At 39.3% G+C, this 72,089-nt stretch overlaps 1 protein-coding gene across 3 annotated transcripts; it reads right to left on the bottom strand.

Moving 5' to 3' along the window:
- Nucleotides 1-29,504: 29,504 nt before the first annotated feature.
- On the bottom strand, nt 29,505-52,242 carry LOC141406217 (uncharacterized). 3 transcript variants are annotated; one of them, XM_073991417.1, is made up of 4 exons: nt 51,746-52,242; nt 43,803-43,938; nt 43,612-43,706; nt 29,505-29,570 (listed from the first exon to the last, which is right to left on the bottom strand). In XM_073991417.1, the coding sequence occupies exons 1-4, from the start codon at nt 51,760-51,762 to the stop codon at nt 29,561-29,563; spliced, it is 258 nt and encodes an 85-aa protein (XP_073847518.1). In that variant the 5' UTR covers nt 51,763-52,242; the 3' UTR covers nt 29,505-29,560. The 3 variants fall into 3 exon arrangements, with proteins under 3 accessions (XP_073847518.1, XP_073847515.1, XP_073847517.1); XM_073991414.1 differs by lacking the exon at nt 29,505-29,570 and adding an exon at nt 41,447-41,528; XM_073991416.1 differs by lacking the exons at nt 29,505-29,570; nt 51,746-52,242 and adding exons at nt 41,447-41,528; nt 48,224-48,351.
- Between the last annotated feature and the right edge of the window lie 19,847 nt (nt 52,243-72,089).

Genomic DNA, 72,089 nt, shown 5'->3' with positions numbered 1-72,089 from the left:
ATCTTTTAACTCGATGTCACCCTCTTTGATGAACACATTCCCCCTTCCTCTTGCTTCAATTTGCTGACCATCTGCAAGTGAAATCTTTTCTCTATGGTGCACAAAATTCGTAAACACATTACGATCACAGCATAAATGTTTGGAGGAACCGCTATCTAAGCACCATGTGTTCTTTTCTATGTTTTTGTTGTCACTCGTCGTGTGCACATGCTCATGGGAATTTCTCTGCTTACCATTTTTCACTGCTTGTTTGCATTGCGCCGCATAATGCCCTCTGCCGCCACAATTATAACACTTGAAGTTTCTTTTGCTTGTGCGCGAATGCCGTTGTCTGCTACCTGCATTGTTGTTGTCGTTTCTATTTTGCGTATTGGAATTTCTTGTCCTCTTGTTGTTGTTGCTACTACTCGCGTTTTGTGCCATGAACGCCTGGTTGGAAATTTCTTTTTTCCTAATTGCGTGTGGTGATTTTCGCCTTTCGGTTTCTTCAGCCAATTTTATCTTTAACGCACACAGCGTAGGTAAATCATCACGTGACTCCATTGCAACAACAAAGTGCTCAAATGACTCTGGCAAACTGGCGAGGATCAAAATCACTAACAGGTCTTCAGCCAACTCTATACCTGTGTCTGCTAGCTTATCCACGACGGACGTGAATTCGCACAGGTACTGCTGGATTCCACCGCCTGCATGCATCTTCATACTCAGCAACTGCTTGAACAGCGAGACCTTCCTCACTGGTCCTTTCGGTCTATGTATCTCACTCAAACTGTTCCACGCTGATTTTGCTGACTTACAGCTCTTAATATATGATAACTGAACAGGAGTGACGCTGAGTATGATGGTTGCCAATGCCTTTTCATCACGTTTCTTCCAGGATACATTCTCTTCTGCAGTTTCTTTCTCTGAAATCACATCCCATAGACCTTGGTGTACCAACACTGATTTCATCTGCAGGTTCCACGACTCGTAATTTTCTTCTGTCAATTTTTCAATGTTGTATATTGAATTCATTTTGCTTTGCTTGCGATCGACTCACGATGCTAAACAACTGACACACAGTTATAACAAAATTTATTCAGCCTTCAATTTTTCTGCACTCTTCTTAAATCACACAGATTTTTCACTAGCAACTTTTCCAATACGTTTTTCAAATGGGTTTTTCCTTTGCTGATCCTGGTCACAATTTATCTTTCCAATACGACTTGTCCTTATTTGATTTCGTTAGCGTTGTCCTGTTGAGTATCCTGGGCCCATAACCTGTTGTAAGTATTTTATTTGTTCTTATTGAGTTTGTTTGCTGCCGACGGATAAATAAGAAGACACACTTCTGTTCTCTGTGGTTGCTTTATTGAGAGTGAATTCTTGTTCTCTTACACACTACACAATTACCCTTAAGTCTAAGAACGAATCTACTATTTACATACATATTTACAAAGGGTTGTGTGTGCGTCACACATTGCGAACTGATCGCTATTGCTTATGTGTGTTGTGTGTTGTTCGAACTGATCGTGGAGGTTCTCACATTACAACAGGAGATACGGTGCGAAATGTATAAAAATTGGGAATTTTTGCATGTATTTTGAAATTTGAGGCAATAAATGTAGTTTTTCGAGTTCATTATTTCTCCAAATATTTTATTCTTGCTCTTATCTACAAATTTGCTTCAGAGGTCAGAAGAAGATTCGCATTTGTTTCAGAGGTATAGCCCCGAATTTCGATAAAAACTCAATATTTAACCATGTTTAGATGGGGCCATAAAATCCGAGCTGGATCTGACACAACAAAACCCAACTAGAGATTCTTGTCATTTGGGTCTGAACATTCAAAAAATCCCCAGTTCGAATTGTTTGCACAAGATCACCTTAAAAATGTTGCACAGTGTGATCATCAGTTGGTGGGTAATCGACTGCTGGTCTGTGAGTCAGTTTAGTAATAGATACACAAAACAACAGACACTCGCCCTCTTGTTCGCTACTAGCAATAAAAGAAAACCAAAGAATAAAACAATCACGGTTCTTTTATTAAAAACGCATAGTTACTACAGTACGAATTTCCAAAACAATCTCCATATATTTATCCTACACTCCTGTAGCAATCTCAATTCGAAATTTCATGTATCCAGCTTTATCCGTTCACCCAAATCCAAATTATAGCAAATTTAGTACCATTTAGTACTTTTCGTACACATAAGTACGATTTTCCAACACTATTTCAATCCTTCACTCCAACAGTAATCTTAGTTCTAGATGTTAGGATTCCAGCTCTATCCTTTTACTCAAATCCAAATTGTACCATATTTAGTACCCTTTAGTACTTTTCGTACACGTACATAAGTATGAAGTTCCAAAATTGCCTCCGTATCCCAACACTACTCTCTAAGAGTAATCTTAATTCCAAAATTTCAGGGTTCTACCTCCGTCCGCTTCTTAACCTTGATTTCCATACCAAATTCCATGATTCTAGCTATATCTGTTCAAAATATACAATTGGTACTAAATTTTGTAAATTTTAGTACTTTTCGTACACTTCGAGGTCGAATTTCCAAAAACCCTTTCCAAATTTCAGAATTCTAGCTCTCACCGTTTGCCTAATACAAAGGGTACCATATTTAGTACCTTTTAGTACTTTTCGTGAACTTCTCCAACAGCAACCTACACCCAAAATTTCAACTTTCTATATTCAGCGGTTTCGTCTGGGCGCTCATGAATCATTCAGTCAATCAGTCAGTGAATACCTTACCTCACTGCTCTTTTATATATATAGATTACCCAACGTTTCAAACATGGCTGGAGATTAGCCTTCTCTATATCCTCGAACATCCTCGAACACCTTGGCATGGTTGGCGGTATCGAAAGTACAATCTAGTTCATTTGAAAGATCTAGTTCAATAGTTCAGCTCTTTTAATTCAACTAGTTCAGTAATCTAGTTCATAGTTCACTATCCAGTACAATCATTCGGATCACAATCGTTCACTTGATGAAAACGAATACATACACCGAATACACAAACAAGAGTATAATGTGATTTAACTGCTCCAGAAGAAAAAAATATAACATTTATATATTTTTATTCCATTCATAAAGAATAAATTGGTATTGATTTAAAACAAAACGTCCTTCATTTAGGCAAAGAAAATCTTATGTTGTGTGTAGAAATTTTCATTGCGAAAAAAGCTTTGTGTATATTTCTTTTATTTATTTCCATGCAAAACAAGGCACATTGAATAGGTAATAGATTCGACATATTGAAATATGTGGAATTTGTAATGTTTTTGTAGAAATCGTCATTTTCAAACAGCTATTCCATGTACCTTGATCCCAAACACAAACAAAACTCATCACATTACGAAGACGTCACTTAACACAGACGACGGCATAACTTTATGCATTTTTGAACGACATGTTGAACTAGATTGTGAATCGTTCGTTCGTTGATCGTATGGCACTGGCTGATTATAGTTCAGTGAACTATTAAACTACAATGAACTATATCGACTGATCTAGTTCATACGCTCTTTTCAATGAATCGTTCAATTGAACTAGTTCGTTCATGAACTATACAACTCTAATCGAAAGCCTTCGATAGGTCAAGAGCCACCATGACTGTTCGGTCGCACGGCCTTTTCTGGTTCAGTCCTCTACTGATATGTGTGGATATGGCATCTAATGCTGTTGTAGTACTATGCATTTTCCGAAATCCATGTTGATGTTGGGCAACTGGAAAACACCTTCTCATTGTGGGGAGGAGTAGTGCCTCTGGGTTTTTTGCTACTGGCGAAAGGAGCGAAATCGGCCTGTACGATTCAGCTCTGCTGGCATCCTTGCCAGGCTTCAGTAACGGGACCACCCTGCCAACTTTCCAGGCTTCTGGTATGATATGCGTGGCTAACGATAGGTTGAGGACACTTGTTAAATACTCAACTCCAGTTTCATCCAGTTGTTTAAGCATTACCATCGATATTCGGTGTTGGCCCAACGCTTTAGATGATTTCGCGTTTCGGATGGCATCTGCAACATCGCTCATCGTAAATTGTGGTGGTACCTCCGCGGCTGGAAGGTCTCTTCTTATACGGCGTAGCACACTTGTCTTCGCCCTATCACTCTCTGGGTTCTCTAATAACACGCGCACCCCTTTGGGTCAGTTACTGTCACGCCATTGAAAGTAACTGCTGTTTTGTCATCCTTCTTTTCAGGATTCGAGAGTGATTTAACCGTTGCTCACAATGTACTTAATCCTGCGCCAATGTTGCATTGCTTCGGGTGGTCTAGCCATTTTTCCGCTTATGTTCACCTACTAACCTGATTGCCAGGATACTTCAAGAGTAAGCTCATCACGCTCATTTGCTAGTCCCGTCGCATCTGCTGGGAAATTTGGTCTTATTTCGGGTATTCGACCAGCAGGTATGTATCGAGCGCCTGCTGCAGTGATGATGTCCCGGAAAATTTTCTCAGCTACCCGAGGATCTGAGGGAGTGGGCAATTCTCTGAAGCGGTGATTGGTAAATTCTCTGAACTCTTGCCAATCAGCTTTCCTATGTTTCAGGAAAGTACGGCGTTCAGAGGTTATGAAATCGGGTGGTCTGTTTACGGATATGGTGGTAGGGAGATGGTCTGAGCTAAGGGAAATGACGGATTGCCAGGATACGTCATTTATCAGACCTCGTGACACAATGGTGATATCTGGCGAGCTGTAGCAGTCTCCTCTAATCCTCGTAGGAGCGTTTTCATTCACCGTGCAAAACGTGGAGCTATCTATTTGCTCAGCCAGTGCTGTACCCCTCTGGTCATTACCTAGGACGGAATGCCAAAGCTCGTGATGAGCATTGAAGTCCCCTAGCACCAGACGGTTATTGCCCTCGAAGCGAACTACTATCGGGCACAGCTATATCGCCGTGCACAGCTATTCATCGGCGGTATGTACACATTAAGCATCTCTACCTCGGCAGTACCACACTTTACTGCTACCCCCATACATTCCATGCATGGGTCACTAGAGAAACGCTCAAGCGAGATAGGTCTGTACTGGACAGACTGTATCAGGAAGGCAAGTCCTTCTCCTCCGCTTCTTGTGCGATTGTGCAAAACGTTGTAACCATCACAACGCAAGCTACAGGTGGCGGTGAGTTTGTTTCTTGGATCGCGGCGACCATGCTGTTTTCCGCTGACCTTATTGCGGGGACTGTTGCAATTGAATTGCAGGAAAGATGCATTTCCGGGCCGTTGAACAACAACTTGTGGTGTTAGGTGCTGCATTTGTTGTTGTTGGGGAGACTGCCGGGGCGTCTCGTATTCCGACGACGAAGAATTACGTGCCACTCGTACACGTATTGATGGCTTGAATAGTTACTCTCGAGAATTGAAAACTACAAATGCTGCGTTAAATTCCCGCTATTGTGATTTGGAAAAATTGCTCGCCAATGAACGAAGACGTCATACTTCTGATATTTCCAAAGTGGAGACTGAATTACAACGATGCCGTGATGCAATGGCACAACAACTGCACGAATATCAAGATTTAATGAATATCAAGTATTCATTGGATTTCGAAGTTGCTTCCTACGATAAACTAGAGTGGCAGTGAAAATGACATCGGCATTTCGGAATGCGAAGAGAAGGCTAAATGTTTTAAGGTGCCCAATAAGAGTACCAATGAAGTGCAAATCGACGACAGGCGTGTTCAATGTAAAATTCGATCCTGTGTCTCAATGGTATGTAGAGAATTCAACACATGAACCACCAACAAAAATAATGATGAAGCCACGAAAATGGAAAAGTGGAGAAAACCTAAAGACAACGCTGTTTAATGCCAATAAAAAAGAAGTTGCTGGTGCAGATCGTGTCAAGCATACAATTATATACCATGTGTCAAGCCGTCGTATAATTAATGAAGAACGTTTTAGTGGGGAGGGAAAGGAAGTCCTCATCCTAGCTAGTTGCTGAAGGTGTTGGGTGCCATCACCTAGAATTAAGCCGTTATCATTTTTTATATTTTTAATAATTAATGTATAAACTAAATAATGCCTTCAGCAAAAAATGAAAAATATTATAGTATGTTTATAATTATGATAATATTCCTATTTCGTAAAACGGATAACGGGAGTAACGACCCCGCGGACCCTAGTTTTGGCAGGTGTGGAGAGCGTACCAAAATGGCGCAAGTGCTCTGTGAAACCCTGTGTCGGTACGTGTGAATACCGCCCAAAAATAGGTATTCAACCATAGGGGCATACCTCAAGAGAGGCTTGGAAAGGAGGTGAAGACTCATTGTTTCCCTAGTCAAACACCATACACTAAAGAAAATTAAACCCGCTGAAAGGCATCAAGGTCAAGCCAGCACGATCTTGATTATGGCATTACTGGACTACGATTTGGAATTGAGTTGTTCAATGCTGTGGTGATCAACCGCTACAGCTGTTCACCTCATGCCTGCGATATGGATATTTTCCATCAATGTGGAAAAGGCAAAGGTTAGTGCTATTACCTAAAGAAGGCAAGCCACTTGATACACCATTATCATACCGGCCCTTATGTATGATCGATACATTTAAAAATTTTTTGGAGAGCGTTATACGAAATAGACTGCAAGACCATGTTGAAGCTACGGATGGCTTATCAGAAAGACAATTTGGGTTCAGGAAGACAAAATGAACGGTGGAGGCTATAAAAACGGTCGTTGATATTGCAAGAGCCGCAATATATGGTAAAAGTTGGAAGAAGGGTACAAAGAAATACTGTGTGGTTGTAACCCTCGATGTCAAAAATGCGTTCAATACAGCAAACTGGGAAAACGTTGTGAAGACCCTCATTCGCCTCAATGTCCCTCTGTACCTAGTAGCTGTAATAAAAGACTATTTCGAAAAAGGCTTTAATATACGATACTGACGAAGGAGTCAAAGTCAGAGGAGGGGTACCACAGGGATCGGTTCTGGGACCGCTGTTGTGGAACATTATGTATGATGGAGTCTTGAGAATAAACCTACCAGAAAGTTCAAATATTATCGGTTTTGCTCTTGTTATATCTCTGGTGATAGTTGCAAAGACCACAGAAGAGGCGAAAACAGTGTCAGAAGCCACCATTCAAGTAGTTAAGATATGGCTTAACTCATCTGGACTGCAATTAGCAGAACATAAAACCTCATAACAAGCCGGAAATATGTGGAGTACATGGAAATACAAATTGGTAACTGCATAATAAGAACAGCAGAAAGTTTAAAATACTTGGGAGTTATGACAGATAACCGTCTATTTGGGCAAAATTTTTGAGACACAAATCGTACCGAGAGAAGATAAGTTCAGTTTATAGGCTTCTGCCACATCGTGTGTGTTGTGGGTACAGAACCGTATCCGACGATGCTGCATTTGTTGTTGCAGCAATGACGCCGATCGATCTGTTGGCAAAACAGGAGGACCGAACGTTCGAATTCCGTGGATCAACGGTCAATGAAAGTGACATGGAGGCAGTCAGAAGTCAAACCATGGTGGAGTGGCAGACGAGATGGTCGACATCAACAAAAGGCAGGTGGACACAAAAACTAATTCCAAATGTGGAAACTTGGTGCAACAGGCAACATGGTGATTTAAACTTCTACTTAACCCAATTCTTAAGTGGCCACGGATGTTTCAGGTCATATCTATTTCGCTTTGGACTCGATAGCTCGCCCTTCTGTCTGAACTGTGCAGAAGATATAGAGGATCACAAACATGTCTTACTTGTGTGTCCTAGGTTTAATGAGGAAAGAATGAACTTGGAGTTGCAAATTGGATGTAGAGTAAGAGAAGAAAACATAATCCAGTTAATGGTGTATAATTTTGATACGTTCCAACTCAACTTCCTGAGCTCAGTCGATTACAGATGCTGATTGACGTCATCAGGCATCTCTTCTGCACGTTCCCTGCGGGCACCGTAGAGCGCAGATGCCAACGAGCGGTGGTTGTTGAGTTTTCTCAAATGGAATATGTAATTGCAGTAGTATAAATCGACTAATATCCTCTGCGATCACTGCAATCCTCTGCGATTACAAGAACCTCTGCGTACACTTGTCGATCAACCTTTGAAGAGTTAACTTGTCGCGTATTAACCAATCTGTCGCCACCCCAGATTACAATTGGTAATCTTTGTTCCTACTAACCGGCCTATGTCGCCACCCACGATTACAAGGTAATCTTTGTTGTATGAGAAAAGAAATAAACATCACCAATAAACCAGTATATTATTTAATATTTAAACTGATACTGCTTGTGTTTTATTTTCTTGTTCTTTTCTCCCTCCACTGCTCAACATTCGGTAACCTGAGCTATCGTTTGTCTAACCTATGGATTTCCCCTCCCTCACCTAAACATTTGGTCGCATCGAGCCGAGTAGAAGCCAGCCTTTTTGTTGTCGCTGCTGCATTTGCCTATTCTCACTCTCTTGTACGAGATTTGAAGCCTTAATTTGTTGTTGGCTGGATTATGCATCAAAATTGAATTCTATCAACAAATCGCCATGTAATCTATGGATTTCCCCTCCCTCACCTAAACATTTGGTCGCATCGAGCCGAATAGAATCCAGCCTTTTTGTTGTCACTGCTGCATTTGCCTATTCTCACTCTCTTGTACGAGATTTGAAGCCTTAATTTGTTGTTGGCTGGATTATGCATCAAAATTGAATTCTATCAACAAATCGCCTTACTAACACCAGGTACGTAAACTCAGATTTCCATGAAAAGTGAGCTACCGCGAGTGTTAGTATTTTTCCTTTTCCGTTTGAGTATTTATATAAAAATAAATCATTGATCGCATTTCAATCTCCCTACGCGAGTGCATTAAATTCGTTGCCTTCATTCCACCACTCGTTGTTGTACTGATCATCCTCAGTCGCGGTGATCATAACAACGAACACTCATAACTTCCAATCGTCGTTTCTAGCCTTGCAATTCCTGATTGTAGCTAAACGTCACTTTGTTCGACTATTGTCATCACTACTCGTGTTAATTATTTCATTCCTCCACATAAAGCCCCTTAGTTGTTGCTAAACTTGCAAGTACTTTGTCGTTGTACTGATCACCCTACCTCAAGTTTATCATACAAAGCTTTCGGTGTTGTTACTTCGTAAAATTCAAATTGCGGCTCTTCTCATTCTAACTGAGAAGTTTGCGAATATATTTTGTAATATTTGCAATAACAACATCTGTAACTTCCAATCACTCTTGCTCTTGTCTTGTTAAATTATTACTTGCACTGATCTAGGTCTCATTACACTTATCTGTCTGAGTGCTGATCATTTGAAATTTGTTTGTTATTGTTGTTATTCCCCAAGGTTATTTTCTAACGAAGAACTTTTCTTGAAAATTTGCATTGGCAAATTTAACAACAACACACATTGCCTATAGTCGCACATTGTCGTTTGGTTTTAGTTTGTTGGTACGATCCTCTCCATTTAACATTTGGCGTTGTTATTCCCCCTACATACATAAATACCTTCGAAAATTTGCACATCCAAATTTACAATAACAACGCACCAGCCAAATTCTCGCTTCATTTGATTTCGTTGTTGTATAGATCGCCCGTCGCCAACCAAACACATTCGTTTGCTCTATTCTCCTACCTTTGTCTAATAGGTATTTATTTTAATTTGAGGAATTGCATTGTAATTCTACCAACAACTTTCCCGCGTTTTAGTTCGTCGGTTAGTTACGTTGTAAAAATTCTGCTGATCCTCAGCACTCCCTTGCTTGGTCGTTTGCAACGTCTGGTGTTCAGTGGGGGCTTCGCTGTTCACACATAGCCATTTCTCTGCTAGCGCCACTTGTGTTGTCGATTCCTCTTTGTGCTATATTCGTTGACGGGTTAGCACAGTGGGGTAAACTAGCACAAATTGTTTTTTTTTAATAATTAATTTTGAAAATTATTTTTCGATAATTTTTTGAAATATAATTAGTTGGTAGTAGAGTTTTGGAATTTTTGGACAAATTCACCCTACATTCGGCATTGATTGCGCATATTTGTAGCAGAGAATATATATGAAAAATATTTGATTTTCGGTTGTTTTTGTGTTGTTTTTGGAGTTTTTACTTGCAAATTTTGGAAAATTGTTTGACTCTCCGTAGGGGATTCGGTATTTTTCGACAAATACACCCTACTTTTGGCATATTTTGCACAGTACGTGTCAACCGAAAAATATAAATCTCACATAAATTATTTAATTTGCGTTTATTTTCTGGTGTGAAACTTTATTTTTCGAAGCAATAACTTTTTTGTCGCACGAATTTTGACAAATACACCCTACGCTTGGTACATTTTTTGTATATTTGAGACTATTTTGCATTTTGACAAATTAAAGTAGTTCTTGTTAGCCCTGAGGAAGTTTCTTTAAATTTTCTCCCATTTCGCCCTCCTTTAATATCAAATATCTTCACACCTTGCTATTTTCAGTAGTACTCGTAGAATTTTGGAGGTTTTGCAGAAATTTCTTATCTCCTTTGAGCTATTTGTGAGCAATTTGTGCTTCAACCGGATTTCCATTTCCACCTTTATTTGTTGTTTGTACCAAATTTAATTGTAGATTCTTGCGCATTTAAACTTCAAAATGTCAGTCAACCCACTCACTCGTTTTATTAGAACTTCTGACATATTTTTGAAATGTGTAGCATCCTTTGAACGGATTAATGAGTCCACATATAATGTCTATAATCTCTAAACTCGCAGTTCAGAATTTCAAAAATTGTGGCACAAAGTCAAGTGCGCTTATGACGAGTGCAAAAACTACCTCACGACAAGCGAGGCTGCACAGGATGATGTTATTGATGTCGTTGATGAAAAATATGGTACATCCGACATAGCCTATATCCGGTGTATGTCCACAATTAACTACCATCTTCAACGCCTTAAGTCTTCAGGCACGGTCCCTAATTCATCTGCTATAGTTCCTCCAATCTCACCATCTCCTACAAATTCGTTGAATCTTCCTGAAGTAGCAACTCCCTCCAATTTATCATTAGACGAACCAGTCTCGTCGGTTCCTGTGCAGTCTACTACTACATTGCTGAAATCTATTTGCCCCATTTGTCCTAATCAGAGCCATGTTCTACCTCTGCCCGCAGTTTGTAAAACTATCATTTGAGCACAAATTCTTGATTGTGAAAAAGCATAATTGTTGCATAAATTGTTTATCTCATGGTCATGCTGTTAAAAACTGTAACAGCAAACATAGTTGCAAATCATGCAAGCAAAGGAATAACAGCCTTCGCCACATGTTAGAAAAGTTGCTGTCAAAAGTCGCAACCAAGCTCCGCTCCGGCTTTTAAACATGTCAAAAGTCGAGCCTTTGATTGTAAGTTGTCACACCCAAACTCCTATCGGGCTTTTACAAAGGTCAAAAGTCGAGTATTTACCTCTTCTTTGTCGCGCCAATGTCCCTCTCCGACTTTTACAAAGGTCAAAAGTCGAGAATTTACTTGTACATCGGACAAAAGCAAAATCAATCATCCGGTTCCTAACTCCCCCAAAGATAATAATGTGCTTTTGGGAACCGCGAAAGTGAATAGAGTTTATAATGGCAAATCGCACACTGTCCGTGCTATTATAGACACATCGTCGGAAATTGTGTCAAAGAAAAAAATACTTCTAGCATTGTTGAAACTAAAGCATTAGTCCTGCATAATGCAAAGGGGAAATCGGTCTTCCCTCCCCATATTTGTAACTTGAAATCTCTGATTCCTAATGTTGATTTAGCGGATTCGTTAGATGACAGCCCAATAGATTTCCAGTCTGGAGCACCGAATCCGTCCCTCCCTCAGAAGAGATAGTGGGTTCTGTTTGGTGGACATCAAGGGTCAACGACCCGGGAACAAGAAACTCTGGCTCAAATAGAGGTTTAAAAGCGTCGGGATGTCCCCTTTGTCACAAAGCTCATCCGTTAGGGAGGTGCAGAAGATTCCAACGCATGTCCTTGGAGAAAAAGGTCAGGGCATTGATCTAGAAAAACATCTGCTCCAACTGCCTTTGTGCATCCCACTCCTTTCGGCTAGTGAGCAGAGATGTCGAGAATGCAGTGATAAGCACCATACTCTTCTGCGCCTCTGTTCATCTCAAGAGGAATCTAACAAGATTCAACATGTTCGTCCGTCTTCTTCAGGCTGTCTCTGTAAGTCCGCCATCACTCCCTGGTCCGTCCGTTGTGAGATACAACCCTGCCCACACTTTTAGCATCATCCAACCGATCATAAAACTGGATCCCACCATATTGTTTGACTCTGTGTTGGGTGATGGAAGTTATCCAGTACGGATTGGATCCGTGCGCCGCACACTGGTCGAAACCACTGATCTAGCGGCGCGAAAGTCAAAAAATCGAACTATAAAATTACGAAATATTTTCCATTGTATCGATTACAGACACTTTGCAGGCAAAGATTTTGCTTTTTCATTTTTATTGTTGTAAATATTCACTCAGTTATTCACTATCAAATATAAGAGTTTTTGTTGTATCAGATTTTAAAAAATTGTTGCAAAAAAAATAACTTCATATTTGTTTAAATGTTAAATAAATTCGTAATGAAACTGGACAAGATTTATTTTTAATTATTAGCAGAGGGTGTGATTTAAATTATAAAAATTAGTTTGGGGTCTGGAGGTACTTAGTTATATAGCAATAAATTTTCAAAAAATACGATTTTTTAGTGTTTTTACGGGTTGTACGCGCTTGTTCCATAGAGTGTATCTTGTAAACTTGGCCGAACTTAGGTTCGATTATTATTTGGGGAATGAAATTGGATTCCCTGGATACGGAATAACCACATTAGGGCTGCAAATATTTGCAAATCTTTTGATGACTGCACTTTTAAAATAAGGGATTTTGCATGAAATTCATACAAATTTAGCTGTGCATTTGTGTGGGAGCTAAATCAAAATATGGACCTATCTTGAGAACTGTTTGCAAGGAGGAGTTCTACCCCCGGAGACACTATAATACCATATTATAGCTAAATATGTTATTAAATATGGGATAACAAGTAAAAATTTAACGAATCGGGGGTACCATAAAAGGGGCTACATCGAAACATAAATCCGTATTGAAAATGTTTTGTAAGAAGATTTTATACGCAGTGAGAACACGGAATGCAAAATTACAGCCAAGTTGGTTTAAAAATGAGGTCATAATATACAAAATGCCTTAAACTGGGAGGTACGGTTACATGGGGGCTATATCAAAACGTGCACCTATGTCCATAATTTAATTTTGTGACGACTAGGACCCTAAGTACCAAATTACAGCTAATTTGCTACGAAGTTGTGGCTTAAATCCTCAAAATACCGAAAATCGGAAGGTACCGTTATATGGGGGCTATACCAAAACATTGGCCGATATTATTCATATTTGGCCCAATATTACCCACAGGTACAAGCTGAGTTTGTGCAAAATTTCAGTGACGTATCTCAATTCGTTTGCAAGTTATTAATTTCGCGCCGCTAGATCAGTGCCTTCGACCACCGTGCGCCGGTAACAGCCGTATCTGTCGATCTTTGAAGGATCAGTGCGACTCACTACGATCCATGTCGAACAGGATCAACAACAACAGCTTCGGAGACCAAGGACCACTACGGGGACATGATGTTGCATGATCTTCAATTTTTCAGGGCTAGACGCGTTGGTATGGTCCTAGGTCCAGATGTGTACCCCCGTGGGCACAGCTCACCATTTTTGGTTTGTAACCCGTTTTTGTGATATCAGGCTTACGGTGTCCCTCGACCTACGTGCTTTACTAGCTCCTTTTTATGTATGTCGAAAGCAATAATCTAATTGCGTGGCTATCCGAGCATCATGTTTAAAAAAATGAATTTACAACAAGAACGGCGTTAAGTCTGGCCGGGCCGAACTTGTTATATCTTCCACCACGAGCATGTATTAAAGTAAAATTAGACAATTTTCTTTCCTTTCGTTTTGAAGGAGCTTAAGAACAAATTTCACAATACCGAAATTCGGGAGGTACCGTTCTATGGGGGCTATATCAAAACTTCGACCTATACCGACAGTTTCTGGCGGAAAGTTTTTAGACTCAAAGAAGACTAATTACCAAACTTCCGATATTTCGGTAATACAAAATACCGAAAATCAAGGGGTACGCTTCTATGGGGGATATAGAAAGACGTGGACCCATACTGATAATTCTCTTCTGTACGATTTTATAACCCCATGGAAGACCAAATAAAAAATTTCAGTCACTTCGGTGGGAAATTGACCTCACATTTCTCAGAATTACGAAAATCGGAATTTACCGTTCTATGGGGGCTATATCGAAACGTGGACCTATACTGACGAATTTTAGTAATGTAGACTAAGTACCAAATTTCAGCCATTTCGGTGATGTATCGTTTTTAAGGGCAATATGAAGGCGTGGACCAACACCTAAAAATTTCTGGTGGTAAGTTTATTGGGTCTCCGATGAATATTTCGATGTGTTACAAACGGAATGAAAAATTTAATTATACCATCCATACTATGTATGGTGAGGGTATAAAAATATATGTATACATATGATTTGAATTAGAATTACTTTTATTACAATTTTATTTTAGATTTGTATGATTATATTTTGTTGCAACATGGCTAGATGTTGCATTGCTGGCGGCAACGTTTAATTTAAAATTATTTAATGAAAGGTCAAACTGAATAACCAAAAAATCAAAAATTCAAACTTTTATTTTGTTTTTATTTTTTTAATTGTTTAACTGTGCGTAGTTTAGAATTTCTTTACTACTTTGAAGTATGCTTCGCTTACAACACAAAGTAGTACTAGGTCTGTTCGTTTACTCAATAATTGGTACAAATTTGTACAAGTCCAGCAACTTCTTGTAATCGACTAAGGTCTTTTGCATTGTACTGTGGAGTAAACGAACAACATCCAGTAACAATTTGTACAAATTGTAAGTAAATGAACATACATACTGTCAAACTTCTAACGAGTAATGGGTACTTTACACGATATGTTTTTTACATATGAGTTGTCACTTCTCCCATACAAAATGTATATGCAAAGTGACAACTCATATGTAGAAAACATATCGTGTAAAGTACCCATAACTAATAAAGCTGGAAACACATCCAACGTTTGAGTAAAGTTTTGTGTCGTTTTGGCCGTTTTTACACTGTTGGGCATGATGCCGAAAAATTCAAATTCATTTGAAATTTATGCCGGCAAACAGAGCAACGCTGAACTTTGGTGTCGGCGCCGCCCTGTTGTTGTTGTTTTTTCTCAACGCCCAACACAAAACTTTACTCAAACGTTGTATGTGTTTTCAGCTTAATGCATTGAGCCCCACTTCACAATACCTACGTTTTTTCGTTGTTTTAACTTTTTTAATTCGTTCTAGAATCTCTCGACCAACAGCTTAAAGGGTGTTTACACTATCTATCAATGTCATATGAACTGTCACGTATTTTATCCATTCGACATCCTTTATGTTTGTCAAAGTCCATATCACTTTCAGTTTTTGCGTTCACACTAGCATACAATTTCGTATGACCAAAAAATATAAATCACGCAACAAACACAATTTATTTTGTTAAAAACTGTACCTATCATGGCTGAAAATCTTCCTGTACCACAACACCAGCATGAATTAAAAAAAGCTCACAATACCATGACGGCCCTCATAGATTTCGCCAACAGCATTGCCACCTGCTTAAATCAAACGACACCTGCCGAAAGTCATGTCAAAGGCATTTGATACAGTCACATTTTCGTTTTCTCTACCTTTTTGCTTCATTTTTTGGTAAAATTATTTCTTCCAACAATTTATTTCTCAACTGCATACGAAAATACATACAGTTTGTCAAGTAATTGTTTTCGAACCAAGAAAACTAACTGTTTACGTTTGATACATTCCAACTCAACTTCCCGAGCTCAGTCGATCACGGATGCTGATTGCCGTCATCAGGCATCTCCTCTGCACGTTCCCTCTGCGGACACCGTAGAGCGCAGATGCCAACGAGCGGTGGTTGTTGAGTTTTCTCTCATTGGAAAATGTAATAGTAGTAGTATAAATCGACTCAGATCCTCTGCGCTGCAATCCTCTGCGATTGTAAGAACCTCTGCGTTCACTGCGCTCACATTTTCGTTTTCTCTACCTTTTTGCTTCCTTTTTTGGTAAAATTATTTCTTCCAACAATTTATTTCTCAACTGCATACGAAAATACATAGAGTTTGTCAAGTAATTGTTTTCGAACCAAGAAAACTAACTGTTTACGTTTGATACATTCCAACTCAACTTCCCGAGCTCAGTCGATCACGGATGCTGATTGCCGTCATCAGGCATCTCCTCTGCACGTTCCCTCTGCGGACACCGTAGAGCGCAGATGCCAACGAGCGGTGGTTGTTGAGTTTTCTCTCATTGGAAAATGTAATAGTAGTAGTATAAATCGACTCAGATCCTCTGCGCTGCAATCCTCTGCGATTGTAAGAACCTCTGCGTTCACTCGTCGATCAACCTTTGAATAGTTCACTTGTCGCGTATTAACTAATACTAACCGGCATCTGTCGCCACCACAGATTACAATTGGTAATCCTAGTTGATATTAACAGGCCTCTGTCGCCACCCCAGATTGCAGAAGGTAATCTTTGTTTTTGTTTGAAAAGAAATACTATTGATAATAAGTTATTATATTTAAACTGATACTGCTTTTGTTGTTATATTTTATTCTTTTCACCCCCACTGCTCATCAAACGGTATCCTGAGCTATCGTTATCGAAAAAACCTATGGATTTCCCCTCCCTCACCTAAACATTGGTCGCATCGAGCCAGATGCCTATTCCCACTCTCTTGTACGAGATTTGAAACCTTAATTTGTTGTCGGCTGGATTTGACATCAACATTGAATTCATATCATCCTAACAACAAATCATCATACTAATATCAGGTACGTAAACTCAGATTTCCAAAACAAGTGAGCGAGTGTTAGTAGTTTTCGTTCTTGTATCGGTTAATAATTTTAGAATTAATATAAAAAAATTAATCATTGGTCGAATTTCAATTACCCTACGCGTGTGAATTAAATTCGTTGCCTAATTTCGCCATATTACACAGTCCACACAAAACTTGTTGAAATCGTTGTTGTACTGGTCGTCCCCAATCGCGTTGGTCATACAAATCATTATTCGTGTTGTTGTTATTCTTGTTAGATTTGCTCCAAATCATTTGGTCTCACCATAACAATACACACATAAAACCAATTGCCTTTTCTCATTGCAATTCCTAATTACAGCTAAAAATCACTCTGGTCGACTATTAACATCACTACGTGTGTTAATTATTTCGTTCCTCCAATTGAAACCCTAGTTGCCGCTGTTTTGTTTTGTTGTACTGATCACCCTACGTCGCGTTGATCATACAAAACGTCTTCGTTTTTCTTCATAATATCACTCAACTCGTTTATTTGTTGATCTCATTCGAAAGTGAGAATTCGATGTGATATTTACAAAAACAAAACCCATCAAATTTCCAATCGGATTTGTATCGATTATTGAAATCTCTCTTTGGTAAATAATAATTCTCATTACATCGATCTTCTTATTTGTTGATCATTTGAAAGTTTGTTGTTGTTATTCCCCAAAGGCCTTTTCTAACAAAGCCCTTTTGTTGAGAATTTGCGTTGGCAAATTTACAATAACAACACACATTGCCTACAGTCACATACTGGCGTTTGGTTTACTTTGTTATTACGATCATGTTCCACCAAAAAATATTTGGCGTTGTATTCCTCCTCGTTTTATTTTAAAACACTTTGAAAATTTGCATTGGCAAATTTGCAATAACAACACTCCATCCAAATTCTCATTCCTTTGGTTTATTTGTTGTACAGATCGTCCATCGCCAACCAAACACATATTCGTTTGTTCTATTCTTCTACCTTTGTCTAATAGGTAATTCTACTAATTTGAGAAATTACATGGTAATTCTACCAACAACTTTCCCGCCTTTTTAAGCGTCCCTTAAAAAACTCTGCTGATCATCTGCACTCACTTGCTTGGTCGTTTGCAACGTCTGTTGTTCAGTTGGAGTTTCGCTGTTCACACACAGCCTTTTCTCTGCTAGCGTCGCTTGTGTTGTTAGAACAGTGGGGTAAAATAGTACAAATTGTTTTTTTTTTTTTAATAATTACAGTTGAACCTCGAATATCCGTGAATCGATTATCCGGGAACCTCCATTATCCGTGATAGAAAAGAAATGTTGGACTTTTTTCCATGTCTTCTATTTTACGTTAAGAACTTCGTTGCCCGGAAGTAAAAACACCCTTTCCAATTAATCTCACTAAGCAAACAGAAGGTAAACAAACGAAAACTGCACATTCTCCCGTATTACACAATTTGTGTATTTATGGTATCACAAAAACCATGGGACAAAGTCCATTCAGATGAATCTGATGATGATGATATTATGTATCCTTCTAAAATTTGGCGAACTACCGTAACTAATTTAATAAAAATTGCAGATTTTCATATTATTGTACCATATTATGTAATTTTTACTTAAAAAATATGTTCAAAAACTGCGTAAAACCATTGCTTCCATTATCCGGGAAAATCGATTATCCGTAATGCCTCCGGTCCCGACCATCACGGATAATCGTGTAATTTTGAAAATTATTTTTCGATTATTTTTTAAAATTTAATTAATTGGCAGTAGGGTTTTTGGAATTTTTGGACAAATTCACCCTACACTCGACATTTCGACACCTCCAAATAATAGTATGCTAAGTCTAAAAAGTGAGTTTTGCAGGAGAAGCTCTCAAAGTGTGGAAATTTTTTTGAACTTCAGTACTATGCTAAGTCAATATTTGTTTATAACTTCTGTTCGGCTTGACCGATCATTACCAAAATTTGACAGAATTTAAGTTAAAGGACGTTCGACACCTCCTAATAATAGTTTGCTAATTCTGAACAGTGAGTTTTGCAGGACAAGCTCTAAAAGTTTGGAAATTTCTTTGACCTTCAGTACTATGCTAAGTAAATATTTGTTTGTAAGTTCTGTTCGGATTGTCCGATTATTACCAAAATTTGACAGAATTTAAGTTAAAGGACGTTAAATATAAAAATGTAAAGATCTTGAAAACATGCTAAGTCGACTTAACATACTATTGTTTGAAGGCGTCGATTTATTCCTCATATTTCTAGCAGAGAACATACGTGAAAAATATTTATTTTTTGTATTGTTTTTGGAGTTTTTACTTACAAATTTTGGAAAATTGTTTGACTCTCCGTAGGGAATTTGGTATTTTTGGACAAATACACCCTACTTTTGGCATATCTTGCACCAACGTATCAACCAAATAAGATATATTTCTTGCAAATCATTTTATCTCCGTTGATTTTCCTGGGCAAACATTTCTTTTTCGTACAAATACCTTATTTGTCGTTGTCATTGACATAGTTCACCTCAACATACACCCTACACTTTGTATTACCATATACATTCTTGTATATTTGGGACTTTTTGCATTTTTGACCAAATTAAAGTAGTTCTTGTTCGCCCTGAGGAAGTTTCTTTAAATTTTCTCCTATATCACCCTACTTTAATTTCAAATATCACCACACCTTGCTATTCTGTGGAATTCGTAGAAATTTGGAGGTTTTTTTGTGGAATTACCTTATTTCCTTTGAGCTATAGCAATTTGTGCTTCAACTGAATATCCTTTTTACAACATTCTTTGCAAATTCAATTGTAGATTTTCGGTGATTTTTGTGCATTTAAACTTCGAAATGTCAGTCACCCCACGCACTCGTTTTATTAGAGCTTCTGAGATATTTTTGAAATGTGTAGCATCCTTTGAACGGATTGATGAGTCCACATATAATGTCTTCACTCTGTAATTCAATTCAGAATTTCAAAAATTGTGGCACAAAGTCAAGTGCGCTTATGATGAGTGCAAAAACTACCTCACGACATCCGACACTGCACAGGCTGATGTTTTTGATGTCGTTGAGGAAAAATATGGTACATCCTACATGACCTATATCCGCTGTATATCCACAATTAACCAATATCTTCAAAGTCCTAAGTCTGCAGGCACTGAAATTCCTTTGCCTGCTATAGTTCCACCAGTCTCACTACCTCCTCACACTTCTAGTTCGCACAAGAGTACTCCACCTAGTGATTTGTTGACAGTTCCTCCATCCAATTTGTTATTGGACGAATTTGTGTCGTCGGTTCCTGTGCAGTCTGCTTTTCCCTCCGTTCTTGTTCAGCCAGAAACTTCCTCCTCCACAACTTGTCGAAGTGACTCTTTTGAAAATGATCGCCTCAAATCTCCACCTTGTATAGTTCCACCAATCTCTGCACCTCTAAATAATGAAATGTTGAACGTTTCTGAAGAAACGACCTCTTCATGTTTGCTTCCCAGCGTTTTTGCTCCACCAGAAACTTTCCCCATCCCAACTGGCTCTAGTGACCCTGTTGCTAACTCTACATCAACTGTCGATATCCACAGCGTACCATTGCCACCAATCGACATTGATGTTTTTGCTGTTGACTTTATATCTTGTCGCACCTTTAGGGATCTGTTCACCACCCTATTTATTGAAAATTCACGCCTTTCAGACATTGAACGCCTGTGCTACTTAGTGCAGAAATCCTCCGGTGAGGCTCGCGAAATCGTTTCGAGATTTCCACTCTCCAATTGTAGTTTCCCTTTAGCGTGGAAATCTTTGTCGGATGCGTATGACAATAAGCGCATCGTGGTAAACAACTATATCAAAACCTTGTTTGATATTCCCACTTCACATCGTGAAACAGTTTCGGGTTTGAAAACAATCCAGCGTGGGATTAATAGTTGTTTTGCTGCAATGGCCGTCTATGACGTCATCACGGATCATTGGGATACAATAGTTCTTTATATTTGTTTGCAGTGTTTGCCAAAATTGACTTTGACTCTGTGGGAGCAAAGCATCAAAAACAAGTCTTCTTTGTCTTCATGGAAGGACTTAGATGCTTTCCTCAAAGAGAGAATACAAACGTTAATGTGTATTCAAAATATTTGAAGCCATCAAGCGTCCAAACCCCCTAAAAATCTGATCCCATCCAACACTCCCAATAATTTGTTGTCGGTACAAATATCTAAAAATGTATCACCTCCTCGGTCTACTAATTCATTGTCCAATAGTTTATGTGTAATTTGTCCTGATCAGAGTCATGTTCTGCGTCTCTGCCCACGGGTTAGTAAATTGTCGTTTGAGGAAAAATGCTCTATAGTTAAAAAGTATAAGTGTTGCATAAATTGCTTATCTCGTGGTCATGCTGTTAAAAACTGTAACAGCAAACATAGTTGCAATTCCTGCAAGCAAAGGCATCACAGCCTTCTTCACCGGCCACCAATTAGAAAAGTTATTGCTTCATCGTATTCGAAGACCTCACCGGCTTTTATTGATGTCAAAAGTCGAGAACTTAATTCTACTTTGTCGCACTTAAACTCCTCACCGGCTTTTACGAAGGTTAGAAGTCGAGTATTTAGTTCGTCTTTGTCGCATCAAGGTCCTACTCCGGCTTTTACAAAGGTCAAAAGCCGAGAATCTTCTGAAAAAAGCAAACTCAACTCGGTTCCTATACCCACTATAGACAATAAAGCACTCCTTGGAACCGCGAGAGTAAATATTGTGCATAATGGCAAATCGTATACTACTCGAGCTATCATAGACCCATCTTCCCAATGTTCTATTGTAACTATGAAGCTTAAGAAAAAGATTGGCCTTCCTACTCAGCCTGCCAGATCGGCCTCGTTGTGTTCGAATTAAACTAAATCACGTACACCAAGAGAAACTTGTTCTCTAAAGTTGTCATCCCCAAAAAATACATCAAAACTTTTGGAAACTAATGCACTAGTCTTGCCTAATGTCAAGGGGAAACTGTTCTCACCTCCACCCATGTCCAACTTGGAATCTCGGGTCCCTACTCTAGAACTAGCAGATACTTTCGATGACAGCCCAATAGACTTGCTACTTGGTGCTGATCTATACTCTAAAATTCTTAAAGCTGAATCGCCTAAAATTGTTTTAGATTCGTTGTTGGCTCAAAAATCTATTTTTGGATATCTCCTCACAGGTTCAGTTCCTCCAGCTTGTAGCACTTGAGATTGAAAATTGATATCGGCCATTTTATAAATCACCATTTACGTAAAAAAAAAAAATGGTAAACCTTATAACTTGAATCGCTCGCACCCCGTTTTGAAAAGTAATATCGGTATTTTGTACATACATTGCTCACTTAGGAATCTGAATTTACGTTCTTTCCTAACATTTGAATCGAAGATATTCCAATTTGGAAATATAATGCCAGACAGTTGGTCTAGCATGGGAGGCGGAATGTTTACGTTTGAAACATTCCAACTCAACTTCCCGAGCTCAGTCGATCACGGATGCTGATTGACGTCATCAGGCATCTCCTCTGCACGTTCCCTCTGCGGACACCGTAGAGCGCAGATGCCAACGAGCGGTGGTTGTTGAGTTTTCTCTCATTGGAAAATGTAATAGTAGTAGTATAAATCGACTCAGATCCTCTGCGATTGCAAGAACCTCTGCGTTCACTTGTCGATCAACCTTTAAATAGTTCACTTGTCGCGTATTAACCAACCGTCTTGCGTTAATACTAACCGGCTTCTGTCGCCACCACAGATTACAACTGGTAATCCTTCTTGATGTTAACAGGCCTCAGTCGCCACCCCAGATTGCAGAAGGTAATCTTTGTTGTTGTTTGAAAAGAAATACTATTGATAATAATTTATTATATTTAAACTAATACTGCTTTTGTTGTTATATTTTATTCTTTTCACCCCCACTGCTCATCCCCGGCTTTCTAAGCGGAGAGGTCAGCTCAGTTTATCGAAAAGGAATAAGGCCGTAAAGAAGTAGTGAGAAGTTGATTTTGATTTTGGCCAGTCCGATCCTTAAAGCATTTTGCCGGTGATCATCTGGGGAAACATAGAAAAATCCAAGGGTATATTCGTGTTGGATAACCCCAGATAAAACAGAAAAAGTATATATATGTTAAGTAACATCCGAAAAGCACCAGTTCAGCAACTCCTGGAAAGAGAACGTAAAGAGAAGCCATATTAAGTATATATGAAACTCAAAGAAGAAGAAAATATGAAAAAGCTAAAAATTTGCTAAATTTTAAATTCAAAAACAAAACAAAAAAATTGCTAAACTTTAAATCTGAGAAACTAAAAATTTGTTAGATATATATAAAAACAAAACAAAAAATTTAAAAAATTTGCCAAACTATAAATCCGAGGAACTAAAAATTTACTAGAATTAAAAAAATATATATATATGGGTGCCACCGTGGTGCAATGGTATGCACACCCGCCCTGCACGCCAAAGACCGTGGGTTCGATTCCCCGGCCAGTCAATAGCAAACAATTTTCAACGGAGGCAAAATACCCCTCAGTAATGTTGGCGACATTTTCTGAGTATTTCAGTCTTGTACAACTTCTCTACAAGTGGCGTCTTAGACACGCCGTTCGGACTCGGCGATAAACAGTAGGTCCCATATCATTGAGTTAATATGAATCGGGGTGCACTCATTGATATGAGAGAAGTCTCCCCTGTCCCGCCTGGGATGTTTGTGGAACAATTATATTATATTATATATATGAAAACTATAAATTAAGGTTAACAAAAGATAACAAGTATTAATCGCAAGAAAAGAGAAACGAATATTAAGCTTAAGATTAAAAATATTTGCTAGGTTAAGTTGTGCCGTTGAAGTGTTGTGCTTAAGTGTAATTGTTGTCTTATTTATTGTGAGGGACATTAACTCCTTTGTTGTTAAATATCATTGATCGTAGGATTACCCCGGATTACAGAAGATATTCTGTCATTTGTTTTATTATATCGTGTGGACGAGTTATTATGTCCCTAGACCACCAAAAAGAGCTCTACTAGGCAGGTACTATCAGTGTAGAAAATACGCCAGATTTGGCATCATTGTGTTTGTTTCCTTTTGTAATAGTGGGTGATCTGAGTAAGTGACTCATCCGAATCTTTAAATGCTGCCTAGGTGTTAATGTTTCAATTTTTTTTCGATGTCATATTTGTATGTTATGATTAAGAGCAGTAATGTCAATAAACCGTCTTGAATGTGAAAGATAGAGAAATGATGTGTTATTTTTTTTTTTTTTGTTTGTAAGAGAGGGAAGTAGAACGTATTTTGTAATGAGGTGAGTGTCGGTGGATGCTAGGGCCCTTATAAAAAAGTATATTTAAGATCTAAGGGTCAAGGATGGGCGGGCAGGTGTTTTCGGTGTACTAAGTGTTAGTGATCGTTTTGTGTTGTTTATCTGTTTCAATTTAAAATAAAATTGTTCGTCCCCTAGGGCTATGGTTGGTTGGGTTGGGACCGCCCTAAAGATGGCCCCCTGAGCTTGCTGGATACCTCACCATAGCGCCACAGTAGGTGGCACGTAACAATATGGCGGTTGTTGCTTGCAAGTCAAGCGGATCGATTCTTTTTGTTTTATGTTATGTATGTGTATTATTTTATGTTTATATCTGCATAGATGCTTCCAAAAGGCGGTTGTCAAGAGAATATTCGTTGAAATCTCTCATACTATTACAGGGGTGTAATAAATGGGTATGAGGAGATTTCAACGAGTACACCTATGCAATTCATTGGGTCAATTTAAATGAAACGATCAATTCTAACTTAAACAAAACTAAAAACAAAAAATTAAGAACAAATTAATAAACAAGATAAAAATTCTTACTCTTATTATTGTTAACCTATAAAAAAAACCAGGAGTATTTCTGGCAAGGGGTGGAGGAGTTACGTCCCAACCTTTCCCCTTGATTAAAATTAAATAAAAAGCGTTTATGTCTGCTTAATGCAGCGAAATAAAAACGTCTTAAATGAAATTTGAAACTTTTGTGTTCGTTCCCACATTCACAGACAGTCATTCAATGCAGCGCAAGCAAAAACCTTTCGCTACATTGAATGACAAACTATTAAAAATATAAATATTAAGTTAGTCTTAAGACCACCACAATAAAGACACAGTTGCTAAAATACAAGAACGGAGTTTTGATTATTCTAATCTTTTACTCGCGCTGTTGCTATGATCTATCGTTACTTTTATACAATTCATCCTTTACATAAAGGTCGACATACTTTCGATGGGAAATATCCTGCAGCCACTGAAATTAAAAGTGAAAGATTACGCCTTGCCATGGTAGCTCAGAAGGTTCATTTTCCGGATGAGTATGATTGTTTACTAAATAAAAGGCCATTGAATTCCAAAAGCTCTCTGCTCCCGCTTAATCCTATTTTAGATGATATGGCAGTTATGCCAATTGCAACATTGCCTCTCGCAGATTTTTTATATTACTCTACAATTGCAGATTTTCTCTTCTTTTGCTAGAATACTTTTACCGTATTTCCATTTACGAGGAATTCAATTAGCTGTACGTACATATGTTACGCATGCAATATTGGATACCTCGAGCAAATTGTTGATTCGTAAAGTTACAAGAAAATGCAAACCTTGTGGAGAGTTTTGTAAAAAACTCTTTTTCTGTGTAAATGGAGTCTGGTAGATTTCTTTTCAATACATGGGGGCAAAGAATCTATGTTTAAAAACAACCGGCTGTCGGTCATGAAATAATGTAACAAATGTCGTGCCCAAAATACTAAAGATAAGAAAGGGTCGATAATTAAATATGTATTCTCCATTATCAACGCAACGTGGGTGTGAACGACAGCATAATGTATTTATAGACACAGCGTGCAAGTAAATGTAATTGTATGTGTGTTGATTTTAGAGTCAAAGATTTAGTGGTAAATATTTTGTAGTTAATTAGTTCGATCCGTTGAAGAAGACACATCAGCCCGCGTGTGTTCATTCTTGGGGTTATTGCGTGGTTGTTGTTGTAGCAACGCAAATGTGTTCGTTCGTGTACTATTTCAGTTATCAGGTTCCTCTGAGATATTTTTGAAATGTGTAGCATCCTTTGAACGGATTGATGAGTCCACATATAACGTCTTCACTCTCGAAATTCGCAATTCAGAATTTCAAAAATGTGGCACAAAGTCAAGTGCGCTTATGATGAGTGCAAAAACTACCTCACGACATTCGAGACTGCACAGGCTGATGTTTTTGATGTCGTTGAGGAAAAATATGGTGCATCCAACATGGCCTATATCCGCTGTATATCCACAATTAACCAATATCTTCAAAGTCCTAAGTCTGCAGGCACTGAAATTCCTTTACCTGCTATAGTTCCACCAGTCTCACTACCTCCTCACACTTCTAGTTCGCACAAGAGTACTCCACCTAGTGATTTGTTGACAGTTCCTCCATCCAATTTGTCATTGGACGAATTTGTGTCGTCGGTTCCTGTACAGTCTGCTTTTCCCTCCGTTCTTGTTCAGCCAGAAACTTCCTCCTCCACAACTTGTCGAAGTGACTCTTTTGAAAATGATCGCCTCAAATCTCCACCTTGTATAGTTCCACCAATCTCAGCACCTCTAAATAATGAAATGTTGAACGTTTCTGAAGAAACGACCACTTCAGGTTTGCTTCCCAGCGTGTTTGCTCCACCAGAAACTTTCCCCATCCCAACTGGCTCTAGTGACCCTGTTGCTAACTCTACATCACCTGTCGATACCCACAGCATACCATTGCCACCAATCGACATTGATGTTTTTACTGGTGACTTTATATCTTGGCGCACCTTTAGGGATCTGTTCACCACCCTATTTATTGAAAATTCACGCCTTTCAGACATTGAACGCCTGTGCTACTTAGTGCAGAAAACCTCCGGTGAGGCTTGCGAAATCGTTTCGACATTTCCACTCACCAATTGTAGTTTCCCTTTGGCGTGGAAATCTTTGTCGGAAGCGTATGACAATAAGCGCATCGTGGTGAGCAATTATATCAAAACCTTGTTTGATATACCCACTTCACATCGTGAAACAGTTTCGGGTTTGAAAACAATCCAGCGTGGGATTAATAGTTGTTTTGCTGCAATGACCGTCCATGACGTCATCACGGATCATTGGGATCCAATAGTTGTTTATATTTGTTTGCAGCGTTTGCCAAAATTGACTTTGACTCTGTGGGAGCAAAGCATCGAAAACAAGTCTTCTTTGTCTTCATGGAAGGACTTAGATGCTTTCCTCACAGAGAGTATACAAACGTTAATGTGTATTCAAAATATTTGCAGCCATCAAGCGTCCAAACCCCCTAAAAATCTGATCCCATCCAACACTCCCAATAATTTGTTGTCGGTACAAATATCTAAAAATGTATCACCTCCTCGGTCTACTAATTCATTGTCCAATAGTTTATGTGTAATTTGTCCTGATCAGAGTCATGTTCTGCGTCTCTGCCCACGGTTTAGTAAATTGTCGTTTGCGGAAAAATTCTCTATAGTTAAAAAGTGTAAGTGTTGCATAAATTGCTTAACTCGTGGTCGTGCTGTTAAAAACTGTAACAGCAAACATAGTTGCAATTCCTGCAAGCAAAGGCATCACATCATTCTTCACCGGCCACCAATTAGAAAAGTTATTGCTTTATCGTATTCGAAGACCTCACCGGCTTTTACTGATGTCAAAAGTCGAGAACTTAATTCTACTTTGTCGCACACAAACTCCTGTCCGGCTTTTACGAAGGTTAAAAGTCGAGTATTTAGTTCGTCTTTGTCGCATCAAGGTCCAACTCCGGCTTTTACAAAGGCCAAAGCCGAGAATCTTCTGAAAAAAGCAAACTCAACTCGGTTCCTATACCCACTATAGACAATAAAGCACTCCTTGGAACCGCGAGAGTAAATATTGTGCATAATGGCAAATCGTATACTACTCGAGCTATCATAGACCCATCTTCCCAATGTTCTATTGTAACTATGAAGCTTAAGAAAAAGATTGGCCTTCCTACTCAGCCTGCCAGATCGGCCTCGTTGTGTTCGAATAAAACTAAATCACGTACACCAAGAGAAACTTGTTCTCTGAAGTTGTCATCCCCAAAAAATACATCAAAACTTTTGGAAACTAACGCATTAGTCTTGCCTAATGTCAAGGGGAAACTGTTCTCACCTCCACCCATGTCCAACTTGGAGTCTCGGGTCCCTACTCTAGAACTAGCAGATACTTTCGATGACAGCCCAACAGACTTGCTACTTGGTGCTGATCTATGCCCTAAAATTCTTGAAGCTGAACTGCCTAAAATTGTTTTAGATTCGTTGTTGGCTCAAAAATCTATTTTTGGATATCTCCTCACGGGTTCAGTTTCTCCAGCTTGTAGCACTTGAGATTGAAAATTGATATCGGCCATTTTATAAATCACCATTTACGTAAAAAAAAATTGGTAAACTTTTTTTTTTTTTTTTTTTGTTTGTTTGTTTGTTTTGTTTGTATAAATAGAAGTTATCAAAATCAGCCTTTGTCTTCTAGCCATTAGCATTCAAATACGCCTGATGAGCCTGGCTTAAACCACCAGGCGAAACGATCGTAGCGTAATGGTTGAGTGTGTGGTATTTCGCTAGAATTCATTTTTCAATACAAAACTCCTTAGGCCATATTAGCTCGATTAATCCAATTAATTAATTAAAAATTGGTAAACCTTATAACTTGAATCGCTCGCACCCCGTTTTGAAAAGTAATACCGGTTTTTTGTACATACATTTCTCACTTAGGAATCTGAATTTACGTTCTTTCCTAACATTTGAATCGAAGATATTCCAATTTTGTAATAAAATGCCAGACAATTGGTCTAGCATGGGAGGCGGAATGTTTACGTTTGATACATTCCAACTCAACTTCCCGAGCTCAGTCGATCACGGATGCTGATTGACGTCATCAGGCATCTCCTCTGCACGTTCCCTCTGCGGACACCGTAGAGCGCAGATGCCAACGAGCGGTGGTTGTTGAGTTTTCTCTCATTGGAAAATGTAATAGTAGTAGTATAAATCGACTCAGATCCTCTGCGATCGCTGCAATACTCTGCGATTGCAAGAACCTCTGCGTTCACTCGTCGATCAACCTTTGAATAGTTCACTTGTCGCGTATTAACTAATACTAACCGGCATCTGTCGCCACCACAGATTACAATTGGTAACCCTAGTTGATATTAACAGGCCTCTGTCGCCACCCCAGATTGCAGAAGGTAATCTTTGTTGTTGTTTGAAAAGAAATACTATTGATAATTATTTATTATATTTAAACTGATACTGCTTTTGTTGTTATATTTTATTCTTTTCACCCCCACTGCTCATCAAACGGTATCCTGAGCTATCGTTATCGAAAAACCCTATGGATTTCCCCTCCCTCACCTAAAAACTAACATTTTTCTTGTTTTAAACTGGCGATCTTCAGAAGTCAATACTTAAGTGGATTCATATATCCAGCTTTACCATACTATTAAATTAACCCCATTTTTAAATAAAACAACTACTTTGAAGTTGATTTCTTTATTAATAAAACTGAATCTTGTATTTAAATACATGTTGTGGTCGATAACAATCAAATATATCGTGTTGGATAACCCCAGGTAAAACAGAAAAAGTGTATATATGTTAAGTAACATCCGAAAAGCACCAGTTCAGCAACTCCTGGAAAGAGAACGTAAAGAGAAGCCATATTAAGTATTAATGAAACTCAAAGAAGAAGAAAATATGAAAAAGCTAAAAACTTGCTAAATTTTAAATTCAAAAACAAAACAAAAAAACTAAAAAAATTGCTAAACTTTAAATCTAAGAAACTAAAAATTTGTTAGATATATATAAAAACAAAACAAAAAATTTAAAACATTTGTCAAACTTTAAATCCGAGAAACTAAAAATTTACTAAAATTAAATATATATATATATATATATATATATATATATATATATATGAATCGGGGTGCACTCATTGATATGAGAGAAGTCTCCCCTGTCCCGCCTGGGATGTTTGTGGAACAATTATATTATATTATATATATGAAAACTATAAATTAAGGTTAACAAAAGATAACAAGTATTAATCGCAAGAAAAGAGAAACGAATATTAAGCTTAAGATTAAAAATATTTGCTAGGTTAAGTTGTGCCGTTGAAGTGTTGTGCTTAAGTGTAATTGTTGTCTTATTTATTGTGAGGGACATTAACTCCTTTGTTGTTAAATATCATTGATCGTAGGATTACCCCGGATTACAGAAGATATTCTGTCATTTGTTTTATTATATTGTGTGGACGAGTTATTATGTCCCTAGACCACCTAAAAGAGCTCTACTAGGCAGGTACTATCAGTGTAGAAAATACGCCAGATTTGGCATCATTGTGTTTGTTTCCTTTTGTAATAGTGGGTGATCTGAGTAAGTGACTCATCCGAATCTTTAAATGCTGCCTAGGTGTTAATGTTTCAATTTTTTTTCGATGTCATATTTGTATGTTATGATTAAGAGCAGTAATGTCAATAAACCGTCTTGAATGTGAAAGATAGAGAAATGATGTGTTATTTTTTTGTTTGTAAGAGAGGGAAGTAGATCGTATTTTGTAATGAGGTGAGTGTCGGTGGATGCTAGGGCCCTTATAAAAAAGTATATTTAAGATCTAAGGGTCAAGGATGGGCGGGCAGGTGTTTTCGGTGTACTAAGTGTTAGTGATCGTTTTGTGTTGTTTATCTGTTTCAATTTAAAATAAAATTGTTCGTCCCCTAGGGCTATGGTTGGTTGGGTTGGGACCGCCCTAAAGATGGCCCCCTGAGCTTGCTGGATACCTCACCATAGCGCCACAGTAGGTGGCACGTAACAATATGGCGGTTGTTGCTTGCAAGTCAAGCGGATCGATTCTTTTTGTTTTATGTTATGTATGTTTATTATTTTATGTTTATATCTGCATAGATGCTTCCAAAAGGCGGTTGTCAAGAGAATATTCGTTGAAATCTCTCATACTATTACAGGGGTGTAATAAATGGGTATGAGGAGATTTCAACGAGTACACCTATGCAATTCATTGGGTCAATTTAAATGATACGATCAATTCTAACTTAAACAAAACTAAAAAACAAAAAATTAAGAAAGAACAAATTAACAAGCAAGATAAAAATTCTTACTCTTATTATTGTTAACCTATAAAAAAAACCAGGAGTATTTCTGGCAAGGGGTGGAGGAGTTACGTCCCAACCTTTCCCCTTGATTAAAATTAAATAAAAAGCATTTATGTCTGCTTAATGCAGCGACATAAAAAAGTCTTAAATGAAATTTGAAACTTTTGTGTTCGTTCCCACATTCACAGACAGTCATTCAATGCAGCGTAAGCAAAAACCTCTCGCTACATTGAATGACAAACTATTAAAAATATAAATATTAAGTTAGTCTTAAGACCACCACAATAAAGACATAGTTGCTAAAATACAAAAACGGAATTTTGATTATTCTAATCTTTTACTCGCGCTGTTGCTATGATCTATCGTTACTTTTATACAATTCATCCTTTACATAAAGGTCGACATACTTTCGATGGGAAATATCCTGCAGCCACTGAAATTAAAAGTGAAAGATTACACCTTGCCATGGTAGCTCAGTAGTCCGATTCTCTAACTCATTTTATGAGTTACCAACAATTGTCGGTAAAATTAACATGCTTATAATTTCGATAATTACCGATGTTTTTCGGTAAGTTAGCGACGAATAAAAAGCAGTCGTTAAGTTCTACCGATAGCAAGAGTGTTGTCAACTTTTATTTGAACTTTTCATTAATAATTTTGCGTTTAAGTTTTACCGATTTTTGTCGGTAACTCAAAAAATGAGTTAGAGAATCGCACTACTGAAGGTTCATTTTCCGGATGAGTATGATAGTTTACTAAATAAAAGGCCATTGAATTCCAAAAGCTCTCTGCTCCCACTTAATCATATTTTAGATGATATGGCAGTTATGCGGCTCAATGGACGCTTAGCCCAATTCCAACATTGCCTCTCGCAGATTTTTTATATTACTCTACAATTGCAGATTTTCTCTTCTTTTGCTAGAATACTTTTACCGTATCTCCATTTACGGAGGAATTCAATTAGCTGTACGTACATATGTTACGCATGCAATATTGGATACCTCGAGCAAATTGTTGATTCGTAAGGTTACAAGAAAATGCAAACCTTGTGGTGAATTTTGTAGAAAACTCTTTTTCTGTGTAAATGGAATCTGGTAGATTTCTTTTCAATACATGGGGGCAAAGAATCTATGTTTAAAAACAACCGGCTGTCGGTCATGAAATAATGTAACAAATGTCGTGCCCAAAATATTAAAGATAAGAAAGGTTCGATAATTAAATATGTATTCTCCATTATCAACGCAACGTGGGTGTGCACGACTGCATAATGTATTTATAGACACAGCGTGCAAGTAAATGTAATTGTATGTGTGTTGATTTTAGAGTCAAAGATTTAGTGGTAAATATTTTGTAGTTAATAAAATGAGTTCCTTTCGAACCGTTGAAGAAGACACATCAGCCCGCGTGTGTTCATTCATGGGGTCATTGCGTGGTTGTTGTTGTAGCAACGCAAATGTGTTCGTTCGTGTATTATTTCAGTTATCAGGTTCCTCTGTATCCAGATTCAAGAATTCTGCAACCTGAACTGGTTGCGTCCATAAGGAATCAAGAGACAAGTGAGTGGGGTTAGCTAGGCAGCTAAACAAATGCAGTTTATCGTGTGGTCCCAATCCACATGCTGGGCAGGTTTTGGGTATCGTGGCGTCAATTCGGCCCAATACGAATTGAGGCGGCTGCATCGTCCGGATCTTAACTGGTTTGCCTTGGCAGCTGGCGTTCTTCTGCTGCGATGGATGGGGGTGGTCTCCAAGTATGGCATTCACACTGTATCTCTGTACTACCTGCGCAACCATGCCAGTGTGAATGCTATCCAAGACTGCCTGATAAGCTCGTTGGTCTAGATGTTCTCTTTTATACCTTTGGACCTCTCTCTAGATCATGAAGATCTCTCCTGACGTGCCTGGGTGAAGGAAGCCTGTCCATTAAATCGTGACAGGGATGCTCACTGCGATAACACCCAAGCAGATACTGCATCGACCACATTTTATTGTGTTGACGCACCGGTAAAATCTTCGTCTCCTCATGAAGATGGTCCAATGGTGTCATGAGGAGGCACCCTGTTGCAGTCCTCAGGGCAGCATTCTGGCAGGTTTGAATCTTCTTCCACTGCGTAGTGCAAACCTTTGCAGACCACGCTGGCGCCGCATAGCTTACCCAAGTACTGCCGGCCAGCGAATTGAGCACCTTGTTCCTACTTCTGATCTTATCGCAAATAGCTGTGGCATGCGCGGACGACTTAAACATGCTATCGAACGTTACACCCAGTATTTTGAGGTAGTTAGTGGTCGGAATTAGTACACCATCGACCAATATGTTCAGTGGGAGCCTCATTTCAGCCATCCATGTGGTGAACAGGTGAGAGTGGATTTAGCGGCGGATATTTTCATATTCCTCATTCATCGAAGAACTGCACTAGGTCAGCTATGTAGACATTTAACCTATCACATATATCATCGATGATAGGACTCGACGCCAAGATCGTACAATCATCCGCATACATACCCTCCGTCTGGAGGGTGTGCAATTTCAGAAAGGTAGTGGTTAAACAAATCCGGAGATATCACCCCTCCTTGGGGAACTCCATGTTTCACTCTACGGCGTTTGGTCTTCTTGTTTCTGAATTCTACAACACAAACAAACGACTGGCGTCCTCGCATATAGTTGACTAGCAAAATGCCCGCTACTTCGTATGCGAAAAAAGAATAAAATACAAATAAACAATATTTAATATTTACCTATACTACTACTATACCTATTTTACTTGATATTTAATTTCATTTAAGTTCTGTTCATACCACTTTAGTTCGAATTTCCACACCAAAAACATAATTTCCATGTTTTGTTAGAACCTTACATTGTTTAAGGGTATTTTAAAGTTTTTTCCACATTTCCAACCGAATTAGTTGTAATTAGTTGAATTTGTGATTTTTACTTAATGTATATATATATATATATATATATATATATATATATATATATATATATATATATATATATATATATATATATATATATATATATGTATAAATAAATAATAAATATAAAATATACTATATAACAATCAATTTTTTTGCGACCTTTCAATTTAGGCCTTTTTGTTCTTGTAAAACAATTTTCGTTTTGAATTTATTTATTTATTTTGAATTTATATAAAACGTCCGGAATACAAATTTTGTTGGAAAGATACGTTTGACTATTTGATTTCAGTGTATTATATAGAAACCGCCATAGCGTTAACGTAATACCAAAATATTGTTATATGTAGAAACATTTCATACATTTTTAAAACGTATTTTCATAAAAATTGCATTTATCGGTTCACTCAACACCAGAGCTACAATGTTTAGTATTATATAATAATTCTAGTACACATATCGTACAATCACCTCTAACAATGAAACTTACAAATAAATCAGAATTCCACCTCTATTCCTTAGCCCAATACCAAATTTATTGCACTTTCGCACTAACTATATAATTACAGCTTCATTGCTACGCGCAACACCAAATTTAGTACCATCACCAACCCTGACTCTAATACAAAAATTCGAAATTCCAGCTATATACCTATATGCAATACCAGAATGGTACTAAATTTGGGACTTGTAATAGGTACAAGTTTCAAAAATTGTATCCCAATATCCACACTATGTCCCAACTCCGATACTCATTTACAGCTCTATCTGTTCCCCAAAAATCAATTATAGTAGTAATTGTTACTTATCTCATCTCTACATGTCATCTACTGAATTTCACAATTTTCATCTCTACCCCTTTACGCAAAAACAATTTGGACCAAATTCTGTGCCTTTTAGTACTTCTCTATCTTAATTTTAAATTTCAGAAATCCGACTCTATCAGTTCACCCAAATCCAACTTGTAGCAAATTTAGTACCATTTAGTACTTTTCGTACGGCAAAAGACTAACTCATTCCTACATTCCAACAGCACTCTTAATTTAAAATTTCAGAAATCTGACTCTATCTATTCAACCAAATCTAAATTGTACCAAATTTAGTACCATTTAGTACTTTAAGTACACATAAATACCTCAATAATCCACTCCAAGACTAACTTTAATTCCAAATTTCAGGATTACAACTCTATCCGTTCACCATAAACCAAATTGTACCAAATTTAGTATCTTTTAGTACTTTCCGTACACATAAGTACGAATTTACAAAACTATCTCAATCCTCCACTCCATCAGTAATCTTAATTCCAATTTTCAAGGTTTCAGCTTTATTTTTTTTTCCAAAATTTCCAAAACTACATCCATATGTCAGTCCTGTTGGATAATCATAATTCCCAATTTTAGGATTCCAGCTCTATCTGTTGATCCAAATCCAATTTGAACCAAATTTAGTACCATTTAATATTTTCGTTCACATAAGTACTGTAGTATATACATACTTTGTAAGACACTTGGCCTGTTCCTTTACTTTTGAAAGTGGTAAAACCGGCAAAAGTAGTAAAAGTTTTAAACTGCTCCCATATGAATTGTATGGTGTCAGAAGTAAAGGAACGCTTTTCGAGTAAAAAGTGGTAAAACTTGAAGATTCTTGTGCGTAAAGGAACAGAGCTACTGTAGTTTGCTCTACATCATAAGTGTTTAGAACATAAGAGAAATAATATAGCATCACTCTCTCGTGAGCACAAGAGTGTGTGCGTTGTTGTTATGTGTGTGGATGATTATCAGTTCGTGGGTAATCGACTGCTGGTCTGTGAGTCAGTTTAGTAATAGACACACAAAACAACAGACACTCGCCCTCTTGTTCGCTACTAGCAATAAAAGAAAACCAAAGAATAAAACAATCACGATTCTTTTATTAAAAACGCATAGTTACTACAGTACGAATTTCCAAATATCCCCATATATTTATCCTACACTCCTGTAGCAATCTCAATTCGAAATTTCATGTATCCAGCTTTATCCGTTCACCCAAATCCAAATTATAGCAAATTTAGTACCATTAAGTACTTTTCGTACACATAAGTACGATTTTCCAACACTATTTCAATCCTTCACTCCAACAGTAATCTTAGTTCTAGATGTTAGGATTCCAGTAGTGGGATTCTGTAACTCATTTTTGCTGTTATCGATAATTGTCGGTAAAATTAAAATGCTTATAATTTCGATAATTAACGAAATTTTTCGGTAAGTTAACGATAAATAAAAACTAGTCGCTAGCCTCTACCGACACAAACAGTGACGCCAACTTTTCTTTATGTTTTTAGTCATAATTTTTCGATTTAATTTTACCGATTTTTGTCGGTAACAGCAAAAAGGAGTTACAGAATCCCACTACAGCTCTATCCTTTTACTCAAATCCAAATTGTACCATATTTAGTACCCTTTAGTACTTTTCGTACACGTACATAAGTATGAATTTCCAAAATTGCCTCCATATCCCAACACTACTCTCTAAGAGTAATCTTAATTCAAAAATTTCAGGGTTCTACCTCCTTCCGCTTCTTAACCTTGATTTCCATACCAAATTACGTGATTCTAGCTACATATATCTGTTCAAAATATACAATTGGTAACAAATGTTGTAAATTTTAGTACTTTTCGTACACTTCAAGGTCGAATTTCCAAAAGCCCTTTGGTACGTCTTTCTAGCTCTCCATCAGTTACCCTCATTCCAAATTTCAGAATTCTAGCTCTCACCGTTTGCCTAATACAAAGGGTACCATATATAGTACCTTTTAGTACTTTTCGTGAACTTCTCCAACAGCAACCTACAGCCAAAATTTTAACTTTCTAGCTTCAGCGGTTTCGTCTGGGCGCTGATGAATCAGACATTCAGTCAGTGAATACCTTACCTCACTGCTCTTTTATATATATAGATTACCCAACGTTTCAAACATGGCTGGAGATTAGCCTTCTCTATATCCTCGAACAGCTTGGCATGGTTGGCGGTATCGAAAGTAGAGTTGTACAATCTAGTTCAGTTGAAAGATCTAGTTCAATAGTTCAGTTCTTTTAATTCAACTAGTTCAGTAATCTAGTTCATAGTTCACTATCTAGTTCAATCATTCGGATCACAATCGTTCACTTGATGAAAACGAATACATACACCAAATACACAAACAATAGTATAATGTGATTTAACTGCTCCAGAAGAAAAAAATATAACATTTATTGTTTGAGTAATAAAAACTACAACCGTCTCGTTGGGTTGTAAATTCTATTCTAATTTTATTAATGTTAAAATTAATTATAAGAACTAAGTTACAAAATAATTCTTAGCCTATCTTCTCATATTCTATGCACTTATCACTATAAGAAACTGCTCCCTTGCTGAGTGCATTATCTCTTGGGCGATGCCTTTATTATCAATGCACACTCAGCTGCATAAAGTGTTATTACTATAGCGCTAAGTACATTCATATTTCTGGTTGGGCTAGATTAATATTTATAGCCTAAAACACTTAAAGATGTTATTAAAATATTAAGAGAGCTAGTGAACCTATCTATCATATTAAAAGAAAATGTTGCTGTTGGAAAACTGGCTGATTAAATATTTTCCAATATTACACGAAGTTCCCCAACAGCACAACCATTACTAAATCATGTACAAATAATTTGTACATTCTCCGCCGCGGCTTAAAGTGGGAGTAGTAGATTATCTAACATTATGTTACATTATAACAAAATGAAGAATGAAAAAAGTATTATTTAAATAAAAATAAAATCTAAATATAATTGATAATCTAAATCTAAATATAATTATTCTAGGTCACCGCACCAATGACATTCTTTATCCAATCGTTCGAATCTCTCCGCCATCGATAGAGTACGTTGCTCATTTCTCTTTTACATTTGGCCACCTTGGCTATCGTACGTATTCTCTCTTGCCACCTTCTTCGGATTCTTTCATGATCAGAATATCTTCCCGTTACTACTGCAAACTTCATATTTAATTTTTTCTCCAGATATTGTTTTTCTATGTCAACATTGTTGTTGAAAATTTGTTGCTTTCGAACTTCAGGAATAGTGTTGTTGTACTTCTCCTTTCTCTCTTCATTGCCGTCAGTTCTACAGTGTATTTCTTCGCGTTCGTCGTTAGTAGTATGTACCTTTTTGACGGCATTGACTTCTTCGCCCTTGTCATCTTCTTCCGAAACATCTTGCACTTTTTTGATATGGACATATTGGTTCTTCTGATAACTTGATGTTAGTTGATGTCCTTCTACACTAGATGATATATGTGTTTCATTATGAAAGTTCTCAACGTCGTACTTCGTTATTTTATCATTCTCCGCAACCGTTTTCTCTTTCTCTGTAGGTATTTCCTCGACTTCATATAGTTTTTGTTCTATATGAAATGTACCTTCCATACTCCGCCGTTGTTTCACCAGGTCAGGATGCTCCTGTTTGGACTCTTCCTCAGGTATCAGTGCTTTCCCCGCCTTGTCGATGTTATCTCCAATTGTTTCCTCAGATTGAGAACTAGCCGGCGGGGACGATTCCTCGGAACTATCAACCGCTTTATTTCTTGTATATAATTGACATAATTGCGGCAATAGTTCTATTTGCATCTGCCTTTGCTTCAACATTATTCTTTATCCTTCAAAAAATGCATCCATTTGCCTCTGCCTTTGTTCCATAATTATTCTTTGCCCTTCAAAAAATGCATCCATGCTAAGCCGCATCATCTCCAACATTGTGTTAATTTGTGTCTCCATGGTTGAGTTCTCTTTTTTTATATTTTTATTTGGGACTTGTGTCCTCTTTTCAACGTTTTTTTCTTTTTGGGACTCTTATAGTCCTCTTTTTATTTATTTTTTTTTTTTTTGAGTGGGACTTTTATAGTCCTCTTTTCTATAAATTTCTTAGGTTTATTTTTTAAGTTGGGACCACCATATGTCCTCTTTTCCAATTTATTTTTTGTTTTATTTTATGCTTTTGTCTTATTTTGTTTTTCTCTTCGAAGGATCACTGTAGTCCTTCTTTAATTTTTTTATATTTATATGCCGTGGGTCTTTTTTGCGCTTAGTTCTTCTCTTCCTTTTTAGAGAAGAACCGCTTCGATTTTCCTTTTTTTAATTGTACTCTTTTTTCCAATATTTTATTTTTTTAATTTTGTGGCCACTGATTCTAATCCGGCTTGAAGGACCATGTTTGAGTAATAAAAACTACAACCGTCTCGTTGGGTTGTAAATTCTATTCTAATTTTATTAATGTTAAAATTAATCTTATCTATCTTCTCTTATTCTATGCACTTATCACTATAAGAAACTGCTCCCTTGCTGAGTGCATTATCTCTTGGGCGATGCCTTTATCATCAATGCACACTCAGCTGCATAAAGTGTTATTACTATAGCGCTAAGTACATTGTTGAGGGGGTTTGAATAAAGAATATTGTTAACCAAAAGGGGGAGGAGCCGTTATGGATTGTGATCCGTTCCACTAAGGTTTAGGTGGAAGTGTGTTCATGGTGAGGGTCTAGAATATGGTAATGACTGTCTAAGCCGGGGGTCCGGGAATGGTCATTACAAGGTTTCAACAAGAACACCCAAAGAGAAAAGCCGGATCTAGACTTCAGTGGCCCTTGTCCACATACAGGTCCTTGGTCACAGAATGTTGGGGGTGCACACTTGAGATTAAGTTATAAACGTAGTGAGCATTTACGGGTATAGCAAAAGATTCAAGAAAGTGGAGTTTTCGATGATCATATTGTTTACATGATGGTGCAAGGCATTTACACTGAGGGAGATTTGATTCACTGGAAGAGGCATATTTATCTTCGATTGTAGTCGCACCCGAAGGTAGAAGGCCTGGTGTGACGACCAACAACAAGATGGCTGTAACAAAAGCCATAATTATACGCCCCTCTGTACCCTCAAATTGTTGGCATGTATAGAAATTGCCGGCAAAGGGTGACTTCTCGGCCGTCAATCTCGTTTGGCCCAGTTTATAGAATGTGTAATACCACCATAGTAGAGGGATTATGGTCGCAGGATGAGCAAAATAGACGACGAGTTCGGTTATTACCTTTCATGCCTTTCCATGCTGTCTCCCGGCTTGGCCCCCAAACATGCGAAAGGAAGAGATAATAAATGGGATGTTGTATTCTGGCCAGTTTCCTTGGTGTAGGTGATTGCCGATGCAAGGAACAGCTCAGAGTAGTCCTGAAGATGAGGAGAACATTTTCTCCATATTTTTTCTTTTGCTTTTTAGCATTTTTTTTATTCTGTTTGCTTCGTTTTTATGTTTTTTTTTTTTTTTGCGGAAATTATTTAATATGTCTTGATACCACCAGTGCCAGGTGGTGGTATGAAAACAGCTGGTTGTGGAACTTTTTTGTTTGACAAGTCAGGGTTGGAAATTGTGATTCGTAATTTCAGAGTTGTATGGAAGAGCGTACGTTAAGAGAATTTACGCACTCATAAATTGAGCGACGTAATGAAATATTCAAGGCCATGCGTGCGTTGAACCGTGACCGCTGTTCAAGCGTGGACAATTTGTTGGTAGGTGAGAGGATTTTGGTGAAGGTATCTGAGGAGGAATTGCATTGGTAATGAGCAACGAATCAACGTTGAATGTGCAAGGGGTTCTTTGACTATGGTGGCAAATGCTGGCGTTTCAATAGTCAATCGTGGTTGAATAAGCCGAAAGTGTTAAGCATTTATGAACACAGATTTAAAAGTTTAGTTTTTGGAATAAGTAAAAGTTAGCTGCTCTGTGAAAAGTTACAACAGCCACGGCGGAAAAGCCAGCTATAAATAAGCGGAGCTATCCAGCTATTTTAGTGGACGCTTTATAGTCCTAACATTTTCATTTGTTTTAAATTTTTGGTGTGCACGAAGATAATATAATCAAAATTGATGCTATGAATTAACACAAAAACCTCCCGAATTCAAATTTTGAAAATTGCGTTGACGAAGTGATTTATGTTAGCGTAACGTTACGCTTCACGCCCGGCATTTGGGGAAGCAACTAGATCTGTGTGTACAGTAGCCTATTGAAAAAGTGGAACTCGAAGAGAGGCACATTGAAAGACCTTCCACAGTCCACTTGGAAGCTACTGCGAGAGCGTGTAGTGGAACTTAATTCCGGAGAAACAGCTAAGTCATAGCATATCCTAAGGAGCTAACCTAAAATTGTGTTTGTCTGTGTGTGTCCAATTTTTGTTTTCTGTTAGTTTTAAGGTTAAAAATAATTTTTAATTTAAAAATTTTGTTATTGTAAAGGATCTATCCTGCGCCGGTAATAGTCCAGTAGGAATTCGGACTAGGAAGAGCTCTGACTGGTTAGCAATTTCTTGGCTAGGACAACCGTTAACAGAAAGAATAGCAAAGGCTAGGTCCTCGTAAAGTTTTAGGATTTTGCTTGAATTCTGTAGGAGAAAGAAATCTATAGGGAAATAAGAAAGGATAAGATTTCAAGTTGGATTTCTTTTATATTTTTATTTAATTTTTAAAACATATTTCTTTAATGTTATCAATGTTAGAGATCACATATATCCGAGAAGATCTGAAAAGAAAGTTATTGTAAATGTTACATTAAATTATAGAAAATGTTCGAATTGTAATAAATGTTAAGTTAAGAATTGGATATGTCTGGTTAGTTTGTTTTGAGGGAAGGGGAGAAAGGATAAGGAGGGGTATGTCAGGTAGGTAAAGTTTATATACCTCGTTGGTGTGCATTTCATTGGGGTTCTGATGAACGTAAGGTTGGGTGAGTAACGATGGGGACCAGGGTTATGGATCCCCAAAAGAAGTTGGTTGTTGGTTCATGTTGGTTAAGAGTGTGTAGTCCATATTAATTCAGTGTTTTTGTACTCGTTATGCCCTCAAGTGTCACTGGGTTAAGGAACCACGGCCCATTTAGAATTTAGCCGGGCTGGCACAAGTTTGAAGGAGGAAACATAACAGTAATGGCGCCCAATAAAATAAATCAGAGCCTTGGTTACTCAGTAACTTTGGTGGTGAAAATAGAAATATATTTGTTTTTGTAACTATCCGTTCTGGATTTGAAGGACGAGCAAACTTGCAGGGGAAACTTATAAGAATGTCTATAATTGTTCCTTTCAAGTCTGTTACATAAGCAAATCCATATCTCATAGGAACCATATTGAGACTCGGCTAATGAATAATTGCCGATTGCTCAGTTGTGTTTCCTAATAATCAGTAATACTGAACCCAGTTTTAAGATTATCCTGGATGTTCGTGCGTGTATATGTATGTAGAGTAGAACGTGAACTGATAACCAACGAGTAGGCACCAACTGAAAAGGACATACCCTCAAAGATTTATCCTTTTGATTCTTTCTCTATGTTGATATTCGTTTGTTTGTCTTTATACATTTTGATAATATTGTGTCTAAACTTGCGCAACACTTTGATATTACTTTTATTGGTTCTGAAAAGATATTCAACTACTGGTCAACTGTCGTCACATAGCCACGTAGTCAGATCAATTAATTGAAAATAAAAACCGAATCTATCTTCAACAAAATGCCGCTTGAACGCTCTCCGAATGCTTCAGCCAACACAGTTGTTAACCCAACTGGAAATAACTCAATAGGCAGTAACCCAACAGGTAGTAGTCAACCACCTAGCTTGCAAGGACCATTTGGCGGTAGCCAAATGCCATTCGATACTGAGAACCCAACTAGTAGGCAGAGTCCTCTTCTTGATTTCACAAGGCCACCACCAACATTCCCAGTTTCCACAAATAAACCTAAGAATAGCCAGGAAGAATATGCTGCTATGATAACGTCATTGATCAAAGATTCCAACAACACATATAGATCTGAGTTGGAAGAAAGAATAGAAGACAGGATCCAACGGAGCATACAGGCAGGGTTTGAACACATGAAGAAGGAAATAGCTAAGCTAAATTTAATGATTCTGATTTTGATTTACGCTCAGAGGACGGACGAAATCAGAGCAATAAAGAGCCAAACAAAGGCAGACAGTCCAGGGGAAATGCTGCTAAACGTAGTTTAGACTTTTATGATAGTGAACCCCCTTTACGGGATGGTAATAGTGGACATGTAAACCAACAGCAAACAGCAGCATCAGTCGGTAATAAATATCCGATTGTGGTGGACAAATGGAATATCTCCTTCGATGGCAAACCGGAAGGGTTAGACGTGGAGGATTTTATTTTCAGAATCGAACACCTTCAGCGTGTCTACGGGTGCCCGTGGATTGAGGTGATTCGGGACTTCCATCTCCTACTGAAAGGAGATGCAAAAGAGTGGTTTTGGGTACTAATAGCAAACCAAGATATAAACCATTGGACAGATTTAAAAGAAGCTTTGATCCAGCAATATAGATCTAGTCGCAGCCAATATTAGTATATCAGGGATTTAGAAGAAAGGAAGCAAAAATCAGGAGAGTCAATTGATGATTACTTTCATACAATGAAAAGACTTAGGGCGAAGTTAAGATCACCATTGCCAGAACCGGGCATGATAAGGATAGTCAAGAGAAACTTGCGTCCTGAATTGGCCCACATTATATACGCCATGAAGATATACACAATTGATCAACTTAGAGACGAATGTAAGGAGCTTGAAAAAAATTATTTAAAAAAAGAGAAATACTTACTCCCAACAAACAGACTTCCACAGCAAACCCGACGCCAATATCCTGTGAACGAGGTTTATCTGGATGAACAGCTTGGGGATCAAATCAGCAAAGACCTAATAACAGTGGAAGAGGTGAGTCAAAACCGAACAATGGAAAGAAGACAGGTTACACTTATCTGTTGGAACTGTCAAGCCTCCGGGCATACATACTTCGAGTGTCCAGTTCCACAGCGTAATCTCTTCTGCTACAGATGTGGCTGCCCAGGATTTACCAGCCCGACCTGTCCGAAATGTCTGGGAAATGGTCTGAAGGGCGTGCCGAAGTCGGGGGAGACACGCTCTGCTCCTGCTCCCGACCAATAGAAGGGGATCAAATAAGAATTGTGAAAAGAAATGAATTGTTAGAAAATGAGATTATTAATAAAAGTCCAAAAAGGTCAAACTTTTTAAGTTATGAAGAACGACTAGAGAATTATAAGAAAACTAGGGACAGGATATTTGGTGAAGAAAATGAAGGCATTCAAAATACTGGTATGCTGGGTGGTAATCAAAATGGAATGCAAATAGAAAATAGTACTGGTGAAGGTGCATATAGGATCATAAGTAATGCAAAATTGAATAGGATTAGGAAAATTAGGAGTAAGTTTAAAGATAAGAAACATATGTGTAAATTAGTGAAAAGATCCGTTTCGAACTGTTCGGCTATTAAGCTAGATTCATTAGATAATAGAGCATATATAAATTTTAAAATTCAGGATGTCAGTGTAAAGGGACTTTTAGATTCCGGCGCCTCCGTGAGCGTTTTAGGTAAAGATTGCGACCAAATCGTTGAACAATTAGGGGCAAAAGTTAAACCTTTCTTTACGTCCATAGGAACTGCAGGAGGAGATCAGTTCACTATAGTAGGAAAGATTACGGTCATAGTGAAATACGAAGAAGAAGAAAAAGAAATGGACTTCTATCTATGTCCCGATCTGATTCAGTCAGCCTACTTAGGGGTGGATTTCTTTAAAACTTTTAAGATTGCCCCTAGCATATTTGGCGTAGAGGAGATTTGTCAAGAAGTTTTAGAAGGATATCCCGCCCTATTAAATGAAAGTACCGAACATGAATTGACAGAAAAAATGCGTCTAAGGTTGGAGCAGGTCAAAAGTTCCTTTAAATCTTATGAGGAGCATGGTTTGGGTAGGACTCATTTAGAAAAACATAGGATAGATTTAGTCGAAGGTGCTCAGCCCGTTAAAGAGCGTTATTATCCGGTATCTCCAGCGGTACAGAACCTAATTTACGCTGAAGTGGATGAAATGATAAGGCTTGGGGTTATTGAAGAATGTTCCAGTCCATGGAGCAACAGATGTACTCTGGTTAGAAAGCCAGAAAAAAACCGCCTGTGTTTAGATGCCAGGAAATTAAATGAAAGAACTATTAAGGATGCCTACTCAATCCAAAATATTGAGGGTATTCTAAGCAGATTTGAGGACACCTATTTCATAAGTAGTGTGGACCTCAAGTTTGCTTTTTGGCAGATAGAACTAGATCCAAACTCAAGACCCTACACCGCATTCACAGTACCAGGACGGCCTCTTTACCAGTATGTGGTGATGCCGTTCGGTCTGTGTAATGCGGCCCAGAGACTTTGTAGGCTTATGGACAAAGTCATTCCAGAGGAGCAAAAGACAAATATTTTTGTATACCTGGATGACTTACTAGTCATTTCTGCCGACGTTCAATCCCACATGGATCTCCTAGAGAAAGTGGCCCAATGCTTAAAACAAGCCAACCTCACAATAGGGATGAAGAAATCTAAATTTTGGCACAGAGAGTTACACTACCTGGGATTCATAGTAGGGGGTGGGTTAATGAAACCAGATCCTTCCAAAGTTGATGCAATCCGTAAAATACCAGTACCTAGAAACGTAAGAGAGATCAGAAGATCAGTTATTGGAGTAGCAGGTTGGTTGAAAATATAGTAGCTGACACTCTGTCAAGATCAGTGGAAGAAATTCTAACGCCCGAGGACGTGGTAGGGTTCGATACCGTCGAATTTGAGTCAGAAGATTATCTGGAATTGATCAAAGTAGTGCTAGAAAACAAAGAGAAATTTCCCGATATAAGAGTAGAACATAGTTTTGTTTATAAGCGGACGGCTCCACGAGCAGAAATGGAGTTAGATGAATTTGAATGGAAGCTATGGGTGCCTGTAAATTTAACCAACTCATTAATTCAAATGGCTCATGAGCCCGAGGATAAATTCCATGGTGGAATTAAGAAAACGTTGGGTCACCTACGACTAAAATACTACTGGCCGAACATGGCAGTACACGTCCGGAATTTCATAAAGAATTGTAATATATGCAAGGAGTGCAAGAGCTCCAATCAGCATCTGATGCCACAAATAGGGGAAGAAGTCCAGACAGACCGACCATTCCAGAAGCTATATGTGGACTTTCTTGGAAAGTACCCACGGTCCCGGACAGGAAACGCATATGTCTTAGTAGTAATGGACCATCTGACAAAATTCGTGTTCTTAAAACCTATGAAAGAAGCCACCAGTAGGAATGTCATCATGTTTTTAGTTGAGCACGTTTTCCAACAGTTTGGGGTGCCAGAAGTCATACATACAGACAACGGCAAACAGTTTGTATCGAGAGAGTTCCAAAAATTGATTGAGGAGTATAAAATAAGTCATATGAAAACGGCATTTTACTCGCCTCAGTCGAATGCGGCTGAGAGGGTAAACCAAAGCGTCTTAAATGCCATCCGAGCTTACATAGACAATGATCATACCAATTGGGACTTAAATATGGCCAAAATTGAGTTGGCTTTAAGGACCTCGGTTCATGCTGCCACAGGCGTAACGCCATTTTTTGCTCTTTTTGGGCGTAATATGTTTACCTGTGGAAGGGATTATAAACTTGCAAAGAAACTAAAGGCTTTCAGATATAATAAAAGATCCAGAGTTGTTCGTTTTAGTCCTGGTCAAGAAGTATTTAAAAGAAATTTTGTTCTAAGCAAATTTCAGGACAATAGGAACGCGAAATTCTGTAAAAAATTTACAAAATGTCGGATCGCTGAAGTTATCGGCAACAATATGTATCGGCTAGAAACATTAAGAGGAGATCCCCTTGGCGTATATCACGCGAAGGATATTAAACAATAAATGAAGAAAGGCAAAGGACCCATATGATTACTCTTAAGTGCAATAGTTTCATAGGTGCAATATTAGAGTAAGTGGTGTTCTCGTCTGTAATTATTTATTTATATTATTTGCTTTTGTGTGTGTACATTGTTTAGTGTTTCGGCTGTGATAAAGAATTTACATTCATTACCAAAACTGTGATATTTTAACTTCTAGTAGTCTTAAGATGAAGTTTCCATCTTAAGTCTTTTGTGTAGTGCCCGGCTAACTCAAGTTGTGACTGACATTTCTGGGTAGCATACGGCAGTTAGTGGGAATGGAAATAGTGGGTGTAGCCTACGTTGGGCGCATGAACAGAAAGGCTCGGCAGAAACTACTAATGATTCAAATCCTGGTTCAAGAAAGTCATGGTTATCCTGTGCTTGTAGATCAGATAAGTTCTTGATAGCTAATACTTTCACCTACACCATAGAAATGTTTAGGATAGGAATGGTATGCTGTATGAATAATACATCGAACATGACTCAGGAAATATAAAAAGTGCTAGCAGCACAACGTATACAAACGGAACCAAAAAAAAAAAAAAATTAATAATCTTTTTTATGTGATTTTAAGGTATGGAAATTAAGATTGAAGACGATAAATCCAGTGGATTTGAGTAACAGTGGAACTTTTAAACTTTGCGTATATCGCTTTTGGCCCGTCGGGCTCTCCTTTTAGTAAACTGATTTGAAAGAAACCCTTATAATTCAAGAAAATAATATACAGGGTAATAAATCAACTATGGTAGAAGGGAATAACTAGGAATTGAGCAGTGTAGTATACAATACAAAAGGAAGTTTTTTTTAAGCGTAGGATAACATGGTTACCCCTCACACTGGTGTTCCTTCAGGTTTATTTGTAACCCCAGAGTTTTGTTGAGGGGGTTTGAATAAAGAATATTGTTAACCAAAAGGGGGAGGAGCCGTTATGGATTGTGATCCGTTCCACTAAGGTTTAGGTGGAAGTGTGTTCATGGAGAGGGTCTAGAATATGGTAATGACTGTCTAAGCCGGGGGTCCGGGAATGGTCATTACAAGGTTTCAACAAGAACACCCAAAGAGAAAAGCCGGATCTAGACTTCAGTGGCCCTTGTCCACATACAGGTCCTTGGTCACAGAATGTTGAGGGTGCACACTTGAGATTAAGTAATAAACGTAGTGTGCATTTACGGGTATAGCAAAAGATTCAAGAAAGTGGAGTTTTCGATGATCATATTGTTTACATGATGGTGCAAGGCATTTACACTGAGGGAGATTTGATTCACTGCAAGAGGCATATTTATCTTCCCCTCCGTACCCTCAAATTGTTGGCATGTATAGAAATTGCCGGCAAAGGGTGACTTCTCGGCCGTCAATCTCGTTTGGCCCAGTTTATAGAATGTGTAATACCACCATAGTAGAGGGATTATGGTCGCAGGATGAGCAAAATAGACGACGAGTTCGGTTATTACCTTTCATGCCTTTCCATGCTGTCTCCCGGCTTGGCCCCCTTTTGCTTTTTAGCATTTTTTTATTCTGTTTGCTTCGTTTTTATGTTTTTGTTTTGCGGAAATTGTTTAATATGTCTTGATACCACCAGTGCCAGGTGGTGGTATGAAAACAGCTGGTTGTGGAACTTATTTGTTTGACAAGTCAGGGTTGGAAATTGTGATTCGTAATTTCAGAGTTGTATGGAAGAGCGTACGTTAAGAGAATTTACGCATGGTTTAATAAAAAAGGTTAGCCAAAGCTTTCTGTCAATTTAAATTTTTTCTTTCGACTATTCCTAAAACGTCAAAACAATATACACAATATGTGTATGTGTGTGTGCTGTTTGAATAATATGCCAAACAATTTAAAAAACAATCCAATTCAATGGTTTTTAAGTTTGTTTTTAGAACATTTGTATGGAAGAAATTCGTCAGCTTTGCATTGAAACAAACATTTTATCATATCCACAACTCGATTATGTGGAGAAACCTTGACACTTCATTCATTTTTCGCGTTTTTTATAAAATGCTCAAAAATGGTATTGTAAACAAACCCACTTGTTGCTTTTGTGTTTACTAATATTGACGTTTTAGGAATTAAGGAAAAACAAGGGTTCTATAGATTGTTTTCATTTAAATCTACCTCTTTACTTATACCATGAATTTACGCACTCATAAATTGAGCGACGTAATGAAATATTCAAGGCCATGCGTGCGTTGAACCGTGACCGCTGTTCAAGCATGGACAATTTGTTGGTAGGTGAGAAGAGTTTGGTGAAGGTATCTGAGGAGGAATTGCATTGGTAATGAGCAACGAATAAACGTTGAATGTGCAAGGGGTTCTTTGACTATGGTGGCAAATGCTGGCGTTTGAATAGTCAATCGTGGTTGAATAAGCCGAAAGTGTTAAGCATTTATGAACACAGATTTAAAAGTTTAGTTTTTGGAATAAGTAAAAGTTAGCTGCTCTGTGAAAAGTTACAACAGCCACGGCGGAAAAGCCAGCTATAAATAAGCGGAGCTATCCAGCTATTTTAGTGGACGCTTTATAGTCCTAACATTTTCATTTGTTTTAAATTTTTGGTGTGCACGAAGATAATGGTTGGTTGGTTGGTTTACGTGGTGGCTACACTTTATAGCCTCAATTAGTATGTAAGGAATACCGTTTTGAAAACCACACCACTCGTTCAAGGATTGTTATTTCGTAGTATAAAATTGACAGTTAAATCCAGCCTGATGAGTTGAGAAATCGTAGAAGGTCTCCCGGACCTACTTCGGCTATCTCGGCGATATTATGAAGGAACGGCTGTCCTATAGTTTTAAGTCGTCGTTGCATTAGTGCAGGGCAGGAACAGAGGAGGTGCTCAACAGTTTCCTCCTCTTCTTCATCTCCGCAGCTGCGACAGTGGTCGTTGTGTGGTATATTTAAGCGCATTGCGTGGTTACCGATAGCCCAGTGACCGGTTAACACTGCAATAAGTCTTGCCAAGTTCCGCCGATTTTGGCTGATTAGGAACTTTGTGCGTTTGGCGTTGTATTGAGGCCATGTAGATTTTGATATTCGGCATGTTTCCGTTTTGTCCCATCTACTCTCAGCCAATGATAGATAGTATTTGAAGATATCCCCTTTAACTACTCCCATTGGTGTTGCGACTGACGCCTTTGGGAGTTCGTTAGAGGCGGATCCTGCTCTGGCTAGTTCGTCCGCTTTTTCGTTCCCATCCAGTCCCTTATGGCCTGGGATCCAGGTGAGAGTTACTCTTGACAGACGCCCTAGTTTAGCAAGTTCTTCTTTACAATCTTTCACTAGCTTCGATGTGGCAGAGTTTGATTTTATTGCAAGGAGTGCCTATCGAGTTTGGTGTGTGGAGTTGTAAGAGAATAAAACAAGCTTCCTTTGTGGCCAGTATCTCCGCCTTAAAAACACTGCAGTCGTCAGGTAGCTTTATGGATGTAGATATATTTGCATCATATGAGAAGACACCAGAGCCGACTCCACATTTCATCTTGGAACCATCTGTGTATACATTGATGTCATGACCTGTCATTGGTGATCCATTATTCCATTCTTTCCTGCTTGGAAATTTGACTTCAAAAGGCTGATCAAAAGTCATTGTAGGAGCGCAGTAATCAGCAGTAGTTGCTATTTCTTTTGGTAGTTTGTGAAGCACGAACGCATGTCCGTAGGCTCTATCGCTCCATATTCCTAGAGCCCGCAGCCTTGCCGCATTACATGTTGCAGTTGCTTTGATGTGTATGTCTATTGGCAGAATGTGCATCATAACATTGAGGGCTTCAGCCGGACAAGTCCGAATTGCCCCCGTCACCCCGATGCATGCTGATCTTTGTATGCTATATAGTTTTTTCTGCGTAGTTTTCTTTTCCACTGCTGGCCACCATACTAGTGCTCCATTTCTACACCATAGAAATGTTTAGGATAGGAATGGTATGCTGTATGAATAATACATCGAACATGACTCAGGAAATATAAAAAGTGCTAGCAGCACAACGTATACAAACGGAACCAAAAAAAAAATTCAATAATCTTTTTTATGTGATTTTAAGGTATGGAAATTAAGATTGAAGACGATAAATCCAGTGGATTTGAGTAACAGTGGAACTTTTAAACTTTGCGTATATCGCTTTTGGCCCGTCGGGCTCTCGTTTTAGTAAACTGATTTGAAAGAAACCCGTATAATTCAAGAAAATAATATACAGGGTAATAAATCAACTATGGTAGAAGGGAATAACTAGGAATTGAGCAGTGTAGTATACAATACAAAAGGATGTTTTTTTTAAGCGTAAGATAACATGGTGGTCAGGTTTATTTGTAACCCCAGAGTTTTGTTGAGGGGGTTTGAATAAAGAATATTGTTAACCAAAAGGGGGAGGAGCCGTTATGGATTGTGATCCGTTCCACTAAGGTTTAGGTGGAAGTGTGTTCATGGAGAGGGTCTAGAATATGGTAATGACTGTCTAAGCCGGGGGTCCGGGAATGGTCATTACAAGGTTTCAACAAGAACACCCAAAGAGAAAAGCCGGATCTAGACTTCAGTGGCCCTTGTCCACATACAGGTCCTTGGTCACAGAATGTTGAGGGTGCACACTTGAGATTAAGTAATAAACGTAGTGTGCATTTACGGGTATAGCAAAAGATTCAAGAAAGTGGAGTTTTCGATGATCATATTGTTTACATGATGGTGCAAGGCATTTACACTGAGGGAGATTTGATTCACTGCAAGAGGCATATTTATCTTCGATTGTAGTCGCACCCGAAGGTAGAAGGCCTGGTGTGACGACCAACAACAAGATGGCTGTAACAAAAGCCATAATTATACGCCCCTCCGTACCCTCAAATTGTTGGCATGTATAGAAATTGCCGGCAAAGGGTGACTTCTCGGCCGTCAATCTCGTTTGGCCCAGTTTATAGAATGTGTAATACCACCATAGTAGAGGGATTATGGTCGCAGGATGAGCAAAATAGACGACGAGTTCGGTTATTACCTTTCATGCCTTTCCATGCTGTCTCCCGGCTTGGCCCCCAAACATGCGAATAGAAGAGATAATAAATGGGATGTTGTATTCTGGCCAGTTTCCTTGGTGTAGGAGATTGCCGATGCAAGGAACAGCTCAGAGTAGTCCTGACGATGAGGAGAACATTTTCTCCATATTTTTTCTTTTGCTTTTTAGCATTTTTTTATTCTGTTTGCTTCGTTTTTATGTTTTTGTTTTGCGGAAATTATTTAATATGTCTTGATACCACCAGTGCCAGGTGGTGGTATGAAAACAGCTGGTTGTGGAACTTATTTGTTTGACAAGTCAGGGTTGGAAATTGTGATTCGTAATTTCAGAGTTGTATGGAAGAGCGTACGTTAAGAGAATTTACGCACTCATAAATTGAGCGACGTAATGAAATATTCAAGGCCATGCGTGCGTTGAACCGTGACCGCTGTTCAAGCATGGACAATTTGTTGGTAGGTGAGAGGATTTTGGTGAAGGTATCTGAGGAGGAATTGCATTGGTAATGAGCAACGAATAAACGTTGAATGTGCAAGGGGTTCTTTGACTATGGTGGCAAATGCTGGCGTTTGAATAGTCAATCGTGGTTGAATAAGCCGAAAGTGTTAAGCATTTATGAACACAGATTTAAAAGTTTAGTTTTTGGAATAAGTAAAAGTTAGCTGCTCTGTGAAAAGTTACAACAGCCACGGCGGAAAAGCCAGCTATAAATAAGCGGAGCTATCCAGCTATTTTAGTGGACGCTTTATAGTCCTAACATTTTCATTTGTTTTAAATTTTTGGTGTGCACGAAGATAATGGTTGGTTGGTTGGTTTACGTGGTGGCTACACTTTATAGCCTCAATTAGTATGTAAGGAATACCGTTTTGAAAACCACACCACTCGTTCAAGGATTGTTATTTCGTAGTATAAAATTGACAGTTAAATCCAGCCTGATGAGTTGAGAAATCGTAGAAGGTCTCCCGGACCTACTTCGGCTATCTCGGCGATATTATGAAGGAACGGCTGTCCTATAGCTTTAAGTCGTCGTTGCATTAGTGCAGGGCAGGAACAGAGGAGGTGCTCAACAGTTTCCTCCTCTTCTTCATCTCCGCAGCTGCGACAGTGGTCGTTGTGTGGTATATTTAAGCGCATTGCGTGGTTACCGATAGCCCAGTGACCGGTTAACACTGCAATAAGTCTTGCCAAGTTCCGTCGATTTTGGCTGATTAGGAACTTTGTGCGTTTGGCGTTGTATTGAGGCCATGTAGATTTTGATATTCGGCATGTTTCCGTTTTGTCCCATCTACTCTCAGCCAATGATAGATAGTATTTGAAGATATCCCCTTTAACTACTCCCATTGGTGTTGCGACTGACGCCTTTGGGAGTTCGTTAGAGGCGGATCCTGCTCTGGCTAGTTCGTCCGCTTTTTCGTTCCCATCCAGTCCCTTATGGCCTGGGATCCAGGTGAGAGTTACTCTTGACAGACGCCCTAGTTTAGCAAGTTCTTCTTTACAATCTTTCACTAGCTTCGATGTGGCAGAGTTTGATTTTATTGCAAGGAGTGCCGCTTGACTGTCGACAAAAATTCCTATCGAGTTTGGTGTGTGGAGTTGTAAGAGAATAAAACAAGCTTCCTTTGTGGCCAGTATCTCCGCCTTAAAAACACTGCAGTCGTCAGGTAGCTTTATGGATGTAGATATATTTGCATCATATGAGAAGACACCAGAGCCGACTCCACATTTCATCTTGGAACCATCTGTGTATACATTGATGTCATGACCTGTCATTGGTGATCCATTATTCCATTCTTTCCTGCTTGGAAATTTGTCTTCAAAAGGCTGATCAAAAGTCATTGTAGGAGCGCAGTAATCAGCAGTAGTTGCTATTTCTTTTGGTAGTTTGTGAAGCACGAACGCATGTCCGTAGGCTCTATCGCTCCATATTCCTAGACCCCGCAGCCTTGCCGCATTACATGTTGCAGTTGCTTTGATGTGTATGTCTATTGGCAGAATGTGCATCATAACATTGAGGGCTTCAGCCGGACAAGTCCGAATTGCCCCCGTCACCCCGATGCATGCTGATCTTTGTATGCTATATAGTTTTTTCTGCGTAGTTTTCTTTTCCAATGCTGGCCACCATACTAGTGCTCCATATGTGAGAATTGGTCTTATTATACTGGTGTACATCCATAACACCATTTTAGGTTTAAGGCCCCAACGGCTCCCAAACATTTTGCGACACCTGTAGTATGCAACGGTTGCTTTGTGAGCACGATGTTCCATGTTACGTATCCATGATAGCTTTGAATCTAGGATGACGCCTAGGTACTTGGCGTGATCTGATAGGGGTATTTCTTGACCTCTTAGTCGTGGTAGATTAGGTATTGAATATTTGGTCTTTGTGGTGAATAGTACCATCTCAGTTTTCCCTGGATTCACACCCAGTCCACAGCTTGTGGCCCAAGTATCTAGTGATTTCAGGGCCCCGTTCATGATGTCACTTATCACGGATGGGAACAAACCAGAGACGAGTATTACCACATCGTCCGCATAAGCAACCACCTTAATCCCCATATGGTCAAGTTTGATAAGGATTTCGTTAATGACAAGGAGCCAAAGCAGTGGGGATATAACTCCTCCCTGTGGAGTTCCTCTGTTTACGTGCTTTGACAGCGTACTGTTTCCTAGTGAGGCGGTAATAACTCTACTTTGCAGCATGGTGGTTATCCAGCTACTGATGAATGATTCCACGCCAAAGTTATCTAGAGCTTGTTTTATTGCTGTTGTACTGACATTATTGAAGGCACCTTCTATATCAAGAAAAGCAGCCAAGGTGTATTGTTTATGTTCTAAGGATTTTTCGATAGTCCTAACGACTTCGTGTAGGGCTGTATCTGTCGAGCGTCCCTTTATGTAGGCGTGTTGACTGGAAGATATGTTGTTTGAGTTATCCATCTTTTCTCGAATATGCACGTCGATGAGTCTTTCGAGCGTCTTAAGTAGAAATGATGAAAGGCTTATGGGTCTGAATTCTTTAGCATTTTCATGACTACGTTTTCCTGCTTTGGGTATGAAGACAACTTTGACATGTCTCCAACTCGCAGCAACGTAGTTAAGGGATATACATCTACTATAAATGTACACTAGCCAAGGGTTTATTATGGTCTCCGTACTTTGCAGCATTTTTGGTATGATACCATCTGGCCCCGGAGATTTGTAGGGAGAGAAGCTGTTAATAGCCCATGTAACTTTACTCGGACTTATTATCTTATTGACTTCAGTATCGTTTATGTCTGTATTAGTATTGGATTGCACTTCGCTGGTTCTATCAGAGCAACCAGGGAAATGCGTCGTAAGCAGAATTTCAAGAGATTCGGCTGAGTTATCAGACCATGTGCCGTTGTTTCTCTTTATATATGTGGGATTCGAGTGTCCTTTTGCCATAACTTTGCTTAGTCTGGCTGTATCTTTGGTGCTGTCTAGTGCTCCGCAAAATTCAATCCACGATTGCTTTTTCGCTCTGGCTATGGCCTTTTTGTACTCCTTTAGCTTATCCTTGTATGGCTGCCAGGATCCGCTTTGGTAGCTGTCGTTGAAAGCTTTCCGTGACTGTTTACGCAGTTTAGAGAGCTCGGATGTCCACCATGGTGGATAGTGCTTTTTCGAGCGCGTCCTAGGACATGATACTTTAAAAGCTGTATCTAGAGATTTCTCCAAAATAGATACAGCTTTATCTATACCCGCCGTAGTATCGCTTTTGTGTGGCATGCTGGGTAATTTGTCCCGCAAAACCCTATTGAACTTCTCCCAGTTCGTTCTTTTCGGGTTGCGAAAGCATTTAATTGACGTTGCTTTTTCTGATATATTGAAAAGTATCCAATTGTGATCTGAGAACGATTTTTTATCGGATACTATCCAGTTTGCTATTTCTAGATGACGTTTATCGGATACCAGTGTGAGGTCAATGACCTCCTGCCACCCACTAAAGTTATCCGAGCTTGGAAATACAAAAGTTGGGTTAGTACCTCTATTACATATGGTACGATTGTTAGTATTAATGAAGTCTAGAACTGACTCACCTCTGTCGTTCGTTTCTGTGCTGCCCCATAGGGAATGCCTTGCGTTTGCATCGCAGCCAATGATGATGGTGTTGAGTGGATGTATGGCCTCCATGGCGCTCCAGACCTCGCTTGGTGGGGCTTCTCTTGAGTGGGCCATGTAGCATGAGGCAATAAAGAACTGCTTGCCATTGTCCAGTTCCACTTTTGCAACGGTGAAGTCCGCTGTACTATACTCTGGACATAAAAATGCGTTTATTTTATTTTTAACAATTAGACATGATCTAGGCTTACCGTTATCCTTCATGTATAATGTTTTATATCCTCTGCTATTAAGACCCTTTACTTCGTTTTCGTAAACGTAGGGTTCTTGGATGATGCCTATGTCAAGATCCTCCTCTACTAGAAGGATCCGCAGGTTATCTGAAGCGACTCTAGAGTGCTTCAGATTGATCTGCACGACCTTGAGCATCATCTTATTGTGGGGATGATGTTGATGGCCCCTCTAGTTGCATATTATCTAGCAGCTTTCCGGCATCGTCGATGTCATCTGCATCGTCTTCTCCGTTCGGGCCATGCGATCTTAGTATCTTTACTTTGGCTTCCCTCACGCCAAAGAACAGTTTGTTGCCGAGTCTCTCTAGTGCCTCCACTCCGGCCTCTGTTATAGAGAGAACCAAACTCATGCTGTTATTATTCGGGGGTTCAGTGGCGATTACGGACCAGTCGTCCATTGGAACATCCTTGTTCATCCTCGCCAGACCTTGTAGTAGTTTCGGGCCGTCACAATCTATCTTGGGCAGCCAAACTCTGGCACGAGGTCTTATTGGGATTTCTTGGGCTGGGATCAACCGCAGGCTGATGTCTTCCCATGCACCGCTGATCTTAGCCATGCATTTTTCCAAGAATCCCTTTGAGAACTCGTCCATGCATTTGATTACCCTGTAGCCACGATGAACCTCGCTTGAGTCGAAATGAGGCACGGGAGAATCTTCGTTTGTGAAAACATGTTCCATAACTTGTTCTGACAATTTAGTTTCTACCATGCCCCATTCCGCAGTGGTGATAGGGGACAGCTTTCCCTTCTTGTCGTTAGCCACGGCAGCCATCAGGTCGTCCTTAACGACTTCATTGAAGGGACGTTTTGTTGTTGAAGAGGCAGTAGTGTTGTGTTTTTTCCTCTTGGCGGGCTTATTGTCCTCAGTCCGGGAGCGCTCACGTTTGGAGGATGTTGGGCGATCGTCGTTTCTAGAGGTTTTGGCTTCCTCGTATTCCTCGACGATTTTAGTGTATTTTATTTTGTCCAGCTCATCCCGTTCGTGGGCCGTACCATTTGCAGCATTCTTGGCGATCTTGCCGAGAATGAATTTTGCCTTCTGGTATAGGGCCTTTTGAACGTCTGCTGGACTTTTCTTTTTCTTATTGGTTTGTGTAGTTTTACCATCCTCAGAGACGGTCAGAGTTGCTGTTTTTGTGGTTGTCTGATGAAGTGTGTCAGAACCGACAACACTTAGTTGGCTAGCTACCAGCTTCTGGCTGGATGCTAAAAGGTCATCCTTTTGCCAGACTGCAACCGAGGAGTTTTGTTTTTATTTTCTAATGTATTTTTCTCCATATGTTGTTCCCACGAGTGTGCCGTAAGGGGATGGACCATCGTACGCAGTGTCGGCTTGCGCAGACTAGGCTACTAATAAGTACAACTCGACCCGTGCCCTGGCGCCGAGGATTGCTAGCGACCAGACACCTTTAGACACTTGTCGGCCATTCAGATCCTTAGCACAACTCCCACTACCTTGATCTTAAAAGTGTATATATATGTCACTCGTCCCAAAGGTGATCTGTGGAGCAAAATCAGTTCACCTCCTGGGCTCGTGACAATTCCCTCCTCCTTTTGCAACCGGGCTTGGGACCGTCTTTGGCGGAGTTGCACGAAGATAATATAATCAAAATTGATGCTATGAATTAACACAAAAACCTCCCGAATTCAAATTTTGAAAATTGCGTTGACGAAGTGATTTATGTTAGCGTAACGTTACGCTTCACGCCCGGCATTTGGGGAAGCAACTAGATCTGTGTGTACAGTAGCCTATTGAAAAAGTGGAACTCGAAGAGAGGCACATTGAAAGACCTTCCACAGTCCACTTGGAAGCTACTGCGAGAGCGTGTAGTGGAACTTAATTCCGGAGAAACAGCTAAGTCATAGCATATCCTAAGGAGCTAACCTAAAATTGTGTTTGTCTGTGTGTGTCCAATTTTTGTTTTCTGTTAGTTTTAAGGTTAAAAATAATTTTTAATTTAAAAATTTTGTTATTGTAAAGGATCTATCCTGCGCCGGTAATAGTCCAGTAGGAATTCGGTCTTCCTAGTTCCTAGCTCTGACTGGTTAGCAATTTCTTGGCTAGGACAACCGTTAACAGAAAGAATAGCAAAGGCTAGGTCCTCGTAAAGTTTTAGGATTTTGCTTGAATTCTGTAGGAGAAAGAAATCTATAGGGAAATAAGAAAGGATAAGATTTCAAGTTGGATTTCTTTTATATTTTTATTTAATTTTTAAAACATATTTCTTTAATGTTATCAATGTTAGAGATCACATATATCCGAGAAGATCTGAAAAGAAAGAATGTTTAAATTGTAATAAATGTTAAGTTAAGAATTGGATATGTCTGGTTAGTTTGTTTTGAGGGAAGGGGAGAAAGGATAAGGAGGGGTATGTCAGGTAGGTAAAGTTTATATACCTCGTTGGTGTGCATTTCATTGGGGTTCTGATGAACGTAAGGTTGGGTGGGTAACGATGGGGACCAGGGTTATGGATCCCCAAAAGAAGTTGGTTGTTGGTTCATGTTGGTTAAGAGTGTGTAGTCCATATTAATTCAATGTTTTTGTACTCGTTATGCCCTCAAGTGTCACTGGGTTAAGGAACCACGGCCCATTTAGAATTTAGCCGGGCAGGCACAAGTTTGAAGGAGGAAACATAACAACATTCATATTTCTGGTTGGGCTAGATTAATATTTATAGCCTAAAACACTTAAAGATGTTATTAAAATATTAAGAGAGCTAGTGAACCTATCTATCATATTAAAAGAAAATGTTGCTGTTGGAAAACTGACCGATTAAATATTTTCCAATATTACACGAAGTTCCCCAACAGCACAACCATTACTAAATCATGTACAAATAATTTGTACATTTATATATTTTTATTCCATTCATAAAGAATAAATTGGTATTGATTTAAAACAAAACGTCCTTCATTTAGGCAAAGAAAATCTTATGTTGTGTGTAGAAATTTTCATTGCGAAAAAAGCCTTGTGTGTATTTCTTTTATTTATTTCCATGCAAAACAAGGCACATTGAATAGGTAATAGATTTGACATATTGAAATATGTGGAATTTGTAATGTTTTTGTAGAAATCGTCATTTTCAAACAGCTATTCCATGTACCTTGATCCCAAACACAAACAAAACTCATCACATTACGAAGACGTCACTTAACACAGACGACGGCATAACTTTATGCATTTTTGAACGACATGTTGAACTAGATTCTTAATCGTTCGTTCGTTGATCGTATGGCACTGGCTGATTATAGCTCAGTGAACTATTAAACTACAATGAACTATATCGACTGATCTAGTTAATACGCTCTTTTCAATGAATCGTTCAATTGAACTAGTTCGTTCATGAACTATACAACTCTAATCGAAAGCCTTCGATAGGTCAAGAGCCACCATGACTGTTCGGTCGCACGGCCTTTTCTGGTTTAATCCTCTACTGATATGTGTGGATATGGCATCTAATGCTGTTGTAGTACTATGCATTTTCCGAAATCCATGTTGATGTTGGGCAACTGGAAAACACCTTCTCATCGTGGGGAGGAATAGTGCCTCTAGGATCTTTGCTACTGGCGAAAGGAGCGAAATCGGCCTGTACGATTCAGCTCTGCTGGCATCCTTGCCAGGCTTCAGTAACGGGACCACCCTGCCAACTTTCCAGGCTTCTGGTATGATATGCGTGGCTAACGATAGGTTGAGGACACTTGTTAAATACTCAACTCCAGTTTCATCCAGTTGTTTAAGCATTACCATCGATATTCGGTGTTGGCCCAACGCTTTAGATGATTTCGCGTTTCGAATGGCATCTGCAACATCGCTCATCGTAAATTGTGGTGGTACCTCCGCGGCTGGAAGGTCTCTTCTTATACGGCGTAGCACACTTGTCTTCGCCCTATCACTCTCTGGGTGCTCTAATAACACGCGCACCCCTTTGGGTCAGTTACTGTCACGCCATTGAAAGTAACTGCTGTTTTGTCATCCTTCTTCGAGAGTGATTTAACCGTTGCTCACAATGTACTTAATCCTGCGCCAATGTTGCATTGCTTCGGGTGGTCTAGCCATTTTTCCGCTTATGTTCACCTACTAACCTGATTGCCAGGATACTTCAAGAGTAAGCTCATCACGCTCATTTGCTAGTCCCGTCGCATCTGCTGGGAAATTTGGTCTTATTTCGGGTATTCGACCAGCAGGTATGTATCGAGCGCCTGCTGCAGTGATGATGTCCCGGAAAGTTTTCTCAGCTACCCGAGGATCTGAGGGAGTGGGCAATTCTCTGAAGCGGTGATTGGTAAATTCTCTGAACTCTTGCCAATCAGCTTTCCCATGTTTCAGGAAAGTACGGCGTTCAGAGGTTATGAAATCGGTTGGTCTGTTTACGGATATGGTGGTAGGGAGATGGTCTGAGCTAAGGGAAATGACGGATTGCCAGGATACGTCATTTATCAGACCTCGTGACACAATGGGGATATCTGGCGAGCTGTGGCAGTCTCCTCTAATCCTCGTAGGAGCGTCTTCATTCACCGTGCAAAACGTGGAGCTATCTATTTGCTCAGCCAGTGCTGTACCCCTCTGGTCATTACCTAGGACGGAATGCCAAAGCTCGTGATGAGCATTGAAGTCCCCTAGCACCAGACGGTTACTGCCCTCGAAGCGAACTAATATCGGGCACAGCTATATCGCCGTGCACAGCTATTCATCGGCGGTATGTACACATTAAGCATCTCTACCTCGGCAGTACCACACTTTACTGCTACCCCCATACATTCCATGCATGGGTGACTAGAGAAAAGCTCAAGCGAGATAGGTCTGTACTGGACAGACTGTATCAGGAAGGCAAGTCCTTCTCCTAAGCTTCTTGTGTGATTGTGCAAAACGTTGTAACCATCACAACGCAAGCTACAGGTGGCGGTGAGTTTTCTGTTGTTGTTGGGGAGACTGCGGGGGCGTCTCGTATTCCGACGACGAAGAATTACGTGCCACTCGTACACGTATTGATGGCTTGAATAGTTACTCTCGAGAATTAAAAACTACAAATGCTGCGTTAAATTCCCGCTATTGTGATTTGGAAAAATTGCTCGCCAATGAACGAAGACGTCATGCTTCTGATATTGCCAAAGTGGAGACTGAATTACAACGATGCCGTGATGCAATGTCACAACAACTGCACGAATTTCAAGGATCATTGGATTTCGAAGTTGCTGCCTACGAGAAACTAGAGTGGCAGTGAAAAGGATGACATCGGCATTTCGGAATGCGAAGAGAAGGCTAAATGTTTGAAGGTGCCCAATAAGAGTACCAATGAAGTGCAAATCGACGACAGGCAAACAAAAATAATGATGAAGCCACGAAAATGGAAAAGTGGAGAAAACCTAAAGACAACGCTGTTTAATGCCAATAAAAAAGAAGTTGCAGGCGCAGATCGTGTCAAGCATACAATTATATACCATGTGTCAAGTCGTCGTATAATTAATGAAAAACGTTTTAGTGGGGAGGGAAAGGAAGTCCTCATCCTAGCTAGTTGCTGAAGGTGTTGGGTGCCATCACCTAGAATTAAGCCGTTATAATTCTTTAAATTTGTATTTATTAATTTAGAAACTGAATAATTCCTTCAGCAAAAAAGGAAAAATATTATAGTATGTTTATAATTATGATAATATTCCTATTTCGTAAAAAATAACATACATACATACATTCCCGCAAGGGTATCTTCGGGAGAGTATAACAGTAACGACCCCGCGGACCCTAGTTTTGGCTGGTGTGGAGAGCGTACCAAAATGGTGCAAGTGCTCTGTGAAACCCTGTGTCGGGGCGTGTGAATACCGCCCAAAAAAAAGATTTTCAACCATAGTGGCATTCCTCAAGAGAGGCTTTGAAAGGAGGTGAAGACTCGGTGGTTTCCCTAGTCAAACACCATACACTAAAGAAAATTAAACCCGCTGAAAGGCATCAAGATCAAGCCAGCACGATCTTGATTATGGCATTACTGGACTACGATTTGGAATTGATTAACCCTGGGCTGACGGCTGTGGTATTCTGGAACCTGAGTATGTCGGGGTGAAACCTTACAGAAATGGCTTCCAGGCTAATGCCACAGTCGCCTCCGTCCCGTTAAAACCTGGCAAGTCTTAAGGTACGTTCAATGCTCGTCCCATTAAGTTGGCAGTGTAGGTTCGGATGCACATTCCCGATTAACACGGATCTGGCTCTGAACGGGAGACCTCATAAGGGTCTCCCTTCAACTCTCGCATGGACCTAGAAATAGGGACCCATGGGATCTTCACGTGACTGTACATTTTACGACCGGATATAGCGGATTTGAGTTGGGACCAAGAAACACAAACATGGCAGAAACACAAAGAGTAAACATTGGAGTCGATGAAACCCCACTGGGAAGCTGATCCGAGTTGAGAGCGGAAAATATATTACCTAAAGGAAGTATAGATTCCCCATTTTAAAGAAGTATGAAAACGATAAAATCGTCGTGTCGCAGTAATGAAAATGGACAAGAGCCAAAAAATAAATCGCCTTTGTATGAAAATATGAGAAAACTTTTATCAAAAATAACGCAGTTGGTCGATTTTGTAAAATCAAAGTCAAACATCCGTTAAGATATCACCTCAATGACCCGAGAACGACAGGCTTTATTTCTTAAAGTTGCCGATGATTGGAGTAAAGTACCTGCAAAGTGCCACATTACTCGGATAGAGAACGAGGAGACCCAAACGGAAGTTTTGATAAAGCCACAAAACCTTGGAACTCCAATTACTCCAGCGTTCAAAAGAGGGTCAAAAACACAGAGCCCAAAGGAAAACATATCAAAAGAAGAAGCCGTTCAAAAGAAAAAGGAGGAGCAAACAAGGGAAGTTATCCCTGAAGTTGGCCACAAAAATATTGGAGACCAGGTTACCGAAGCAACAGAACCTACCTGGAGAAAAGTACTTCCGAAAGCTAAGCGGAGAATGAAACCCAGCAAACCGGATTTGGTGATAATAAAACAAGTAGGAAAAGCGTTAAGTTCGGTCCGGCCCAACTTTTTATACCATCCACCACAAATTTCAGCCATTTCGGTGGATTAATGTGGCCACAAGCTTCAAAATACCGAAAATCGGAAGGTACCGTTCTATGGGGGCTATATGATGGCTTGGACCTATACCTACAAATTTCTGGGGGAAGTTTTATACCCCAACAAAGACTATATACCAAATTTCAGCCATCTCGGTGTGATAATGAGGCCAAAACATTCAAAATACCGAAAATCGGGTGATATCGTCCAATGGGGCCTATACCAAAACGTGGAACTATATAAACATTATATGGCAGAAATGTTTCTTAGCCTCTGGAAACACAAAATACAAAGTTACAACCGATTATTTTGTCGAATGGGACGAATACATTCAAAATATATTAAAATGACGCGTACTTTATATGGGGCGTTATATGGGGTCTATACCAAAAAGTGGACCTATATAAACCAACTTTGGTAGGAATGTTTTTTGGCCTTTGGCGACACAAAATACCAAATTACAACCAATTCAGTGGTAAAATAGGACAAATATCTTAAAAATTGCTTATGGGGGCTATATGAAAGCGTGGACCTACATAGCCCGCTTTCAATACCAAAAGTCCTACGTACATATTGTAATGGGGAAAGTCGCCGTCCTCTCGTTTTCCCCTACACATATAATTATCACCCTATTGGAATATTTTTTTTCTTTTCTATTATGACGCCATGAAAGGTTTTTTTGTTGATATGTCCAGCATTGCGGTACACTTGTTTTGTTGTTTTTTTTTTTTTCTTAAATATATGTTTACATACACTAAGCTTCAGATCTTTGAATTCGCCTCATTTTGGGACGAAAGGCTTAGGCAGAGTAGTGCTGTACAGTTGGGTACAAGAAAGGGGTAAGTAACGTAGGTAAAGTGACAAACAAGGTACCGTTGAGCCGACGCCGGTAGCCAATAGGCAGCGATCATTCAACCTGGAAGAGAGAGAGAGAGAGCGCATTGAAGTCGTGAATTCGCCGCACCAGAACACCGAGATCACAACAGATGTGATGAGTGGAAATGGAGTCAGTTGAGAAAGAGCGGTCGTTGGGTGATGATCACCAAGTCGAGGGCGGATGAAAAAAAGTTCCAAATATAACGCGAAGTGTGCAAGGATACCGTATCGGGCTCCACAATTTATCGACGGGGTGTGCACGTGATCGAAAATAAATAAATAAATAATAGAGGGCCGCACGGTCTCCTATATAATTAAGACTTGTGAACTTCGGGGAGGGCCGAACGGTCTCCTAAATTTTTAATTGCGTTAAACTCCGTGGAGGGCCGCACGGTCTCCGGTATTATTAAAACTTGTGAAGCTTCGGGGAGGGCCGTACGGTCTCCAATACTATAACTTGTGTAGAACTTTCAGAGGGCCGAACGGTCTCCGATATTAATACTTGTGTAGAACTTTACGGAGGGCCGAACGGTCTCCGCTATTACTACTCGTGTTGAACTTCAGGGAGGGCCGAACGGTCTCCGCTATTGCTACTCGTGTTAAACCTCAAGGAGGGCCGAACGGTCTCGAATACTATAACTTGTGTAGAAATTTACGGAGGGCCGATCGGTCTCCAATATTAATACTTGTGTTAAATTTCAGGGAAGGCCGAACGGTCTCCGCTATTACTACTAGTGTTGAACTCCAGGGAGGGCCGAACGGTCTCCAATATTATTCCTCTTGTTAGACTTTAGGGAGGGCCGAACGGTCTCCAATATTATTAATCGTGTTGAACTCCAGGGAGGGCCGAACGGTCTCCAATATTATTCCTCTCGTTAGACTTCAGGGAGGGCCGAACGGTCTCCAATATTATTAATCGTGTTAAACTTCAGGGAGGGCCGAACGGTCTCCAATATTATTCCTCTTGTTAAACTTCAGGGAGCGCCGAACGGTCTCCAATATTATACCTCTTCTTAAACTTCAGGGAGGGCCGAACGGTCTCCAACATTATTCCTCTTGTTAAACTTCAGGGAGGGCCGAACGGTCTCCAATATTATTAATCGTGTTGAACTTCAGGGAGGGCCGAACGGTCTCCAATATTATTCCTCTTGTTAAACTTCAGGGAGGGCCGAACGGTCTCCAATATTATTACACGTGTTAACTCCAGGGAGGGCCGAACGGTCTCCTATATTATCAATAGCGTGAACTTCGAGGAGGGCTGAACGGTCTCCTTTATTACCACCCGTTTCGAATTCCAGGGAGGGCCGAACGGTCTCCTAAATCATTAAAAGCGTTAAACTCCAAGGAGGGCCGAACGGTCTCCAATACTATTGTCTGTATTAACCCTTAACCGGTATATTCGAGGGCCGACTGGCCCCACGCACTACAGTTGATTTCACCTGTCAGAGAGCTGGCAGGTCTTGTGCGTTAACCAGCGTATTCAAGAGCGGACTAATCCAGCAGCGTTCTGAGGGATCAGAAGGTGGTATCCGAGCAGATTGCGGTGATAGGACCTGACCACCCCGGCAGAAAGTGACTGAGGCACCGGAGGTGCTCCCGCCTGAAGTCGACGGTGGTATTACTAGATTTAAGGTGTGAAATTATTGAAACTTACTATACTGGAAATAAAGAACTGAGCTTGTGAACTTTAAAATACAACTAAACGTCTTTTTCCTCTCGGTCACTGTAAATATAAATTTCTGTAACGAATCCTGCCCCCTGAGTATATCCTAGTAACAGGCGGGAAACGTGTCGTTACAATATAATAGATTTTCCCAAAATTTCATCCACCTACGTCAGAGATGCAATTAAGGAGCTACTGGGAAGTGCGGCAGAAGTCCGATCTTTGACACATGAAGTGCTTCTAGAAATAAAAGACATAGGATGAGACATAGAAGGAGGATGTGCTCGATGCAATTAAAGCAGTTTCTGAGAAATTTATTTCCTTGGAATTATCTGCAATAAGGTCGATGAGGAAAGCATATAGAGGCACTCAAACTGCCACAATTGCCTTGAATTCTGTTCTAGCAAAAATTATTCTACAGGGACCGAAATTACGTATTGGATGGGCTGATTGTCGAACACGCGTAAAACTTGTTCCAAAAAGATGCTACCGGTGCCTGAACTGCGGTCATCCGGCTGCAAAATGCTGAAGCGAACACGACAACTCAGGTTGCTGTTTCCGATGTGGGGAGTCTGGCCATAAGATGTCTACGTGTTCCAATACCCCATGCTGCATGTTATGCAAAAACACAAAATCAAATCCGAAGCACGTAACAGGGTTAAAGATATGTCCCCAATACCAGAAAACTGTGCGTAAACTCAAAACCTCAATATTAGACTGATTCAGTTAAATATGAATCACTGTGAAGCTGCACAAGATCTATTAAGGCAAACCGACCAAGAACTAAGTGTAGACCTGGTAATAATTAGTGAGCAATATAGAAATATTGAGTCGGAATGCTGGTCAAGCGATATCACTGGAACATCTGCAATTTGGTCTTTAAAGAATCCAATGCAAAATATACTAAGAGAGACAGGGTTTGATCGTGCTACGGTAGCAGGTGTGGCAATATACAGCTGCTACATCCCATGACGTATGATATTGAGCAGTATTGCAGAATATTGGATAAACTTACCAATGATGCGTGGGCAACGGAAATGGGGTGTCCTAGAACAAACGAAAGGGGGCGAATACTACTGGAATCATCACAAAATCCAACGGGTTGAAAGAGAACCCCCTTTAAGGGTAGATATTTAAACGGTCATTGGAAAGTATCGAATTAAATGGCTCCCCAGAGGAAATGGCACAACAACTTATCTCGCAAATAACCCAATCGTGTATTGGTGGAATGATGAAATAGCCGATCTACGCAAAGTCTGTATCCGAGCCAGAAGACGATTCGTAAGAACAAGCAATAGAGCTGTAAATGTTATACACCACCACATCCTCAAGGAGAATAAAAGGAAACTCAATGCTTCAATACGCCGTCGCAAACGGAACTGTTTTCTGTGCATTTGTGACGAGCTTGAAAACCAGCCATACGGTCTAGCTTATAAACTAGTGACAAATTTTCAAAAACCACGCACCTACAGAAGCTGCAACGTTGAAAGATAGAGTAAATCATATTTTTCCACGCCAAAAGGTAACATTCTGGGAAACATTCGACCCCGGTGGATGCTTCACATACCCACCTGTTACACTAACGGAGATAAGGATACCCGTTTCAATTTGAGGACTGTAAGGCTCCTGGTTTAGACTGCATTCCTAACGCTGCAGTTAAAGAAGTTGTTCAATGCTGTGGTGATCAACTGCTACAGCTGTTCACCTCATGCCTGCGATATGGATATTTTCCATCAATGTGGAAAAGGCAAAGGTTAGTGCTATTACCTAAAGAAGGCAAGCCACTTGATACACCGTCATCATATCAGAGGAGGGGTACCACAGGGATCGGTTCTGGGACCGCTGTTGTGGAACATTATGTATGATGGAGTCTTGAGAATAAACCTACCAGAAAGTTCAAATATTATCGGTTTTGCTGATGTTATATCTCTGATGATAGTTGCAAAGAACACAGAAGAGGCGAAAACAGTGTCAGAAGCCACCATTCAAGTAGTTAAGATATGGCTTAACTCATCTGGACTGCAATTAGCAGAACATAAAACCTCATAACAAGCCGGAAATATGTGGAGTACATGGAAATACAAATTGGTAACTGCATAATAAGAACAGCAGAAAGTTTAAAATACTTGGGAGTCATGACAGATAACCGTCTATTTGGGCAAAATTTTTGAGACACAAATCGTACCGAGAGAAGATAAGTTCAGTTTATAGGCTTCTGCCACATCGTGTGTGTTGTGGGTACAGAACCGTATCCGACGATGCTGCATTTGTTGTTGCAGCAATGACGCCGATCGATCTGTTGGCAAAACAGGAGGACCGAACGTTCGAATTACGTGGATCAACGGTCAATGAAAGTGACATGGAGGCAGTCAGAAGTCAAACCATGGTGGAGTGGCAGACGAGATGGTCGACATCAACAAAAGGCATGTGGACACAAAAACTAATTCCAAATGTGGAAACTTGGTGCAACAGGCAACATGGTGATTTAAACTTCTACTTAACCCAATTCTTAAGTGGCCACGGATGTTTCAGGTCTTATCTATTTCGCTTTGGACTCGATAGCTCGCCCTTCTGTCTGAACTGTGCAGAAGATATAGAGGATCACAAACATGTCTTACTTGTGTGCCCTAGGTTTAATGAGGAAAGAATGAACTTGGAGTGGCAAATTGGATGTACAGTAAGTGAAGAAAACATAATCCAGTTAATGGTGGTGTATAATTTTGATACGTTCCAACTCAACTTCCTGAGCTCAGTCGATTACAGATGCTGATTGACGTCATCAGGCATCTCCTCTGCACGTTCCCTGCGGACACCGTAGAGCGCAGATGCCAACGAGCGGTGGTTGTTGAGTTTTCTCAAATGGAATATGTAATTGCAGTAGTATAAATCGACTAATATCCTCTGCGATCACTGCAATCCTCTGCGATTACAAGAACCTCTGCGTACACTTGTCGATCAACCTTTAAAGAGTTAACTTGTCGCGTATTAACCAATCGTCTCGCGTTAATACTAACCGGCCTCTGTCGCCACCCCAGATTACAATTGGTAATCTTTGTTCCTACTAACCGGCCTATGTCGCCACCCACGATTACAAGGTAATCTTTGTTGTATGAGAAAAGAAATAAACATCACCAATAAACCAGCATATTATTTAATATTTAAACTGATACTGCTTGTGTTTTATTTTCTTGTTCTTTTCTCCCTCCACTGCTCAACATTCGGTAACCTGAGCTATCGTTTGTCTAACCTATGGATTTCCCCTGCCTCACCTAAACATTTGGTCGCATCGAGCCGAGTAGAAGCCAGCCTTTTTGTTGTCGCTGCTGCATTTGCCTATTCTCACTCTCTTGTACGAGATTTGAAGCCTTAATTTGTTGTTGGTTGGATTTTGCATCAAAATTGAATTCTATCAACAAATCGCCATATTAACACCAGGTACGTAAACTCAGATTTCCATAAAAAGTGAGCTACCGCGAGTGTTAGTATTTTTCGTTTTCAGTTTGAGTATTTATATAAAAATAAATCATTGATCAAATTTCAATCTCCCTACGCGAGTGCATTAAATTCGCTGCCTCCATTCCACCACTCGTTGTTGTACTGATCATCCTCAGTCGCGGTTATCATAACAACGAACACTCATAACTTCCACTCGTCGTTTCTAGGCTTGCACTTCCTGATTGTAGCTAAACGTCACTTTGGGTGACGTAGGGGATGAAAGATACCAAGGAACGGTCCTGACCGGCTTTAACATGGTAAAGTCCAGGATTTATCTTGGTCCCTCTCTCATCTCAAGTGGACACTGACCTCCCCGTGGTGTCACCTGGGGAGCTGCCTTTAACACCCGTTAAAGGTAGTGAGCTAACATGTACAGTAGGGCTATAACCAAAAAAATACCACCACATAGCCGTGTAGAGCATGGAAAACTATTATGAAATACGGCGTCAATTTTTCTCTATCGCGAAAAAAGTTTCCGCACCAAATGCATTGAAGTTCAGTAATGCATTTTTTAATTTTAGCTGTTATGACAACATATTTGCTTTTAATTAAATTTTTTATTTTTTTGTAATCTAATTTAAAATCATTATCAAAGCGTTCTGGACCAATTTGTTCTCAAATCGCGCCATTTCGGAGCATTTTATGAATTTTTGACACTATTGCAGTTTTTGCTTTTTCTTTATAAACTCGTGAATTTTATGTTTATATTTTTTGTTCCTATCGGACAAAAGAATATGGGGTCATTTGCAACGAAGTCGCGAAAGTTACAGGCTGTTTTTGTTGACTTTGCCTGTGAGAATCGTACATGTTTTTTACAAAAATACAACACCAGTACCACGTGGGGAATTTTGTCCTAATAATGAAAACGCGTTTCTAAGATCGATTCGATGAAAAAAGTTTCCGCGCCGACTGTAATTACTAAAACCCTTTTGATATTTTTCTACTTATAATTTTAAATTTGCTTTGTTTGAATAAATATTCATAGAAAAAAATACAATTCTCACAGGCAAAGTCATTAAAAACTGTCTGTAACTTTCGCGAATTTGTTGCAAATGACACCATATTCTCTTGTCCGATAGGTACAATAAATATAAACATAAAATTCACGAGTTTATAAAGAAAAAAACAAAAATTGCAATAGTGTCAAAAATTCATAAAATGCTCCGAAATGGCGCGATTTGTGAGCAAATTGGTCCAGAACGCTTTGGTAATGATTTTAAATTAGATTACAAAAAAATAAAAAATTTAATTAAAAGCAAATATGTTGTCATAACACCTAAAATTAGAAAATGCATTACTGAACTTCAATGCATTTGGTGCGGAAACTTTTTTCGCGATGGAGAAAAAATTACACCTTTTTTCATAATAGTTTTTCATGCTCTACACGGCTATGTGGTGGTATTTTTGATATTTGCAAAAAAGTGCAAAAAGTTATATCCCTAATGTACAGCACGTTCACCCATAAGAACGCTAAAAACTTGGGTTTGGGCGTCGGGCTACTATTTACCTTGAGACAAATCCTGGAAAAGACCCAAGAAATGCAGATCGACACCTTCCATCTTTTCGTCGATTATAAAGCAGCATTCGACAGCCCTATACGTCCAAAGGTGTTCCAAGCCATGTCTGATTTTGGTATTCCTGCAAAGCTCATTCGGCTTTGTAGAATGACATTAACTGAGACGAGATCCTCAGTTAAAATAGGAAAGAACCTCTCCGAAGAGTTTATTACCAAAAGAGGTTTCAGACAAGGAGACGGCCTGTCGTCTATTCAACATCCTGCTGGAAAAGGTCATACGAGACGCGAAGGTCAAAAGAAATGGAACGATATACACGAACAGTCATATGTTACTGGCTTAAGCCGACGACATTGACATCATGGGTCGATCGGTAAAGGAAGTAACTGACACCTTTGCAAAAGTCGAAAGAGAATCTGCTAAAGTTGGTCTGGCAGTAAACGGCGAAAAAAACCAAGTGGATGGTATCGACGCAGTAAAGGACTTCGTCTACCTCGCACTGCCATAAACACAACAAATAACATCAGTTGTGAAATACGAAGAAGAATAGTGTTGGCTAACAGATGCTACTTTGGGCTGAGTAAGCAGTTTAGAAATAAAGCCTAAACTGTAACACTTTACAAAACACTGATACTACCCGTGCTAATGTATGGTTCCGAAGCATGGGTACTTTCTCAAGCAGAAAAGGCAGTGCTTGGTGTGTTCGAGAGCAAAATTCTTCGAAAGATCTACGGGCCAATCTGTGTTGACGGCGAATATCGTCGTAGTATGAACAACGAGCTGTACCAACTATACAATGACATCAATGTAGTTGAACAAATCGAGATACAACGATTGCGATGGCTAGGCCATGTTATAAGAATGAGTGATGATGAACCCGCTAAAAAGGCGTATAAATACGGGCCGCATGGAGGTTCTCGCAGATCTGGAAGGCCAAAGCTTCGTTGGAGCGAACAAGTGAAGCGAGATATCAGTAAGCTACATATCCCAGATTGGGAAAATACAGCAGCAAACAGAGAGGATTGGAGATTTTTTCTTAGTTCGGCTTATGGAACAAATGTTCTGTAAAAGGCCAGCTAAGTATGTAAGTAAGTAAACGTCACTTTGGTCGACTATTGTCATCACTTCTCGCACATTGTCGTTTGGTTTTAGTTTGTTGGTACGATCTTCTCCATTTAACATTTGGCGTTGTTATTAACCGTCTATTTGGGCAAAATCTTTGAGACACAAATCGTACCGAAAGAAGATAAGTTCGGTTTATAGGCTTCGTGTGTGTTGTGCGTACAGAACCGTATCCGACCATGCTGCATTTGTTATTGCAGCAATGACGCCGATCGATCCGTTGG

Source organism: Musca autumnalis, unplaced genomic scaffold (assembly GCF_047663935.1).
Source record: "Musca autumnalis isolate F117 unplaced genomic scaffold, ASM4766393v1 scaffold_5, whole genome shotgun sequence".
NCBI lineage: Eukaryota > Metazoa > Arthropoda > Insecta > Diptera > Muscidae > Musca > Musca autumnalis.
Note: the sequence above shows the minus strand (reverse complement) of the source record. Positions and strands in the feature narration are given on the sequence as shown.

Bases quoted from the DNA above. Each gene is read 5' to 3' on its own strand.
- LOC141406217 (XM_073991414.1), bottom strand. The intron at 43,707-43,802 runs GTATGTATGCCC...CACTGTTATTAG, and splicing joins TGTGGAACTGGACACTCGAA to GTCTTTGCTGATTTGATCCC. The intron at 41,529-43,611 runs GTAAGTATTTCT...CTTTCTTTTCAG, and splicing joins TGGAAGTCTGTTTGTTGGGA to ATCTTCTCGGATATATGTGA.